Source organism: Callospermophilus lateralis, chromosome 5, assembly GCF_048772815.1.
Source record: "Callospermophilus lateralis isolate mCalLat2 chromosome 5, mCalLat2.hap1, whole genome shotgun sequence".
NCBI classification, from domain to species: Eukaryota; Metazoa; Chordata; class Mammalia; order Rodentia; family Sciuridae; genus Callospermophilus; species Callospermophilus lateralis.
In genome coordinates, this window is record NC_135309.1 from 14468544 (window position 1) to 14540632 (window position 72089).

Consider the following 72089-nt stretch of genomic DNA (forward strand, 5'->3'; position numbering starts at 1 on the left):
TAATAAAACGGAGAGGAAAAGAAAGAGAATTTCAAGAATGCTTAACAGTGGTCATTGTCCATCTTCTACCTATCGGGCATTCTAATGACTACATTTTTTTTTCTTGCATAGAAGAAAAAACATAAGAAAAGTATCAGTTGGGATGTGTCATTTCGTTTTTTTTAAATTTCCTTGTATTTTTTCATATTTTCTACTGTATGAATTGTGATTAACTTTTTAAAAACGTATGCAATCTCTATCAAAGGGATGCTTCTAAAATACGGAACTGGGACGTGCTTTTAGTCCTTCAGTTCCCTTTCTTGTATAATTGGATTAAATTTGGCTGGAATAGTTTCGATGGGGATAATGTCAGAGCAAACCTTCAACAAGTGGTAGCTCCTGCATTTGATCATTAAAAGTCCCCGCTTCTAGCTGGCCTCAAGGCCCTCAGCCACCCACTCGCCCCACCCTTTCCTGGACTCCGCAGGCTCCTTTGACTCTGGCCTTGGAAGGCTTGCCAGGCTAGCCGGGAGCTTCCTGTGCTCCACTGCTGAGCCACATCCCCTGCTCCATCTACTTTTCACGTCCCCTCAGCCACCACAGATTCTGAGGACCTGAGGGCCTACAAGTATTCATCTCTCTTAATCCTCACAGCCACCCTTGAAGGCTGAGGTGGTTGGTACTGCACATGTGTACAAGGCCCTGGGCCCTGGGTTCCATCCTTAGCACCACCAAAAAAAAAAAAAAGAAAGAAAGAAATTTCCCCATAGGTAGAATGGTACAAGCAGGGCTATGTGCTGGCCCATCTGCGTTCCTAGGGTACTCCGCGAACCTTCTTTAAGTGTTTGCTTCACCACATCTGATACAGAAGCAGGAGGCTGTTGTGTGGAATGAGACAATTCACAGAAATGAGACACAGATAACGTGGCAGTGCTAAGAGCTCAATGCCTGTTGGTTGTTGTTGCCCTATTACTAACCAGTACTATGGGATCACATCAATGTTACAGTCACTTTATCTTAAGGGCTTCACTGTCATCATCTCTTAATTCTCAGAACTCTACAAGGTTAAAAGACAGGACAGAGAGGAAGAGTGACTTGCCCAGGGCAAGGATATGTCCCTTCTAAAAATTCTGACCCATCCTGTCAAAATGACTCTTCATGGGGGGTTATGTTGATTTACACTCCCACCAGAAAAGTGGTACAAATGCTGGTCCCCCATAGCCTTTCCACAAACATGGATTTTTTTCACGCATCAGATTAGGCCAAAATAATAATAATAATAATAATAAAAAGGGCCTTTATTTATTTTGCATTTCTCTTATCATAAATGATATTGAAAACTTCCTTTCTGTATTTGCTTTGCTCAATTTTTTTTTTAATTAGCTCTCTGGTTACTTTTTTTGTTTTGTTTATTTTTTAGAGAGAGAAAGAGAGAGAGAATTTTAATATTTATTTTTTAGTTTTCAGCAGACACAACATCCTTGTTTGTATGTGTTGCTGAGGATTGAACCCGGGCCGCACGCATGCCAGGCGAGCGCGCCACCGCTTGAGCCACATCCCCAGCCCCACTTTGCTCAGTTTTGTATCGGGTCATTTGTCTTTCATATTAGTTTCTAGCAGCTCTTTATATAGCAATCATTAGAGATGTGTTGAGAATCTTTTATTTTTTTTGGGGGGGTCTCTAGAATTTCAAATTGTTTTTATTGTTGTTGTTCTTAAAGAAGATTTTGTTTTACACAGAATTTGGTCTTCATTTAAGGCTCCTGGATTTGGGGTCCAAGTTGAAAAGGCCTTCCCCACACCCAGGGCTTTAAAGGATTGCCTTCTAGAGATTTTATGGTTTTATTTCTATTTTACATTTAGATCTTTATCCATTTTGAAATATATTTGGCTTATGGAGTGAGGTATGGAGTCACTGCACATTTTCTGGGCTGCCCAGTGGTCCCAACACCACTGACTGCAGCCGTCCTCTCTCTGTGGTCCTGCCACACTCACCAACTGAATGCTGGTATGTGGTGGAGTCGATTTCCAGACTTTCCATCTGCTTTACTGGCCTGGCCACTCATGGGCTTTTTAATATCTGACTAGGATAACACACCCCATTGATCCCTTTCCTCCAACATCTTCCAGCTTGTATTTCCCTCGGTGAACGTCGTGTCTTTTAACCCTCTGTGACTAGTGTTTTACTAGGAGCAGGACTTTTTAATGTAATTTAGAGCTGGTAGCTCTGATTGCTCCTGTTCAAGAACTTGGAATATCTTCCTGTTTGTTCAAGTTTTCTTCTGTATCCTCAGTAGTGTTTTTCTTTATCTAGTCTTTATACATTTTTTGTTTATTTCTGATAATATTTTAAGACTAAAATTTTCTATTTCATGAAAATAGAAGGAAGACCAGTAGAGCAGAGAAAGAGGGCTGAGAGGGAGGGGACGGACCCACTGGGTCGCTGTGTGTCACGTACAAACATAACAGCACACCCCACAGTCACAGGTGATCATAATGCCTTAATAAAAATTTTTTAACTGAAAATAAAAGATAGGGGCTGGGGCTGTAGCTCAGTGGTAGAGCACTTGCCTAGCATGTGTGAGGCATGGGGTTCGATTCTCAGCACCACATATAAATAAATGAACAAAATAAAGGCCCATCGATAACTGAAAGTACATATAAAAATTAAAAAAATAAAAAAAGGCAGCTTCCTCTGGAGGAGGTTGGAGAAACCCAGAGCCAGCACTAGTGCCCCTGTCCGCAGCCCCTCCCACCACGCTCCTGGCGAGACATCTCTGTGCCATCAATCAGTGGCCTCAGCTGTACCTCCACACAGCAGCTAGAGAAAACAGCCCCCCTTCCTCCACTCCCAACACACTTCCTTCTCACCAAGGGACCCACTCCTGTGCCCTTGAGTTGGAGGTCATCACTGAGGGACAGGTGCGCAATCTTGTGACCTGCAAACCCTGTCACCGGTTGTTCCCCACTCTCTTTGCTCTATCTCTTACCTTTATGCACTGATCCCGAGACTAGCTTTTGGTTACTACATCTGCTAGGTTTGGGCTTTAATTCCTTTTGATTTTCAGAGTCTAAGTTTATTACTTCCTTCCTACACAGACATCTTTCCAAATATTGCCTGTGACTTGGTCTGGTCCAACAGAAAGCAGTGTGAATTGTCCCTGAGTGACAAGGATTGGGCTGTCACGCAGCTGGGCTGAGTCGTGTCTGCTCTTCTGTAAATGGACATGACCCCCACCCAGCCTCACTGGCCTTGAGAGCAGCAGCAGAGCTCCCTAGCAGGGTTTGGAGGATTTCCACCCTGCCCCTCAGGACATGGAGGACCTTCCTGTTTTCTACTTTCTAGCTGGGATGCAAGTGTACTTCCTGTTCTTTCAAATCATTCACTGCACTGTAGCTAAAAACTCACCTCCTTCCAAATTCACCTTCAGTGGGGAGGAACTACCAAAGGACTTACCTAACTGGATGTGACCCACAGTAAATTGTTTTCTAAGGCCTGTACTGACCTGCTCACCCAATTCATGTTCCAGGACCACCAGGAGGCTCCTGTGCACAGTGGTCTTGAGAGAAAAGTCCTGGGGAAGAACCAGTTCACGGAAGGCCCTGTCTACTTTGCTTCCTGATGACCCCGGTATCAATTAAAGTAAAAGGGTCTAGCCTGTCAATCACAGCAGGATGTCAAGTCTTAACATGTTCACTGGTGTGAAGCCTAGTGCCCTTGCCAGTCGCTGGTAAAATTCTGAGGTCCTTGCATGCGGCCTGCGCCTGGGCTGACTGAGCTCTGGGAGGCCCCTTCAGTCGCTCTACAGCCTGGTATCTTGCACAAGTCCTGGCAAAGTTAAATGCTACCTAGGGTCTGTCAGCTGCAGGAGCACATGCTGCCATGGAGGCGACACTCTGGCTAGTGGCTTTAGGCTTTCTGTACATGCCTGGCCTAGCCTAAAGATCAGAATAATTAAACACTCCAACACCAATGTTTAAACCAGGAGAGACCCTGGATATTTTGGAGAAATCATTTGCCCCCCAAATCAAAAAGAATTAAGTATAAACTATGCCCTAAAACTATAAGAACACAAATGTTTATATCAATAAATCTATGTCATATCTGAGTATCACTGAAATATTGAAAACTCCGTTTAAAGTGTAAAAAAAAAATCACTTCGCTCCTTGTACACTACCAAGAGAGGTAGCAGGTGGCTCCCTGCTCTCTGCACTTGGGAACTGCTTTGGGATAGGCTATGGAGGAGTGGATGGTCCTCTTGGGAGGCAATGGAAAGGCAGGAGAGAAGGGAAGGACAAAAATATGAGGCAAACAATCCAAAACCTTTTCATCTTTTTTTTTATTTTAAATTACAAAGGATGTTGCATACACTGATGAATCTGTATCTGACTGGAAGTGCCAGGGGTGGGAAGGGACAGAAAGCAAGGGCAGCCTTGGCACAGCCTTCTCGTCTGAAATGGAAAACTGCACAACTATTAACCAACATTGAATAGAATAGTTTTTAAACAGCTCATGCGTAAGACAAAATTCTTTCCAGACAAGAGACAAGACTGAATCCAATAAAAGGTGTCATAGCTCCAGGTGGTGGGGGGGGGCAGGAAAAATAAACAAAAACTACAGAATATTCATGATAGCATTACAAACTGGATCCTAAGCAACTATGCAAAAGAGGTTGCCACAGTGTAGAAACGAATGTTTTGACTTCTCGCCTTTCCACTCTTCTCTTGTGACTTCTGTGCTGGTAGCCCTAGTATTACGGTTGACCACAAATGCTAAGCTATAAGACAAATCCTGGGGAGAGAAGGTCAAAAAGCAGGCAGTGGATTACAGTGTCGTAGCAGTGGGTGGAGAGGCAGATACAGTACACACATACACACGTTTCTGTTATTTGGTTCTGAAAAAAAAACAAAGGGTGAAGGGCAAGACTCAGTACCCGGTCTCGCTCCTGTCACCCAGGACAGCTCACGACACCACTGTTTGCATCACTAGGAAAGAGGCAGCCTGGTCCACCCAAACTTGGCACACAGAATACCCACTCCGGGCTCATGAGTAACCAAGTCTTCAAAATACTATCTGGAGGTCATCGTGAGGCTCTGTTCCCTCGCGACCACTCCAAATCTCTCTTTTCTAAACAAAAATGGCAATTTGGCATAGTTCAGTCCCTAGGTGTGTTTCCTATAATTTCCATCAGCGTACAGGTCAGCACGGGGACCATGCTTCAACACACAGTCTCCCCTGCCGTGGAAGTGCTCCTCTCAGTAGTACATTTTCACCATCTTTCCCCGACACGCTGATTCCTTAAAACGAAACAACCACTCCTACGGTTGACATTCATTGTTATATCCCAATGTGTTTGAAATATTAAAAAACATGGAGTCATCTTCTCATAATGCCCTTATTAAGATTACAAAGATTACAAAAGAATCCACAAGTATTACGGCACTGTGTGAGACTTATTTGTCATGATCCAAGGGAAGAACAAGACTGCAGTTCTGTGCAAAGTTGTGGAAATGGCCTCAGTTCCATGGGAAATGTTTTCCACAATAGACTTCACCAGAAGGATAATTGAAACCTTTTACTTTAACACTGAAAGCAAAATTCAATGCATTCTCAAAATTCAAGTTTCAAGATTTGGAGAGATGCTGACATTCTGTTACACAATTAACTAGAAAATACTGAACAGAATTTTAGGAAGACTATATAAAATATAGACAGGGAACGTAAGTTTTTGTTAATTCCTGCTGAAGGCAACTTGAATTCATTTCTTACAAAGTTAACTAAATCTTAGCAGCTAAAATATTTTAAATGTATGGAATAAAGAAAAGCACATCCATTCTTGACAATTTGGTGAATAAACTAACAGCTTTATTAATGAAGGCAAACATCATATAACTGTATGAATATTATATATATAAAAAAGAAATCCAAACTAACAGCATTGTATTTCAAAAGTACTGTTCTTCTGTTTCTTTTAAAGAGACTTGTCATCTGTTGTATAAAACAAACAAAATGGGAACTCTTCTCCTAAAAAGTTCTGGAAAATGAAAGCAGATGAACTGAATACACCTTTCTCTAAATGCAGACTATTGCTGAGACGCAAATAAAGTCAAGCATCAGAAAGAAGATGTATGAGAAATCCATGAAAGTCAGAGGAAGGGGATGTAGTGAAGTTACTGCTACCCTTTCCCTCTCTTATTCAAAGACCATTTAAAACTGGTCTTTCATACAAATATAAAATAACTATAAAGAGAGGGAATATGAAACCATACCCATCTGAAAATCCTTCATGATGCTTTTGTAACAGCTCAGATTCTCTTACCAAAAAGGTCAAAAGTCTAGGAAGTGGAAGGGAATGGAGACATGGAGTTGTAAATGTACAAGTAAGGCACAATATAAAGCCACATCATAATCTGTCATGGAGGGCAGAGGAAAGGACAAGAATCCTACATGGTGCAGCAGAACAAGCAATCGTACTGACTGAGGAGGTGTGGCACCCAACTCAACACGCAGACAGTATCTTAACAAGAGCAACTGGACAGCATGCTTTCATGGAGACAAATTCAGTAAAGAATCCAGTGTATCTGAAACTAGGAAGAAAGTTGTTTTTGTTTTTGTTTTTTTTTCTGAAAATCATAATAGTACTAGAGTCAACGTTTATCATTGCTTTTGGAACAATGGATTTATTTGAGGTGAATTCACAATGCCTTCACTTAAAGTAAGATTCTGGACTTCATTATGAGCAATCTGTATACCATGTATGGAGCACAGAAAACCTTTAGAGAGATCTTCTCTAATGATCTTCACCCAAAAATACACGCCACAATTTTCAAAAACAGAACATGTACAACTGTTGGGGTTTTTACATTACCTTATAAGATTGGTTTGTGTGATACACTAAACATACATATTTTAATGACAATAGAGGAAGCAGATTATTACTGGCATTAAAGTACAACCATTTCTAGACGGTTTAAATGCCACAGAGTCCCCTGGTTAAAATGTAAAGCTGCACAGCTTGCCTATGTCATCTTTATGATAAAGTTAAAACAGCAAGAGGATTTAACTTTCACTCTACATTTTACTGCCAGGTTTTTATTTAGATCAAGTATCGCTGCAGCATTCTGACCAGCCCAGATTTAGCAGCAAATGGCAGGAATCATATAAAATGCAATTTTTTTTAACAAAGTGCTTTTCTAAGATATACATACAAATATAAATAGGTACAAAATAAAGTGTCAACATTAAAAAGCTCAACTATTTAAAAGCTTTTAACTATTTAACTTAAGTAGTACATATAAAACACTGAAATGCAAGGATATGGAATCTACTAAACAGATTCAAAGTCTTTTTTTTTATTCTTTTTTTTTTTTGAAATGCAAGACCAAAAAATCAAATTCTGGTTTGCAGACAGGAAAAAAGTATCAAAAACCAGAATTCCTAAGAGAGCAGCTAGAAAGGGGCAATTTTATAAACCTTGCCAGATAAATCGCTATCATGAAGCAATTTTCACTGACTGCAAAACTGCCATATTTTGGAACAAAATATGTCTGGTCAATTTATCAGACACACTCTGTCAAGACTTCATATACCTCCAAGTTGCAAATCTGTGCTTTGCCTTCTCCCACCTAAAAGGAAAACCCTCACACGATGAACTCACATTCTATGAGATTTGAGTTCATCATCTGCTTCGCGTGAACGCACTAGCCAGGTGCATTTTCACCAAATGCAGGAAAATCTTGTGCACCACAGTCCAGCTAAAGTGTCAGACAGTCCTTCCCAGCTTCATATGTTTCATGGTGTCAAAGAAGCGAGCAAGCAACAGAGCAGGCTGTCACTGTATGTTGCAGAATGGAACCCTCGTGTGCCAGAGCTTACAAATGGAGAAGGTGAGGGAGTGGAAGAAAAGGAAATGTACCAGAGAGACAAAGTATAATGAAGGAATATAGTCTATTACAGGTAATAAAGAAAATGATTCTTTTTCAGTAGGTAGGTCTGAAATTTTCAGGCTTTTTAAATTTTTGTTTTTTTATTTTTATTTATTTTTGTTTGTTTGTTTGTTTTTTTGCTAAATTTTGTTTTTTCTTTTAAATATAGTGTTTAAGCCACCAGTTTTCAGAGTTCCAAACGCAAAATTTTAGAACAGTCTGAGACAGAAGGGAAAGATCTGTGGGGAAGGGTATAATGCTGCCTTGATAGAAGAGATTTTTCAAGAGGTAAAGCTTGAACAGTTAAAACACTGACTAGTGAAGCCGTTTTATGTGAGCAAAAAAGAGCACCTAAAAACTAAATGTGTTAATGTTTCTCAATTCTAGAAACGATAGAAGAATAAGTCACATGTAAGTCTGAAGAAGCTAGTCTGAAAATACCTGTACAAAAATATAAAAATCTATAAATTTTTTGTTTGTTTTAAGCTTGTGTTGATCTTTGAAAATATTACATGCACAATAATACATCAATTGGAAAAGTGGCAACTAAAGAATTAGATATTTTTAGCTTTTTTCTTTCTTTACACATATATACATAATACAATAAAAATAATCTGTATTTTGGTTGTTTGGTGGAAGTATACTACAATAAGCTAAATAAACTTTAATTTTCAAAGTCAAAAACTATTTTATCAATAGCTTACTAAAATGAAATATATTAAAATTTCCTACAATAAGTGCAGAAATAAAAGACTTACAGATACCTAAATGGCCACCAACTTATCTACTATGGAAGCGAACTAGAGGAACAGCAAAATAACATTTGTATGTATGGATGCTCCTTCTGTAGATAATTGGACCCAAACAGAAATAAAATTCACAGTTCAATAAGATCCCTAACCCTGACCTTTTAATTTTTTCTTTTTTTTTTCTCCTTTTTTTCATACATTCATACAGTATCATGTAAGCTGTGCAAAACTTTACTTAGACTGGCAGTTTGCCATATCAGTTGCATTTGTCTTTGGTACAAAAAATAAAACAATCGCAATAATGTGCAAGTATTTGTCTTCTTCCGGTCAAGTACCGAAATATGAGTTTTTCTAGAGCCATCTTTTTTTTGTTATTTTTTTGTTTTGTTTTTTATACAATACACAGACTCTGTGGCATATATCTACATTTCAACATAGTCCTATATACATTCAAAAAATCTGAAAAAGAGTTGGAACAAAAAAACATTTAAACCCCATAATTTTTCCATCTATATATCTTATTTTTCCTCATTAGGGTTTTCATCATACAAAATATTACCAGTTTTATAGTTTCCCCAAAATACAAGGCACAAAGAATATGCTTTTTTTCTTACTTGCACAGACACATATATATTTACGTATATATATATATATCTATATATATTATATATATCATGTTGGGCTCTGAAAATGAACATCTAACATGGCACACTGGTGTGAGTGCTGGGTGTGCCATGTACAAGTGAGATTTATGGTTGTGGAAAATTAGAACAAAAAGCAGAATTCTAAAAACAATCTAACGGACTGCTTAAAAAATGCTTCCTCAATATTTTATGTGGTGCAGAGCACAGCCTGGCACCACGCTGGGCATCAGATGAACACGCTCTTGCCTCCACAATGTTCTGCTCTGACGGGTGTTTGCATTCTGCACGTGTGTTTCAATTCTAATGCCAGTAGCCGATTAACCATGGTTTACGCTCTGAAAATGCAATAATCAAGTATTTTGGATCATGCTTCACTTATGCTACAAGTTCTTAAAACAATGTAACCTAATTATAAATGTTTACATAATGCTAACTGACATGCAAAACAGAATGAAATTTACAATGGATAATGTGACAAAAACAGACATTTCTGACCAGTGGTCCAACGAGGCTGATTACACTTTTGATGTTGGTATCCTTAGTCCTACAAGGCCTCCGGTGGGGTTGCCCTCTGCAGTCTTCTCTAACACTTGGTTAACAAATTCTGAGGTTTGCCCAGCGACTGGGAGACCTGAAGAAAATACAAAGTACATTTAGACCCAGAAATGGAGAGAACATCAAGGAAAGGAAAGGGAAGGGAAGTCGGGTGTGGTCCTCAGCTTGACACTGGTCCCAAGTAGGTGCTCTGCTGCTTCTACTCCAAGAAAAACACTCCACCCACCAAATTTGGGTCTATAATTTTAAGACTAGAAGAGTCAAAACCAAAAATTTCCAGGAACAGTGATTAATCAACATCTTAAGGTAGGGTAGATGACAAGCTATAACAGTACAAAGCCAGGCTCAAAGCCTGTCGGGGACAATACCTCTTACGCCCACTGCCCTTGCTTTCCCTCTTCTCCCAGCCTCTACCCACACCCATCCCAACTGCTCTATCCTCACCTGCTCCTCAGGTAGGTCTCACCCACACAACTGAAGCTATAGAATCAAAAGATATTCTTTTGTTCTTTTTTACAGAAAAGTAAATAAGAAAAAGTGGAAGAGATGAGGGAAAAAAGATAGGAACAGCATAAAGAGGTGACTTTATCTTCTAGATCTTTATGGCAAAACTATGATATATTTAAAGTCAATAAGAGTATTAAGAGTCAATAGGAGAAGCCAGTAAATTTACACCTGTAATCCCAGCGGGCTTGGGAGGCTGAGGCAGGAGGATGGAGAGTTCAAAGCCAGTCTCAGCAAAAGTGAGGTGCTAAGCAACACAGTGAGACCCTGTCTCTAAATAAAATACAAAATAGGGCTGGGGATGGGGCTCAGTGGTAGAGTGCCTTGAGTTCAATCCCTGGTACCCCCCCACCCCAAAAAAAGTAAATAAGAGTACTAAGAAAAACAAAAGGGTAGGAGGAAAATATATTTAGTCACAGCTCATAGAAAGAAGTCAAAAGATAAGGTAAAAACTATCAAGAATACCTTCTAACCCTGGATCATACTTAACTTGACCAGTAACAGGACTGATACCATGTGCTTCTAAATGAATAGAGATGAATGGATTATAGAGAGAAAATATGATGAATCCTTCCAAAAGGAAATTGCATCTTTCCATGAGGAAGCAAATAAACTCAAATGCTAGCAATGTTTTTTAAAAAACAACTACTTGAACTTTTCATTTAAAAAGATGAGAAGACTGAAGTAGGTTAAAGACTACAAAAGACATTATTTTTATTTTGGGGGTACTTAGGATCAAACCCTAGGATGCTTTTTAGCTATGCCCCCAGTCCTTTTTGAGAAAGGGTCTTGCCCAGGCTGGCCTCATATTTGCAATTCTCCTCCCTTAGCCTCCTGAGTTTATGGGATCACAGGCATGTACTACTTTGCCTGGATCAAAGGACATTATTGATACAACTGGGGAAATGCAAATATCAGCTCTTTATTAATGTTACATCAATGTTCAAGTACTTGGATATAATACTGATACTGTGGGTGAGTAGAAGAATGCTCTTATCTTCAAAAGATACATGCACAAATAGGAATAAATAATCATGATGCTTACAAGTTACCTTCAAATACCTTCTCCCCAAAATACATGTAGACAGGAGCAGAAAACAAATATTAAAAACTGATGGACTGAGTTGAATGAAATAAAGATCTACACAATAGTACAGTGAATGACTGAAATCTTAAATGGGAAGGAGAAAAAATTAAGTATATATTTTATATTCTAGTGAAAAAATGCAACCCACAAGACACAAAATAAAGTTCATAAATTATCACTGCACACAAACAAAAGTGAAACCATAATAATGGATTATAGAGTGAACAATTTAAAAAGGCAAAAAAGGTCCCATAAACAAATCTTATCAGATCTTTTGATGACAGAACTATGCAGAAGTATACTTTAAAATGATAAAAATTATAATCCATATGAAGATCTATCAGTAATGAAGCCTGTTCAAGCAACTTAGCATTCAAAAATCAAAAACACAGAAAACGTGAGATAAAACTGAAACCATCTGTGAGAGTCCCTGCAGAATGGACTCCCCATGAGAACAAAGGGGGAGGTATAGACTCATTGATAAAGCAGAGAATATGCCTTCTTTTTCAAAGACCCACAGAACATTTAAAACTTGATCATATAGATAAGAAAAGCTCCATAAATGAAAAATGAAAGTAATAAAACTAAAACAGTAGGGCTGGGCTGTGGCTCCGTGGCAGAGCGTTTGCCTAGCATGCATGAGGCACTGGATTCATCCTCAGCACCACACAAAAAATTTTTAAAAAATAAAACAAAGGCATTCTGTCCATCTACAACTACAAAAAAATAAAAACAATCTAAAAAAGTAATAATTCTGACCTTCTGGGAAATTTTAAATCTCCAAAAATTCTTGGTAAAAAAGTAGATCAAACCTAAAATTTCCAAATACTCAGAAAACAATGCAAATCAAATTTAGATGGAGAGGCTGGAGTTGGAGCTCAGTGGTAGAGCGCTTGTCTAGCACGTGTGTGGCACTGGGCTTGATTATCAGCACCGCATATAAATAAATAAAATAAAGGTCTATCAACAATTCAAAAAAATTAGTAAAAAAACTTTAGGAGGAAGAGCTAAAGCAAGTGTCAAAAGAAATTTTCAGAGGTTTTGTTTATATTAATGAACATACAGAATTTTAAAAAAATGACTTAAGAATTAATAACTCAAAAAATTATAAGAATTGGTAAATTCAAGAGTTGGTTCTTTGCAGGGAAAAGTAGAATAACTTAACTAATTCATTAAGAAATATAGAAAGACACAACAGACACAAAATAAGGAATAAAAATGAAGCACTAGCCATGAATATGGAGGAAATAAAAAGATGAAATCTACTTGGCTCAATTTTAATAAACTTGAGGGCCTGGAGGAAGTGAATAATTTTGTAGGAATATATAATTAGTAATCAAAACTTGACTCCAAAAGAGGCTATAATTTTTTATATATCATAAAAGATAGAGAAAAGTTTCCAAAGAGTTAATCACAAAAACCCTGCAGCCAGATAGTTTCAAAGAATATTCTTCCAAATCTTTAAGAAAAAATGAAAAATTGCAATGTATTTAAGTTACTGCAGAGAAAAATTCTGAGAAGGTAGCTGTATGGCAGCAGAGATTTTTAATCTCCATCTCCCCATAAACGAACAGAACAACCAATCTGACCATGGTGGTGTGTGCCTGTGTTCCCAGCTGGCAGGAGGATTACTTGAGCCCAAGTGAACAGAGCCAGCCTGGGCCACACAGTAAGACCCTGTTTCTTAACAAATCTACAAAAAACACTGACAAATTTCAAGGTATCCCCATATATCCCAACATTTAAGAGGATGGGAAAAAAACTACCAAAAGCTGTAAGACCTACATGGTGACATCATTATCTGTTTTATATGGGCTGACCCAAAAGAAGTCGTGTACTTAAGAGCAAAAGAAGTCTAATAGCCAATCTGTAATTCACTGGACAGCACAGGGGGCCAGCTTGAGAACTGCAGGTAGAGCTGTGAGATTCTGGCCAGCTCATCAGTGAACCCAAGGTGAATGCCTGGGACCTAAGGTAAGATGGGAAGGGCCCACATTCCAGGTTCTAGGACTCTTCCAGTACCGATAAGAAACCTCTGAAGCTGGAACCAAAATTAAGCAAGATAGGAGAAAAGATATAAAAGAGATGGTCCAAATAAAGTGGGGATGGCAGGTACAGAATAAGAAATGTCATAGGGGCTGGGGATATGGCTCAAGCGGTAGCGCGCTTGCCTGGCATGCATGCGGCCCGGGTTCGATCCTCAGCACCACATACAAAAAAAGATGTTGTGTCCGCCGAAAAACTAAAAAATAAATCTCTCTCTCTCTCTCTCTCTCTCAAAAAAAAAAAAAAAAAAAAAAAGAAATGTCAGAAAGCAAGCTGGCCTGGTTTTAAACATTTGACCAAAAAAAAAAAAAAAAAGTCTGTGTGGGGGCAGTCTTTAAAGCTAGAAAAAGTATTCTGACCCAGGCCTTCTTTTTAAAAGTTCGGGAAAGCTAGCCCTGTGAGGTGGCACACGCCTATAATCCCAGCAACTCAGGAGGCTGAGGCAGGAGGATCACAAGTTCAAAGCCAGCCTCAGCAAAGTTGAGACACTAAGCAACTCAGTGAGACCCTGTCTCTAATAAGGCTGGGGATGTGGCTCAGTGGTAGAGTGCCCCCGAGTTCAGTCCCCAGAATAAAAAAAAAAGTTCAGGAAAGCTAATTGTGCATATAAATGAGCAACAGAAAAATATCAAGTTTAGAATCCCATAAAAGTATTCTATGAAAAAAATATATTAGTATAAAAATATTTCTGCAGAGAACAGATGCCTCTAGATAAGACCTTGAATTGGATGAAAATCACATATAACATACTAGTATTTCAAAATGAATTAAAAGACAGTAAAGAAAATACCACAAGACATGAAAGAAAATGAACCAGAAATAGAAAAACTCAGAAATAAGATAACAGAATACAAAAAATAATTAGAATAAAAGGAAAAATTAACTCCTGGAATTAAAACCAAATTAAAAGGAACACAATGGGTTGGGAAATGGCTCAGTAGCAAATCACATGTTGAGTCCTGGGGTTCCATTCTCAGCAGGACACAAGAAGAACAAAAAATAATGCTTTAACAAAGAAACAGGAGGGTTGGAGAAATAGCTCAGTTTTGCCTCGCATGCACAAGACCCTGGGTTCAATCCCCAGCACCACAAACAAAAAAAAAAAAAAAAAAAAAAAAGAAAAGAAAAATAAGAAAAAGAAACAGAATCCCAGAGGGAGGGAGCAAAGCACAGCCTGTAGTCCCAGCTGTTCAGAAGGATGAGGCAGGAGGATTGTAGCACAGGGCCAGCCTGGGCAGCTTAGTGAGACTTTACCTCAAAATAAAAAAAATCAAAAGGACCAAGGATGTAGCTCAGTAGAAGAGTGTCACTAGGCTCAATCCCCAGTGCTGGGGTGGGGGGAGGGGTGGAGAAAGAAAGAGAAAAGAGGAGATGTATATAAGTCTTTTGTTGCATGAATTTAATTTTTAGATTTTCATGGACTGAATGTGAAGCCCTTGGGATGCTACAATCCATAGGGTGATTTGCTCCTGTACATTCTTTCTGTCGACACTGGCTTGCTCTTTCCTCCCTACCAGCTACCAATCAGCGTGGCTTCTGGGTGCCTGCCTCTCTGCTCTTCCCCACACTGTGCACCTGTTCAGGGTGGAAGCCAGAGAGCCAAGGTAGCTAGAAGCCCGTGACATGCAAGCGATGAAGGATGCCCCACTGCAGTGCCAGCTGCAGGCCTGCAGCTCAGGGTCTTCTCCCCACAGAGGTTCAAGTTGTTACAAGTTCTTTCTTAGGCACTAACACAGTTCAGTGTTTAAACCTAAACTACAAATTGTGGCAGAGAGTAGTCATTTATGAATACTAAATATCAAAAGACAAAATCACTCTTTTTGTAACTATGAGATGTGGTGTAGCTCAGTGTTCGAGCACTTGACTTGCATGCAAGAGGCTCAAGTTCAAACCACAGCATAGGAAAATAAAAGAGAGAGATAAAGAGTAACCATTACGAGAACACTTGAGTTTTTCCTTAAAGAACTTTTAATATCTCCTTCAATCATATTATCTACATGTTATTACTGGCTGTGAATTTATCTAATATTATTCTTACCAAGAGTATCTTTAATGAGGATTTCAAGCTTCTGCCCCATGTTGGGTCCTCTCTCCTCTCTTGGATTCTGTACCCGGTTCACAATCTCTTGCTTGATGGAGTTGATGACAAACAATAAATTATCTGTAAGACAGAACAAAATACTTTATGTCACTTACATGGAAGAAATTGCTTTTAATGATGTAATAACAGATACAGGGGCATAGCTTAGTGGTAGAACACTTGCCCCTAACCCTGGGTTTGATCCCTAGCACTGCAAAAAAAAAAAAAAAAAGAAGAAGAAGAAGAGGAGGAGGAGGAGGAGGAGGAGGAGGAGTAGTAGTAGTAGTAGTAGTAGTCATAGTAGTCTGGGGAGTAACAAAAATATAGATTCCCAGCCAGGCAGAGTGGGGCCACCTGTGATTCCAACTGCTCAGGAGGATGAGGCAGGAGGATCACCAATTCAAAGTTCAGCCTCAGCAACTTAGGAAGGCCCTAAGACCCTGCTCAAAAATGGAAAAAAAAAATAAGGTTGGAGATATTGCTCAGTGGTAAAGCATCTCTGGGTTCAATTCCGGGTACAAAAATATACAGAGAGATAGATAGATAGAGATGTATAGATATAGATTCCTTGGTTCTATTTCAATGGAGAAGCTCTGGGGAGAAGCCTAGAAATCTGTATTTTAACAAGTACACAGACATTCTAATGAGCAATCAAATTGGAAACATGGATCTAAACTATCCACACAGAGGTTGAAATACCATTAATCAATTCAAGAAAAGTGCTAACACCAGACAACAAAACTGGCTAATCCAGCATCATTATATTATAGAAGAAAGGACTGTGGTCCAAGTGGACCAGCTACTAGCCCAGACATGAGATCTGGCTCAGAGCCACAGATGCAGACGTTCCCGCCAGGAGAAGAACAAGAATGAATGAAGCATGCATGTGGCTTACTAAATGGATGAACACAAAGGCAGCTAGCCAAATACTGGGCAGCATATGGGGAAAGACAACAACAAAACTAAAGGGAAACGGTGGTCAGCCAAGTTCACAGAGGGTTAATCAAATTCTTCAATACTCAGGTTTACCATATTCAGTGTTGAGGCCCCATAATTTCACTTTATTAGCTTCATACTGGGCTTTTTTCTTTAACCGACAAGCTCTGCAAAAGGAAGGAGCTATTAGTTCACTTTTTATGAGAATATTTGGAATATACTTTTTTGCTGTTGTCAGACATTTTCTAATGGTAGCCAAAGATCACTGCCTACTAGTGTGTAACAAGGAACTGAATTATAAAACACACTCATTATAATCATCTAACTGAATTTTTAAAATTTAGCACTCATTCAGAAATAAAGCTGTAACCAATACACAACTATTAAGTGTGGGCAAAACAAAACCTGACAATACCGAGTACTATACAGGGTGTGAAGCAAGTAGTGCCCCATCTGTTCTGGTGGGAATGTAAAACAAAACATAGAAGTTCCTCTGAGAAACAGTTTGGTAGTTTCCTACAAAGTTGAACATATACACCTGGTCCTCTATCCAAAAGAAATGAAAACTTATGTTCACTTAAACTACCAGTAAGTCAATGTTTATGGTGGTTTTATTCATACTTGCCCAAAACTAGAAGCAACCCAAAAACCCTTCAAATGGTAAACAGAGGAAACTGTAGTATATCCCTGCAAAGGACTATTACTCAGTAATAAAAAAGAACAATTACTCCATGAGACCATATGGATGAACCTCAAATGCATCATGTTATATGAAGGAAGCCAAACTCTAAGCTACATAATCTTCCATCTATAAGGCATTCAAGAAAAGCAAAATTGTAAGGACAGAAAACAGAGCAGAGCTGGTGAGAACCTAAGATGAGAGAATTTTATAATTTTTAAGGCAATGAAAATGTTCAATATCTTAATTGTGGTGGTAATGTTATGACTAGATATGTTTGTCAAAACTTGTACTATAATACATTAAAATGGGCGAATTTTACTTTTACATTATACCTCAATAAACCTGATTTACTAAAAAAAAAAAAAAAAGCAAACAGAAAACACAGTTATAAAAATCTCCTATTGTTGCCAGGTACTGTGACCCACACCTGTCATCCCAGCAGCTCGGGAGACTGAGATAGGAGAATCTCGAGTTCGAAGCCAGTCTCAGCACCGGTGAGGTGCTAAGCAACTCAGTGTGACTCTGCTCTAAATAAAATACAAAGTAGGGTTGTGGATGTGGCTCAATGGTTGAGTATCCCTTAGTTCAATCCCCGATACAAAAATTTAAAAAAAAAATTATTATATTATAATGCACTTGAAATCCATTCACCTCTTCCACCTTAGAACCTTTTCCAGAAAGCATAAATGCCATCTTTTACTTTAACAGGAAAAAACACAATATTCTCATTGTAGTATTTACAAAAGAAAAATATTTCTGAATGGAGCTGAAGGTCACCTCTCCTACTAAAGCCTAGGGTCTAATCTCACTCCTAGACTTGATTCACATGAGTGAACATTATCAGCATGTACCTGGAAGCCAGCTTATTCTTCTCCTTTCTTGACCTTGGCCGGGCTGTTAAGGGCAGCTCACTGACTGGAGTCAGGTCACTAATCACCTTGTTCAGTTTCCTCAGCTCATTGCCTATCTGAAGTAGTTTTTTAGGATTTGGAGTCAAGTCTTCCACATCAGTTCTCCGTGACTTCTTTACTGCATATTTCCCTATAGACAGTTTAAAAGAAATTTAAGTTAGATTATTTTAGTGAACACTTTCCGCAGCTACTACACCATCACCTTTTCATGTTGGAAGTCCTGGCATGTTTAACAACCTAAGCAAGAGAGGTGAGCCTTCTCTCCTTCCCCTGGCTATACGGGTGGGCTGCAGGTATGGCTCAGTGCCAGAGCACTGAACTGGCATAAATAAGGTCCTGGGTTCCATCTCCAGAAACACACGCACGCACGCACGCACGCACGCACGCACGCACGCATACAGAAATGGAAGCGATATGGCACAATTCCAAGCTTTTCCAAGTCCTTCTCTACCCCTAAGTTTTAGCCTCAGGATAACAGGTTCTTAACTCTTTGAAAGATAGTAGTAAATATCTCAAATCTCAGGAATGAAGTTCAAGTTCAACTACAGACAAGAATCAAGGATAGGATATAACATATGGTCAGAAGAGAGTTTGTACATTTTACCCAAACCCAGGCATTTTGAGGCTAGTACTGAAATTTTTGTCAGACATATACATTTGTGTGTCAGACGAAAAATCCTACAGGAAATAAAGAATATGTTTGAAAGCTCTTCTTCAGCTGCTTTGATACATAACATTACAGGAGAATCCAGGGGTCTTGCCTTATCACTGCAGGCAAAAAGGATGGCTCTGTCCTCTAAACTCCTAAAATATTAACAACAACTTTTCTAGAGCTCATCACAAGCACCTAGTAGACTTACCTTTTCATTTCTGGTAGCAAATCAATCTGGATATAAAAATTTCACAATTATTCACTGAGAGAAGAGTCTCCAGGTGCTGATGGTAGGGAAAATGAGGCACAAATACTCTTAAGATAAAATCCCTATCCTCAAAAATGCTTGTGACTTAAATCCGCAGCCTGAATGAACACTAAAGTCTTTGTTGAACACCAAGCTTCCTAGTACTTCCCCTCTCTGCCTTTTTTGGGTAAAAACTTTGAATTACTGTAAAAATACTTTTGCAGAATAAACTCTTACTTAATTACAGCTTTCTTAGTTCACAATTCAAAATCTGACCTTAGATTGTAAATGTCTTCGATTTCTACCATTTAACTCTTCCTTCCACCCTTTTCCACAACCACCCTTTCTCTTCTTTCCTTCTCTTTTCCCCACCCCTTGATATTCCAGTCTCCCAGATTACATTCAAATCTGGAGACCAGAAAAGTACAGAATAGAGAGATTCTAAAGCCATTTGTTTCTCACCGATGCTTCTGGTTATAGTGACTGTGACAGGTCAGGGCCCACAAGCCTCCTAGATAGTGGTAAGTAGAATAAGAAGGGACTAGAAACAACTGTTCACACCATCATGCCGTCTCTCTAGGTAATGTTCCTCTTCCTCTTCTTTCAGTGCTGGGAATCCATTGAACCTGAAGCCTCCCATGCTAGGCATGTGCTCTGACACTAAGGCACCCTCAGCCTGGGGACAGCTCTAGACACTACTCTCTAGTGGGGCTCAGGAGTGCTGGACTCTAAAGCACACCGGCATCATGGTTCAGTATCCTCATTTTTAGCAACACTAAATGTTTTACTGCAATCCCCGCCTCTTACCATGATGTAAGCCATTTTTCTGATACATATTACTTGGCAAGGTATCTCGGTTCCATTCAGATGGCCTCAGAATCCTCTCTTGCTGTGATGGTGTCAGCTGTTCACTATACTCCCAGAAGTACCTCCTTTTGCCTCTCTTCCGAGAGGATATTGAAGTCATTTCCTTCAAGTCTTCTACAGAATCATTTTCATAGCCTTTAAAAAAAAAAAAAGGCCCCACCAATTTGTTAAGCTCCTTAAATTTCAATAAACTAATCAGTACAAATAAAAAGACCCTTCTATTTGTAAGCTGAGATACTTCCTTTCATCTGAAAACATAACTGGCATATCAAAGATTATAAATCAGGTCTATAAAGTAACTCAAAAGGTAAATCTATAATTCATAAAATATCAGAGATTAAGACACATAGCTCACTATACTGTTTATCTTTGTTAGGTTTCTCTTTGGTTTTTCTAAGTTGATGTATGACCCTTCTTTTAGTATCTTCACATGGGATTGAAAGAACAAACACAGCTACAGGAATGTCAAAAGCTCCAATCGATAATGTACTTAGACACTATAGTGTGTGTGTGTGTGTGTTTTAAATTTTTTTAGTTGTAAACGGACAAAATGCCTTTACTTGTTTATTTTTATATAGTGCTGAGGATGGAACCCAGTGTCTTCATATGCTAGGCAAGCGCTCTACCACTGAGCTACCACCCCAACTAATAACTTAGTTATTACCATAACTAAGCTAATAACTAGTAACTAAGCTATAGTATGATTTTTTTAAATGTCTTCCTTTTAGCTTTTATATATATAATACATCTCCAACCGAAAGCTGTGTATTCTTCTGATTTTTGAGGCAGCAATGGTTTTCTACCCACCCACCCAGCCCCACTTTGGAAACGTACAAAAGACAATTCTCACCCAGACCTATCAAATAAAAACTTATATGCCTATTCTAGCTAATATTTCAGTAGAAGCAATATATATTTCCTTCACTTTTTTTTTTTTTTTTTTTTTAGATAGAGATCTAGCCATTGCCCACACTCGTCTTTTCCTGGGCTCAAGTGCTGCTGCTGTTTGGACCTCACAAGGAGTTGGGACTATTGGTGTGCGCCACCATCACCCAGATACTTCACTTTTAAAGGAGCTATTTTGTTTACTAATAAGAAGCTTCAGAAAATACTTAATTGTAAGCTACTACATCTGTTGATTAGACCCAATACAGGATGCCCTACATACCTAAAGTTCCCCAGAGAAGGAGGGGTACTCTCCAGTGCTCAGTACGTGGGACAGAGGGCGGACCACGCACAGTATGTACACCATCCAAACCTGAAGCAGCAGGGAAACCAGCAGCACTAGCCAAGCAAAACAACCATTTCCTGCTAAAAACCAAGACTCCTCTGGACCATCACTAAGAAATTGATGGCATCTGTTTGTTTTGGGAGAAAAGTCTGAATTTCAGAATTTTACCAAGTTTTCTTCAAAGTAGGAATCAATCAGGAGTATAATTCCATTTATATGACATCCTGGAAAAGGCAAAGCCAGAGTCACAGTGGTTGCCAGGAGGGGTGTGGAGGAAGGGGATGGCCGTAAAGGAGCATAAGGGAATCTGGGGGCTGACCAAACAATCCTGTTGTATGACTGGGGAGGTGGCTACATGATGACATGCGTTTGTCAAGACCTACACCCAGGACTGCAGAAAACCAAAACTCACAGGAGCACACTCTGCAAGAAGAGTGAATCTGACTGAAAATTATACTCCATAACCATGGCTTTAAAAAAGGGATGAATTTGGAAAGCAGAATGATTTTCTGAGCAATGGGTCAAGGCAAGATCTTTGTGGCAATTCTGGCATGAATGATACAATTATGTGTCACTTAATAACAGTAAGAAATATCTGAGAAATACGTCATTAGGTGGTTTGTTGGTGTTTGAACACCACAGAGTGTACTTCACAAACCTGTGAAGTATATACTGGTGCACATGTGGTACTTTAAAGAAATATAGCAATCAGTTTGACAGTGAACCTTAGGTTCTTCTTTTAAAATGATGCACTATTTGAGTGACATAACCATTTTCAGAAGTCTGAATATTCCCCTCAGTACTAGGGATCAAAAACCCAGAGCTTCATGCATGCAAGGTAGGCCCTGCACCTGAGCTATGCCCCTAGCCCCCAAAAGTCTGATTTTTAAAAAATTGACAGACAATAAAGCTTTGAACTATTTACTTGTGCTTATGTTTCATTTCAAATTAAAGGATTTATTGTTGTTCCAGATATCAACCCAGCTTAGGAAAAGGCACAAGGGGCGCACTGTATTACCATAACTAAGCTAATAACTAAGCTAGGAATGCCTCAACAGAGGTATTAAAAAAAAAAAAAAAAAGAGTTCTACCTACCTACTGATGGCCACAACTTCTGGTCCACAAGTCTAGCACAGCCCAAGGCATAGAGATATTTTTCATATAGCTCCCAGGCAATCCATCCCCTGGATTTTTTTTTTTTATTTTTTATTTTTTTTGGCACTGGGGATTGAACCCAGGGACTCTCTACCCCTGAGCTACATTCCCAGAGCTTTTTTATTTATTTTTGTTGAATATTAATACAATATCTTTATTTTTATTTATTTATTTTTATGTGGTGCTGAAGATCAAACCCAGTGCCTCATGCTTGCTAGGTAAGCGCTCTACCACTGAGCTACAACCCCAGCCCTTTAATTTAATGTTGAACTGGCAATCCTCTGGCCTCAGCCCCCTGAGTCACTTGTTCCTGGATACTCTATATGTTCCCTTAGCTAGCATCTTTTTTTGCCTATCCTCAGATGGCAAAATATTGTCTCCCTCACTTAATGTACTCATATGTTTCATCTGAAGCTTCTAAGAACCTGGTAAGGAAGAGGTTGTTGACCCCATTTGTACAAACACACACACTCATGGAGGGGTAACAAGATCCAGCAGAGGTAAGTCCGAGTCAGGTCACATGACTGACAGAGTCTACCTCCAAGTGGACTTCCTGCTTTCCCTGTGCCTAACTCATTACATGGTCTGAATGGATTTTATTCACATTCTATGTTGAGTTCACAGTCAGGAAGATTTTCATTTCTTCTTGCCTTACCCAAATTAGTTATTAATTATTAGTATTATTTAGTCACACACATCCAGCCTTTTCCCAAAAAGTAGTTAAGGGTCATAGGTTTTCTCCAACTCAGTACATTAATATATTCTAATAGCAAATACCAAAAATTCACCATCCTTCTCTCTCTCCTATTCTCTCTATCCCTATTTCCCTGCCCCCCCCCACTAAATTTGTTGCCTCAAACCATCCATTTTTCAATATAAAAACTATGGAGAAAAATTACCTTTCCCCATATCAACTCTAAGTTTCATGAAGACAAGGATTATGTTTGTTTTGTTTATCTCTGTATAGCCAATACCTAATACACACAGTACCTGACCCAAAGTAGATACTTGAAAAAAAATTTTTCCAGTACTAGGGATTGAACCTAGGACCTCCCCCATGCTAGCACAGAGCCACATCCTCAGTCCCTTTTTAAACTTAATTTTAAGACAGGTCTTGTTAAACTGCCCAGGCTGGCCTCAAACTTGTGATCCTCCTGTCTCAACCTCTCCAGAACCAGGAGATTATAGGTGTGGCCACCACACCCAGCTCACAAAAACCTTTATTTAATAAATAATTTTTTAATGCAACATTTCTCATGAAGCCCTTTTCTATTTCCATTTGCTATAACACTATAAAGATATCATTCCTTCTTGATATGACTATCAAAAGGAAGTCAAGAAGACCATTTAAAAACTAATCAAACATCTGTGGTTAGCAGACTACTGCCATTAAGCTGGTAAAGTCAACTGTGAAAATGATTAATGGGGATTACAAAACAAACTCACTCTAGGGGCCCCACTTTTAGTCTTAGAACCATGTAATTTCATGACTCCTAACAGTTGTAGCCTGTCCACAGAATAGGCTCTATTAAAACTTGGCAGTCAGTCCAGAATAGGCACTGAAACTCCATTTTGCACCTTTCCTGGAACTGTGCAGGATCATGAACTGATGCAACCATTTGCCAAGAAGCAGCATCCAGAGAGCGAGTCACCACAAAAGGGCCTTTGTAAACCATCTGCTGCACACTCAACCCTCAGCCCACCCTAAAACTAGCAATGGGAAGGAAGTTTATCCTTACTTTTTGGATTCAAAGAATTTCTTTTTCTCACCAATAATTCACTTTCATATCCCTGAAGTTGCTTGCTTAGCTCTTTATTTCAAGAAAAGGGGAGATTTTCATTAGCAAATGTGAATAAAACCCGAATAATATCACAAAAATGTGTTAATTTTATGATTAAAGCATGTTGTTCATTAACATTTGAGAGAGTTGATCAAGTAATACTACCCAAAAGGGTTTTACTTCAAGTCAACTGGAAATGATGATTTAAACACCTTCCACACGTTCAGTAGCATTATTAAATAGGTCCAAGAAAAGAACTTGACCCTGCTAAGTGCCAGATAATGCACAGTCACTGCCTGGTTGCTTAAGAACAATAAGCTCATAATCAAGGGTTCTGCTATGAGGAACAGGAAAGGGAATATGGCATGACAGGACACCAACTACAAAAATATATTCCCTCTTTCTATGCTAGTCAAAAAGGCTGACAAAATGGAAATAGGGATCAATTTACAATGTAATAATTTACAATTGTCACTTTACGTGTCTTTACACGTAAAGAGGTCAATGTGACCTCTTTACATGGACTTCAACTCTCAACCCATTTATCAAGATGGAACCAAGTGAAAAGACCGACAGTGAATTTAAAGTGGAGATAAAAGTCAATCAAGGGCTCAGTGGCAGAGCGCTTGCCTAGCACATGTGAGGCAATGAGTTCAATTCTTAGCATCACATAAAAATAAAATAAATGAAATGAAAATATTGTGTCCATCTACAACTAAAAACTTTTTTTTAAAAAAAGTCAATTAAAGGAGAGCCAGTCATGATGGCACACACCTGTAATCCCAGCGATTTGGGAGGCTGAGGGGAGGATCACAAGTGCAAGACCAGCCTGGGAAATCAGTGAGATCCTGTTTCAAAAATAAAATAAACACAAGTAAAAATGAAAAACCAAAGAAAGGACATAGGCATGGTGGCACATGCCTGTCATCCTAGCCACTCAGGAGATTGAGGCAGAAGGACTGCAAGTTAGAGGCCAGCCAGGGCAACTTAGCAAGATCTTGTCTCAAAATAAAAAGTAAAAAGGGCTGGGGATGTGGTTGAGTGGTAGAGCACTTGCCTAGCATAAGTGAAGCCCTAAGTTCTATCCCTAGTATCAGGGGTGTAAAAAGGTTGAAGGCTACAGACGCAGAGCAGCCCCACATCCCTGGCTCCAAGTGCTGGGATGGCCTCTATAGACACCCAGGGCCCATGCCCATCCCTGTTCCAGGTCAGCCAGGTTTCAGGGCTGATCCCCACGGACTCAGCCATCATGCCCATCTGCCCACTGACCCAAGTAGCAGGCTAGCCACCATGAGCAAGCCACATATGGACCTGTCCAGCTAGCCTCCATTTCTAGATAGGCTGACCAGTGGAGCGCTTTCATGGCAAAGCCAGTCTGTAAAGCTTGAAGAGGTATTTACATCTTCAACTGCATGGACACCAACACAAGGCCACAAGATTATAAATAATCAGAAAAATAGAATACCACCAAAGGAAACAAAAAGAAGACATCAGTAACTACCCAAAATAAATGGGAAATCTAAGAACTGCCCAGTAAGGAACTCAAAATAATTATCTTAAATAAATTCAGAAAACTGTAGAAGAACATGGACAGACATCTAAACGAGTCAGGAAAATAACAAATGGGAAAAATGAAAAATTCGGCAAAGAGAAACTATGAAAAAACAGCAGAAATTCTGGAACTAAAGAATTAAATTGAAAAAAAAATTCCACACTAAGCTTCAACAGCAGACTTGATCAAGCAGACTTGATCATTGATTTCTTTCTTAAGAAAGAAATTCAAATTAGGTGAATTCAAAGATAGGTGATTTGAAATTACCCAGTTGGAGGAACAAGAAGAAATAAGAATGAAAAACAGTATAAGAAAGCATAATAGGACTTACATGATACCATCAAGGGAAACAATATGTATATTACAGAAATACCAGAGGAAACAGAAAAAACGGGGAGGGCAGCAGGCTCATTTAAAGGAATAACCACTGACTTAGCCAGACACAGTGGTGCATACCTGTAATCCCAGCAATTGAGGAGACTGAGGCAGGGGGGGTCTTAAGTTTGACGCCAACTTAGGGCTTAAGCAACTTAGCAAGATCCTGACTCAAAATAAAAAATAAAAAGGGCTGGGATGTGGCTCAGTGATTAAGTGCCCTAAGTTCAACCCCCAGTACCAAAAAGAAAAAAAAAAAAAAAAAAAAGAAGACAGACACAGACAGATTACAAAAGGAAATGAACATCTAGATCAGTAAAGCTCAAAGAATCTTAATAGATTAAAAATAAAAGATTCCCATCAAGATACACTGCAATCAAAGAAACACATACAAAAAATAAATAAAAAGATATATTTCAATTAAATTCTAAAAATTTAAAGTGAAGAATTTTGAGACAGGAAAAGTAACTGTGTTACATACAAGGGAACCATTATAAACTACCAATGGTTTTCTCAGCAGAAATCTTGCAGGCCAGAAGACAGGAGGATAGTATATTCAAAGTGCTAAAAGAAAAAAACCCTGTCAACCAAGAATACTAGGAAAAGTTGTCCTTCAGGAATAAAGACTAGACTTCCCCAGACAAAAACTGAGGGAATTCATCACTACTAAATGGGTCTTATGAAAAACATGAACATGAGTTCTTTGCATTGAAATGATGCTAGCTAACAACAAAAACATATGAAAATATAAAACTCACTGTGTAAAAGTAGGAATATAGCCAAATTTGGAATGCTCTGATACTAAAATAGTGGTATGTAAATCACACTTTTATCTGTAACCCAAAAGTCAAAAGGCAAAGTTATTAAAAACTATATGTCAATGAATTCAAAATATAAAGGATGTAAATTGTGACATCAAAAACAAAGTATCAAAGTTAAAATGGAGTTATTGTATACAGTTGAAGTTAAACTATTATCAGTTTAAAACAAACTAAGGACTAAGACAAACTAAGCTTCATAATACCCACAAAGAAAAAAACCTGTAGTAGATTAGATGATAAAGGAATCAAAATACACTAGGAAAAAAAAATCAACAAATCACAAAGGAAGAGAGAAGAATGTAAAAAAAGAACAAAAAAGTCAGAAGATCGATTAGCAAAATGGCAATAGCAAATCTTTATCTTACCTATCAATATCAATCAAAAGATCTAGAGTAGCTAAATGAATAAAAACAAGCATAAACTATATGCTGCCTGTAATAGACTAACTTTAATTTTGTTGTTGTTGGTTGTTGGATGTTTGTTTGATTGGCTGGTAGTACTTGGATTGTTCTTAGGGGCATGTGTACCACTAAGTCACATACCCATCCTTATTTTTTTTTTTTTAATTTTGAGACAGGGTCTCTCTAAATTATCTCAAACTTGTAATCTTCCTGCCCCAGACTCCCCAGACACTGGGATTACAGGTGTGTGCCACCACACCCCACAATTTTAAAAACACATGCAAGGACTGGAGATGTAGCTCTACTCAGTGGTAGAGCATTTGCCTAGCATGTACAGGGCTCTGGATTCAATCCTCAATAAATACCACAAAAAATAAATAAATGAAGGCAAACTGAAAGACATGGAAAAAGATAGTTCATACAAACTGTAACCAAAAAGACCTGGGGTGGGGGAATAATACTTGGACAAAACAGGCTTTCAGTTAAAAACTAAAGGGTATAACAATTATAAATATATAGTACCCGTGTCAGAGCACCTAAAATAAAGCAAACATTAATATAACTGAAAGGAGAAACAGATGTAATACAACAGTAGGGGACTTAAACACCCACTTGCAAAAATGGACAGATGGTCCAGACAGAATATCAATCAGGAAACCACTAAAAAACAAATGGGCCAGGCGCGGTGGCACACACCTGTAATCCAGTGGCTCGGAAGACTGAGGCAGGAGGATCCTGAGTTCACAGCCAGCCTCAGCAACGGCAAGGCACTAAGCAACTCAGTGAGACCCTATCTCTAAATAAAATACAAAACAGGGCTGGGATATGGCTCAGTGGTCAAGTGTTCCCTAGTTCCTCAGGACCAAAAAAAAAAAAACAAAAAAAAAACAAAAAACAACAACAACAACAAATGGTCCTAAAAAACACACATAGAAAATCCAACCTACACCAGCAGAACACACATTTTTGTCAAGCATAAAAAGAATATTGTCCAGAACAGATTATAAATTAGCTACAAAACTAGTCTTAATAAATTTAAAAGGCTGAAATTCACACCAATTATTTAAAAAATTTATTTCTGACCACAATGGCGTGAAACTAGAAAGCAATAAAGAGAAGAAAATTGGAAAAAATTAAATATGTACAAATTAAACTCCTGAACAACCAATGAGTCAAAAACAAAAGAAACAAAAAACCCTGAGAGAAATTAAAATGGAAACAACTTATCCATTTTACTTATGAGTTGTAGCAAAAAGAGTTTTAAAAAGGAATTTTACAATAATAAATGTCTACATTAAGAAAAAAGAAAGATTTCAAGTGAACAAGTAAACTTTACAATTCAAGAACTAGAAAAAAGAAACCAACCGAAAGTTAGCTGAAGGAGGGAAATAACAATGATCATGTCAGTAAGTGAAATAAAGATTAGAAAATATCAATGAAGGTTTTTTAAAAAAAGAAATAAAATTAATAAGGCATTAGCTAGACTAAGGAAAAGAAGACTCTAAGGTTGTAAATGAAAGGAAAAACAAAATAACACAGAAATACAAAGGATCAAGAGAGACCCTGTGAGTAATTTTATACACCAACAAATTGGATAATCTAGAATAAATAAATTCTTGAACAGACATCCTACCAAGACTGAGTCACAAAGAAACAGAAGCCCTGCCAGGTGCAAGGCTGCATGCCTGCAGTCCCAGCTACTTGAGAGGCTGCAGCAGGAAGAGTCAGAGTTCAAGGCCAGCTTGGACAAAACAGTAAGACTGCCTCTCAGAAAGAAGGAAGGAAAGAAGAAACAAAAACTCTGAACAGACAAATAACAAGTAAGGAGAATGAATCAGTAATCAAAAATTCTCAAAAAATAAAAGCCCAGGGCATGATGGCTTCGGTGGTGAATTCTACTAAATATTTAAGGACAAATTAACACAGATCCTCAAATTCCTCCAAAACAGTAAAGAGGAGGGAACATCTCCAACCTCATTCTACAAGGGTAACATTACCATGATATCAAAGCCAGACTAGAGGACAAAAGAAAAGAAAAATTACAGGCCCATTCACCTGATAAATACAGACACAAAAGTGAACAAAATGCTGGGTAAGCATCCTAACCCCAAATCTTGAATGTTTCAAAATCCAAAGTTTTTTGAGTACTAGATGACCAAAAAGTCCTATATTTTGGAGCATTCTGGTGTAAAGATACTAAACCAATGAAGTCTATGCAAACATTTCAAAATCTGAAAAAAAATCCCACACCTAAAACACTGCAGACTGGGCTGGGGATGTGGCTCAAGCGGTAGCGCGCTCGCCTGACATGCCTGCGGCCCGGGTTCAATCCTCAGCACCACATACAAACAAAGATGTTGTGTCCGCTGAGAACTAAAAAATAAATATTAAAAAATTCTCTCTCAGAGCAGGAGGATAAGAATAACATTAAACAGAGACATGAGGTGGGAGGGAAAGGGAGAGAAAAGGGAAATTGCATGGAAATGGAAGGAGACCCTCATTGTTATACAAAATTACATATAAGAGGTTGTGAGGGGAATGGGAAAATAAACAAGGAGAGAAATGAATTACAGTAGATGGGGTAGAGAGAGAAGATGGGAGGGGAGGGGAGGGGGGATAGTTGAGGATAGGAAAGGTAGCAGAATACAACAGTCACTAATATGGCATTATGTAAAAATGTGGATGTGTAACCGATGTGATTCTGCAATCTGTATTTGGGGTAAAAATGGGAGTTCATAACCCACTTGAATCTAATGTATGAAATATGATATGTCAAGAGCTCTGTAATGTTTTGAACAACCAATAAAAAAAAGAGCTAAAAAAAATTCTCTGTCTCTCTCTCTCTCTCTCTCTCTTTAAAAAAATAAAAATAAAAAAAATAAAATAAAACACTGCAGACACTGCATGGCTAGAATCCCAGGGACACAGGAGGCTGAAGCAGAAGGATCTCAGCCTTAGCAACTCAGTGAGGTGCTGAGTGACTCAACAAGACCCTATCTTAAACAATAAAATGAGACAGGGATGTGGCTCAGTGGTAGAGCACTTGCCAACCATGTGTGAGGCCCTGGGTTGGATCCCCAGCACCACAAAAATAAATAGATAAGATAGATAGATAGATAGATTGATTGATTGTTGGGGATCAAACACTGTGGTAAAGCACCCCTGGGTTCGATCTCCAGTACCAAAAAAGAAAAAATTAAAACAGACCTACCATATGCTTCAACAATCCTACTTCCAGCAACACAGCCAAAGGAAACAAAATCAGTCTCTAGAACGTATCTGCATTCCTACATCTACTGCAACACTATTCACAATATCCAAGATACAGAATTGCCTTTAAGGACATCAGTGGACATATAGAGAGAGAAAACATGTGTACACACACTCAGAGAAGAATATTACTCAAGTTTTTAAAAAGGCTGATCCTGAAGCACGGTACGTTTAGTGAACACACCAGGCATGGAAAGAGGACTACAGACTCATATGTGGAATCTAGAATGTGGAGTGTAGAATGGTGGTTTCCAGGGGCTGGCAGGTGGGAGAAATGGGGAGTTGATCAAAGACAACAGCATCAGTTCTGCGGGATGAATGAGTTCTGTATATAGCTTGCTGACTATGATAAATAACACTGCATTGTGTACTCAAGATTTGCGATGGGCAGATCTTAAATGTTCAATACTATTTTTTAAGCAAATAATCTTTTATAACAATTTTTTCTAATTGGTTACATATGACAGAAGAATACATTTTGGCATATTGTACACAAATGGAGCACAGCTTCTCCTTCCTCTGGCTGAACATGGTAAGCAAATAACTTTTGTTTGAATTTGAAGATCTTAATTTTTCTTTCTTTTTTTTTTTTTTTTTTTTTTGGACTAGGGATTTAACCCAGGCATACTCTACCACTTAGCTACATTCTTAGTCCTTTAATTTTAATTTTGAGACAAGGTCTCACTAAGTTGCTGAGGGTCTCATTAATTTGCTAAGGTAGCCTAAAACTTGGTGATCCTCCTGCCTCAATTTCCCAAGTCACTGAGATTATAAGTGTGTGCCAAAGGGCCTGGCTCAAAGACCTTCACTTCCTTGTGCATTTTTAACTGTGTGTCACTTGGCAATAAACAGACTACACCAGCCTACAAAGATAATGGCCCAAACCTGGAAATGCTGAAGTCATCCAGTTCCCTGCAAGTTTCAACTTCTTTCTCCCATTTATTTACATGCACTGTACAAAATGAATAGGAGTCTCCCCAATGCTCAAATTATAACATTATTTTTCTTAAATGAGAAAATACTGTGGAAATAAAAATATGACAGAAAAAAAAGCCCACCATTACATCATTAAACAGGATTTATTGGTTATAGGCCTGAGTAACATGAACTATCATTACTTGGTTCAATATCTAGATACTTCTAATATACTATGACTGTCGTAGAGGGTCATATTTAGACAGTAATATATTTTAGACCAAAAGATTCTTGGCATCTTTGCACAACTGCTCAAGGACAGTGACAAATCAGGTCACAACATAAGATATTTAAGAAAGGAACCCAGTATATGAATTACTGTATGAGGAGAAGCAATCATTTTAGAGCTGTTTGAATAGAAAAAAGAAATTACAAGCTGGACATTATAATGCACACCTGTGATCCCAGCCACTTGGAAGGCTGAGACAGAAGGATCACAGGTTCAAGACCAGCCTTGGCAACTTAGACTCTTGTTTCAAAATGAAAAATGAAAAGGGTTAATGATTTAGTTCAGTGGTGGAGCATCCCTGAGTTCAATCCCTCAATCCTCAGTACCAAAAAAAGAAAAAAGAAAAAAAGATTTTTAAGAAAGCAATTATATATCCAGGTCAATATAGTCATTTAATCCTCAAACTAAAATAAACCACCCAAACAAAATCTTTCCACTTCAAAACAGAGACAGAAAGGTCAGTTTGTAAGCCTCCAAACATTTAGTACCTGGTTCAGAGAAAGTGTCACTAATATCATCATCTTTGTCATCTTCGTAATCCTCTTCCTCCTCCTCTTCCTCCTCATTTTCAGAAAGTTCATGCTCGCTGCCAAACCCTTCGTCATGGTCCTCATCGTCAACATCCTCCTCGTCATCCTCCTCTTCTTCAGGACTGCATTTGGTAGGCTGTTCTCCCAAGTTATCAGAGACAAAAAGAGAGTAATTGTGCTCTTCTTTTTTCTGGGATGAATCTGAGACCGACGTGCTGGCAGAAAGGCTACTACTCTCTCCTGTGGAAACCGACCCTGGACCTTCCTGGGGCAGGGGACTAAGTAATAGTTCCTGGGTTTCTTTGAAGGGCAAGGTGGGGGTGGCATGACCCTGGTGAGGTTCCAACCCCTTTTTCTCTGGCCTCTTTGCCACGGCACCACAGTAGCACATGTTCTCCTTCGCAGCATCTGCATGCGCCTGGCTCAGCAAGGACCGGCTCTGTTGCACAGGGCTGATCTTTACCTTTGCCTTTTTTACATAGTCTTTACATTCAACATGAAAGTTCACCTTTTCGTTATGATACATGTTGGTCTTCACCATGATTTGTGTGCTTGAAGTGGGTTTACTTGCTTTTTGGACACAGTCTGACAAAGGAACCTCAGCCTGAAGAGTCTTTGAAGAACACACAGGGGCAGCTGCTCTGCTTGTGATCTTTTTACCAGGGAATGAAGAGGGTAAGGGATTTTGTTTGACACTGAAAAGTGAATCAGGATAATAAAGGGAATCAGAAACAGACTGAGAGTCCTCACTATTAAGCTGGGCCAAAGTTGGAGTTTTACTTATGACCTCTTCATCTTGGTAAGGGCTAGAGAAGTCATCAAGACCCAAGTAATCCACTTCTTTTGTTCCCCAGATGTCACAGCTGGTTAGTTTGGTGTACTTGGTTAAGTCTTCACAGTATGTATCCCACTGCTCCCAGTTTGAGGCTAAAGCACCCTCATTATCCAGAACATCTGTGAAGGACTCCAGATTTTCAATGTCCTTGCAGTCCTCCAAAGAAAGTAAGTTGTCTCTAGGATTCTGTTGATAGTTCATCTCTCTATCCTAAGAAAGGTTTAAAAAAACAAGTCACACACCATATTTTCAGAATAATTACTTCTATCCCCACTTGCACATATCAAACTGATAGATGACTACTCTACCTCTGGTCTGCTTTAAGAACGCTACTGACATGACACTGAACCACTATACCTACATCATCATTTCACTGGGCAAGAAAAAAAAAAAGGAGAGAAAATATGTTCCTCAAGAGGCTTAGGCATGATCCAAACACCAAGGGCTCTGGAGCTTTACTATGAATGCTTCCTAAAATGAGTTTACATTTCCTGGTCTTGGGAGGATTTGGCAGGGTATCTTTAGCTTCAATTAAGAAGCAAATAATGAAGACCTCACCTTCATTACAGAAGAATATGTGTTCCTAAGTAGATTAAACATAGAGGCAAAGAACACCCCAAAGAAAGCTGGAACTCAGCCACAGAATATAAGATCTTTTGCAAGACACTGTAACAATTTCTGGACAGGGAAGTAAAATATTCCTCATGCAATTTAGAGATGTGATTTTAAAAGTCCGTAACACTTTGTAGCCATTAAAAAGAATGAAGGTTAGTCCTAAAAAAGACAATTCATATATTTCTATGTTTAAAAAGCAAGTGAAAGAATACTGCATCTAAAAGTATGTCATCTAATTAAGAAACATACCCATATGTTTATAAATGCACAGGAAAAATTTGGTTTAGTAGTAGTTACCTTTTGAGAAAAGGTCTGGAAGGTGGAGGCTCAGTAAAGAAATGAGGAAGGGTCTAGGGATATAGCTCAATTGGTAGAGTGCTTGCCTCTCATGCATAAGGCCCTGGGTTCAATCCCCAGCACCATAAGAAAAAAAGAAAAGAAAGAAAACAAACCAGGAAGTTTTCCATTTCTACTCTAAGTTTTTAGTTTATTTGTTCATCTAGGTTGTTTTAGCTTGTCTAACTGTGTTTTAACAGCTTCACTGCAGTAATGTATGATTTTATTAAGTGTATGATTCAATGATTTTTAAATAAATTTACATTTTGTGCACTCAGTTTTCCAGTTTTATATACTTCCATATTACTTATGTCATATGTATCAAAATTATTTTTTAGAAGATGTTAAGAATTTTATCTCATAAAAAGTATATTCAAGTATTACTTTGAATTTCTACTTTTGCCTCACATACTCTGTATCCTACCATCTTGCTCAATGCATCATTCCTTAATTTTCTAGCTAAAAAACCAGAATCAGGCAAAAACAAAAAGAAACCACAGCTTCTGGGCTGGGGATGTACATCAGTGGTAGAGCACTTGCCTAGCAGTCGAGAAGCCCTGGATTCAGTCCCCAGCACCTCAAAACAAACAAATGAACAAGCCAGATTCTTATTCTCCTCATGAAAAACTTGAAGATACTTATAACCTCTTCTCTATTTTCAATGGGTTTATATATCCTTCTAAAATTACTAGACATATAGTCACAAAAATCAAATATCACAATATTTTTTTTCTTTTCAGGCATTTATAGATTAAGAAAATCTACCACAACTTTTACCCCAAACCAACCAAAGATGAAATAAAAAAAAAAAAAAATATATATATATATATATATATATATATGCTTACCAGTTCATACATGAAATCTGGATCTGAACTGTTTGCTAAGAGATCTGTGCTCATCAGAGTCTGCTCTGAAAAGGCGTGGCTTCGAAAGGCATCCCCAAAAGGTGGGTCCATTCCGCTGACGCTAGGCTATAATACAGTGATTTCATTTTAGAAAGCTAAACAGTACTTAAGACCAATTTATTAACATGAACCCCATTCAAAGCAATTTATTTTCAGAAAATAATTCTGCATTTTTTTCTACTGTATAGAAACATTTAAGAGCTTTTACTAGCATTTAACTGTGAAATTACATGAGGAAAATACCTAAAGTGCATTAAAAAATAGAAAAAAATAGTAGCAATTGTTAATAATATCTAACTTATAAAAATTAAAGTTTATTTAGCACCAGAGTCAGTGCGCAGCACTTAATGAACACTTTTATAACATTTCTTCAAATCCTTCCTAAAGTAGAGAATCCTGGCATTTCCTGGGACCTGCAAAGGTTCACATCAGCTCTACTCTATACTGCTGAGTGCGATTAGCATCTCATTTCCCAGAACAAACTGGAGGACAATTATGACATCTTTACTCCAACAAATAGGATCAACAAAATAGCCCCCAAATCTCCTGGCTGTGACCAGAAACATGGGAATGACCTCTGTAGCTTTCATCTTGATTCCTGGGAAGTACACTTCATTCTATAATAAACAAGAAAGGAAAAAAAGACTCTGCATTCAAAGTTAATACTCCTCTGTTTTCTTTCTATTGCCTTTTTACATTTCAACATCTATCCAAAATCACTTCAAAATCAAAGCTCACACTTGTAAAGCAGCTCAAATAACACAAAGGCCTCATTCTGAAATCTAACTCTGATGAGAAAGAATAAATGTTTCTCTTTACCTTTTTTTGTTTTTCTTCTGCAAATTTCTGCACAAGTTTTTAAAATGCTTTTAGTCTATTGGCTTAAGATTTTACCCACACCCTCTGCTTACCATGACTGGCCTTTCACATACTCTCTTCCCATTTTTCTTTCTTGAGGCTCCCCATCCCATTCTTTCTTTCTCTCACTTTCCCTACCCCTTCCAGACCTGTGGGACCTTACTTCCTCAAAATATTTAAGCTGGGAAAAAGTTGTATAGTCCTAAATTAAAGTAGTCAATAACAACAAACTAAATCTTGTTTGGGCAAGAATTCTAAAACCCATGTGCAGTCCATGTGGCACAGGGCTGGGGGAGGTGGCCCTCTGGCATTTTTAGTATCAGCTAGCAAGTTCCCTTCTTCGCCTCTGCTGGAAGTCATTGACTCCCCGCGTTTAAGGAATACTTCTGTACAGACCTTACAGAAAGCTGCCTAAATCTCTGCCCACTCATTAGTTCTTGGTTTCTTCCCAGCACTGAAACAAACAGGGAGTTCAGGAGCTAACCATTAAAAGGCAAGGAGTTTGGGAAAGAACAGGGACTAAGAGGGCTCCACTTATTGTTTCAGTGATTGCCTCAAACCCGAACTGATCAATTCAAATAACTGCCTAATATAATCATCCTTAGACGTATTTTTCAAGAGGTATGTGTATGTGCATCCACACACATGTGAGACACAGATGGGATAGGAAGAGGTTGAGAGCCCTGTTTCCTTTTAACTACTTCTCAACCGTCATAAATGAAAGGAAGGAGTTGGAAATCAGGAAGAAACCAAAGGAGATGGAAAATGGATTGCTGTAGCAGATTCATTTTTAGGGAGCTGGTTTAGCCCCCATAAAGCTATCAGATCTACCCACTTCCTAACCTACCTATTCACCATGCTTCCTGTGACAAGTTCATTGGAGTTCAAAGCTGTGGCTGGGAGAAAACAGAAGGCAAAGGAAGGAGGACACGATTTCCAAACAAGTTGAGATCAGCAATAATAGCAACATGCCAAATTGTGTTAAGACTCAGAACTTATAAGCCCATGGCGCTAGCTTTCTACAGTAGGAAAACAGAACTTGGCACCTATTCCTTATGATTTACCTGAGGCATTTCCAAGCCCAGATCCTGTGAGTCCAATTTCAAACTTCTTTTTTTCGTCTGTAAATTCCTTTCCAGCTTTACTTTTTATTCCAAAATCAAAGATGATTTTCACAATAAATAGCAGGTTTCCTCAGAATGCCTTCAACTCAATTGCTTGGGTCACTGTTTAATAATTCTGTGCGATTCTGTCAAACAACACAAAGTAACTTCACTGAGCTCCATTGAAAACAAGTTGACCTTTCAAAAACAACATTAACAAAGAATACTTTAAATGAGGAAGTCTTCTGATTATTATCAAAAATTCAGTCATGTCTTTGTACCTAGTATCCTGAAATTCACCTTATTTGTAAAAATAGGATTGATCAATAACCAACTGGTAACGCTCAAAAATAACCTATTGTGATAAAATGAATATATCCTCATCTTTCCCATGATCAGAACAAGTATTTTACTTAACAGTAAATCAAGCTCTCATTCACTTGAGAGGAAACATACCTCATTTAATATCATCAATTATAAATCATTACTGCTAAATTATGTTTATATCTCATAAATCTACAAGGAGAGTAATGAATCCACAATAGCAATGAAATTTAACATATGGGCCACATTTTAAAAAATCAGACCTGTAATGGTATACACCAATATTATTCTTTGACATGTAACTAAAAACTGTCCTTGGGGGAAAAAAAAAAAAGAATTACTCCAGCAGTTTTTAAAACAGGGTGTAAGTTGAGGCAGTATGGAATGGGGATTCCTTTGCCCAGTGGTTTCAAGGGTTAAGTTAAATAATGACTGCAAATCATCTGGCATGGGGTCTTGCAAGGTGCAGACTAATAGGTTAATTCCCTTTCCCTGCTTGTAAAGACCTCAATGAGGAGAAAGAAAAATAGCTATACCTAGAACTCCTTTTCTTGTCCTAAGTCAGTAGTTCTCAAAAGTGCAATCCCAGGACCACCACAATCAACCTAGGAATTGTTAGAAATGCAAAATCTTGGGCCCAAGCCCCATCACCAAACAGAAGCCCTAGAGTGGGGCTCAGGAGTAGTTTATAAACAAGTCTCCCAGGAGACTCTGACCCACCCTGATGTTGGAGGACTGCTGCTTATCCTTGCTATGGTTCAGTCTAAATGCAGTAACATTTCTTAAATTAATATAAAGAGCCAATTTAAACTGATCTGCCCTCTGTAATTCATACATTCTCTGAGCTAGACTGGTAAATTATTTCAATTCCAAAAGCCTCTTACTGAACAAATAAAGAGTTGAGAAAGCACTAAGTAACTGTTCTATTTAATTAGATTAATAAATTGACTACAATTTCCTGGATCTTTGTTGGGCTCTCCTCTCATGGATGTCATTCCAGCTCACTGGTCTCACCTAGGAAGCACCGTCAAATACCCAGCCAGGGCCTAGAAACAGAGTTAAGCTGTGCTTTCCAGTTCAGTGAAATCGTCCAAGTGGACTGAACCCTGCCCCTGCCAAAGATAAGTTCTTGCTCAAATGACTTCATACCTTGGTCCTATTACCAGTAAGCAGTCCTAGTCAAAACTCTTCCCCTGATTCCTGTAAAAGATAAGATCAGTCATCTATTCTAGACCTATCATTTAGGCTCCAAGAAGGCAATGAATTCAAGTCATACATCATCAAAATGAACTAGTATAATCCTGGTCTCAAACCTGGATCTGAAAGAAAAGCCTGACAACCTTTAAAACCTAAAAACTTACACTGACTAGTAACAGACTGAGGATGAAGACTCAGGCAGGGGTTGAGTCCTAGTCAACATATACTTGCTGGCTTCTTCTAAAGATCTAATTGCCATGAGTCTAATTTATCAGAAACACTGGATAGAAAACGGCTAAGTGTTTAGTCACAGTTCTCACTTGCAAGCTATACAACACCAGGTGAAAATCTTTCTAAGCCTTAATTTTCTCATTTCAAGACAAAAAACAAAAACACTATGACCTTCTCCTGGCTTCTAGGTTGTCTAAGCCATAAAACTTCCATACAAATACAAGAATTTCTTTGGAATTTTATTTTAAAACATCAAGACCAAATTTCACTTAATGTAGTTATCAAAAAAAGAGCACTTGTTTGATCAATAAGAAATGTGGTTCCACGGAACTGAGGCTGTGGCTCAGTGGTAGAGTGCTTGCCTAGCACACATGAGGCCCTGGGTTTAATCCTCAGCACCGCATAAAAAATAAAGGTATTTAAAAAATTCAGAATCCATAAAAAAAAAAAAAAAGAAAGAAATGTGGTTCCAGTCCCCCACTCCCCAGTACTGGAGATTGAACCCAAGGAAATTCCACCACTGAGCTGCATCCCCAACCCTTTCTATTTTTTTATTTTGAGACAAGGTCTCACTGAGTTGCTGAGGCTGGCCTTGAACTTATTTGCTCTTCCCGTCCCCACCTCCAAGTAGTTTTTCTCCTTTTTTTTTTTTTTCAATACTCGTGATTGAACCGAGGAATTTGTACTTGCTAAGCAACCACTCTTACTCCCCAGCCTTTTTTATCTTTATTTTTCCTAAATCAATGAGGCTAGTGTCAAATTTGCAATTCTCCTACCTCAGTCTCCCAAGTCATGAGAATTATAGGATTTACCATCACACATGACTCCTGATTCCAGTTGTAATCTCATGAGTAAATTCAAACAGCCATATGAATTAAAACATGTTACTTATTTATGCCTTAGCTCACAAACCTGAGATCTGTTATTCTCCTTTATATAATAGGGATGCTATGAGAATTAATGAGATTATCAGTTTAAAAAGTAGTAATAATACAAATTTAGAAGGGTGATTATGACTAATAGGTATACTTTGCCAATGCTTTCTTTGTCCCATGGAGCCCAGCTCAGAAACTCAATATTTGTGACAACTGTTGGTAGCAAAGCTGAGCGCTGTTGATAGCAAAGATGTGGTTTCCAAAGAGTAGCCACACACTAAGTGAAGGGTTAAGCTCCCAAGTGAAGGGCTGCTGAAGGTCCTCATAAGTTGCTTCTCCTTGTTTCTCAAACAGCACAAAACAGAGGCTGTGGCATACCTATAATTCCACAGCTCTAGAGGCTGAGGTAAGAGAATCGCAAGTTCAAAGCCAACGTCAACAACTTAGCAAGGCCTTAGGTGACTTAGAGAAACCCTGTCTCAAAATAAAAAAGGGCTGGGATGTGGCTCAGTGGTTAAGTGTCCCTGAGTTCAATCCCCTGTAACCCACCCCCCCCAAAAAATAAATAAATAAAAATCAAACAGGAGGAAACAGGATGAGAGAAGCACCAATTCTACTCCAAGCAGTGGGGCTCCTCTCAGTAATGAGCTCCCAGTCCTAGGTTGTTTCTCACTCAACATTTTGGACCCATTTCCCAGAAATTTAGAGTATTGTTCTAAACATGAGCTGGGAAACAACCATGAAGAACAAAATTCCCCATCTGAAAGTGGAAGCAAAAAATAAAGGATTCTACAGCAGTTACCATTACATTACCGTCTTCCAATAAACTGTGTCCTATACCAGGGAGCCACACAGGGAGACATTTATGCTTAGTGGCAGAATAACACTGAGGAGGAATGTGTGACAACCTGCTTTTCAGGATGGCTTCACACTTTTTTTACTCTCAAGGATATCCATGTTTTACTCAGAGCTTTGATACTGAAATGCATTGAAAGCAATGGTCTAATTTCCCAAAGTACGACTGAGGAATGTCTGTTCCAAGGAAGGTGAAATGACTGGCTACCTCTCCTGCAGGACTTCTTGGATAGGCCAAGGAGCTGCTATGCACGCAAATCACAATAGGGGCAAGAGCAGCGCCATTTCCCAGACTTGACTATAATGGCCCTCCCTCCCTGAAGATGAGTGCTTTTTCCAGAAATACAAACTAGCAAACACCAGAGGAGCTAAATTCTCCCAGGCATCACTTCTTTTTATTGACAGCGCTGGCTCACCAGTTCTCAGTAGTTTTGTGGGCTTCTCAAGGAAGAAAGAACTATGGTTCATCATAAATAATATTTACCAATATATTTTCTGTACCTGGGCTCATTCAAAAATATTCAACAACACCTCCTAGGCACAGGAAAACAATCCTGAAACACAGAACTAGCTCTTTGAAGCAATGAGGAGGACTAAAAACTAAATTTTGAGCAGCAATGGGACCACTTAAGACAACCAACATCTCAATTTCTTCCACATCCCTTTCTACTAGGTTCTGTGCTGGAGTTTTGGTTACTGAGCATTGTTGAGGCATCTGTCAGGCAAGGCAACAGGTAGAGTAAGATAATAGGTACAGTCAAAGGACTTCTTACCAAAGCTTAGGACTGCCCAAACCATTACTCGCAACTCTAAAAGCCAAATATAAAAGCTGATATGTATCCTGCAACTCCTAAACTGTGTCTCATCTCAATCTGAGGGTCTCAGCTGATCCCTGAACCCACATATTTTTAAAAAGGTCACATCAAGAAAATATAAACCTCTTTATCAATGAAATATCTTATGAATACACTGAAACTGTATAAATGGCCAGAATCCCACACCTTCCCTTTCATATGGCCACTGACACCTTTTAGTAACCTGAAGGAAATGGCTCCTCATGATGGTAAGTTGCCCTTCTGAGTCATCCAACAAAGATCAGAATAAATGTTAAAAATTTGACACACCCATAGGATGGCTATTAACCATGGAAAGTAACACATGTTGGTGAGGATCTAGAGAAACAAGAATGGCTGGTGGGAATGAAAGTGGTGCAGCTGGTGTGGGAAATAATTTAGCAGTTCCTCAAAAAGTTAAACATAGAATGACCAAATGTTCCAGCAATTCCATTCCTAGGTATGTGCCCAGAAGAACTGAAAGCAAGCACTCAGGCAGGTATGTAACTTGTGTTCACAGCAGCACTCTTCATAAACCAAAAGACATGAACAAACTCAAGTGCCCACCAATAGACAATGTTTATGATAAACAAACCACAGCACAAAAACAATGAATAACTCAGTCATAAAAAGGAATAAAATTCTTCCTTTTTAAGATGAATTTATTAGGGCTGGGTTAGTTTGTCCTCCCTAGAAATACTGAAATTATATAAAATTTTATTTATCTGTGGCGCTGGGGATCAAACCCAGGACTTTATGCACACTGAGTGAGCACTCTACAGCTGAGCTATAGCCCCAGCCCCAGGAATGAAATTCTGATGCATCCTACAACCAGTATGAACCTTGAAAACATTATGTTAAGTGAAATGAACCAGACACAAAAGGACAAATAATGTATGATTCAATTTATAGAAAGTGTCCAGAAAAGGCAAATTCATAAAGATTGAAAGTAGATTACCAAGGGCTGGAAGAGTTATTTAATGGGTTCAGAGCTTCCGTTTGGGATGATGACAATGTGCTGGAAACAAATATGGTGAAGATGACATACCATGTCAATGTACTTATCATAAGTGAAATGGTTAAAATTATAAATATATATTTTATCACAATGAAATGTTTTTCTAATTTTTTTAGGTTAAGAATACCATTACTTAATGATGTTACATAATTCATATAACATGGTTCATTCTGACCTTTCCTAAGCTTTGCTGGAAATGCTCAACATTTTTTTCATGTGGTCAGAGATCCTGGTCTTTGCTCCACTGCTTTTAAATTGTGCCAGATCCACAGTTCTAAGAGCTGGGGAACTGTCTCAAGACCTAATTTAAACAAACCATTTATCCTGAGGCTTAAAGAAGGAAAGGAAGAGATTGGAAGAATGAAGGGAAGGGAGATCAAAAGTGGAGGAGGGGAAGAGGACAGATAGAGAAAACCAAACCACTCACCGACTTGCTAATTTGAAAGGTATCCCCATTATGGACTTCTTTATGTGACAAGAAAGACAGCTCTTCACTTTGTCCAAGCACCTCAGCCAATCAGGATCCATCTGCCACATCATCAAGCCACCCTGCTGTACTTAACAGGTCCCATTCAACAATTCTTTTCCTTTTGAGAACTTTTCTAGTGGGGACATTGTGGTGTGCCTGTAATCCCGGCAACTTGAGAGGTTGAAGTGAGAGGGCCTCAAGTTCAAAGACAGCTTCAGCAACTTAGACCCTGTCTCAAAAAAAAAAAAAAAAAAAAGGCTGGGGTTGTAGCTCAGTGATCATCCCAAAAAAAAACTTCTCTGCAAGACTTGAGCAGAATAGTCTTGACAGTGCTTCAGATGCTTACTAAATCAAGCCACTACTTTCTGGTGCAGCAGAAATCAGATCCCCAAATCTCCAAACCACAGAGGAAGCTAAGACTGCCTAATGGGAGGAATATACTGCTGTTCAAGATCCTTCCCCTCCTTTTTTTGGTTCTGGGGATTTAACCCAGGATTTTGCCACTGGGCCATACTCCCAGCCCATTTTTTTTTTGGTTGTTGTTGTCATTATGTTTTTTGTTTTTTTTTTCCCAGCCCATTTTTTTTATTTTGAGACAGAGTCTCACTAAGTGTCTGAGAGCCTTGCTAAGTAGCTGGGGCTGGCCTCAAACTTGTGATTCTCCTGCCTCAGTCATCCAAGTCACCAGGATTACAAGCCTGTGCCACCACACCTGACTCAAGATCCCCCTTTATCATGTAATATGAACCTATAAATCCAATAGTAGGCAGATTGCTATCCCCTTCAATAGCAGTTCTCTAGACTTCAAAATTTAGACACATGCAAATAAATTTCAAACTAAATAGTTATAGATTATGTCAGGAATAATTAGCAAAAGACCCTCATTATTTTCCAAGTCCTGCTGTTGCTAGTCTTTAAGGATCTAAGACAAAGTAAAGGCCAGAATAAGGAGGGAAAAGACATATCCTTCCCCTCAGGTTGAGTAAAAAGGATCCTTTTCCTAGCCAAAACAGAACAGTTGTGATCTTTCTATTCATATCACCTTGAAACTCCTTTATCCAGGTCAATCCAAAGGACTCTTTTTAATCCTCATACTCAGAATTTGAAAAATACAAGGGTTGAATTAGTTTGCCATAAAATTTAATTAAACAAAATAATTAAAGCCACATTTTACTGAGAATCCTAAGGGACTAAGAAAGATACCAAATCTGAAAAGTGCTGTCTCCTTGGAACATAGTCTTGAGAGAAGACACAAGATCTCTCAGAATTTTGTTCAATTCCTTTCCAAAGGTTTCTGCTAGACAACATATGGCAGCTCAGTGAAAGATCTTTAGGAACCAATAAATCAACACTCTGGATCAATCCAAGTTTTATGGAAAGGGCTACTTTTTATTTTAAGAATAATCAACTAGAAGATACTGGAGACTTTCTGCCACCTAGGCCCCTGGTAATTAAGCTGTTCAGGGAACAAGAGCAAGAACAATTCCAGTCAGAAGCAGAGAATGCATTCTAACCTCAGGGACTGCTGGTTACCCCAGGGACAACACATTCAGAGTTCATATTTGGGTGGCCGTTTACAGATTACAAATCACACTGATAAAACCTGGTGAAGTAACAAGAACCAGTACTTTGATAAAGTATCTCAGTGAAGTAGTCAGGGTAAGTACTGTCACCTCTCCCCTGTCCAACCCTTTTTTGGACTAATAAAAAAAAAAAGTTCAGCAAGGAAGAAAAATTTATGAACAGACGCCTCTAAGCAAACCTATAGGCATAGAAACCATCTCTATTCTCACCCCTCAAAGATGATGTCTACTGGCCTCCCAGTCATCCATGTTTAGCCCCAACACAAGAGTTCACGAGCCAACCTTCTGGGATCAGGACACCTCTGGGTTTGCTCACACACAACATCCCACTATCTCACCCAAGCCTGCTGTTCTGACAGTCTGGCACAGAGGGCTGATCTCAGGGTTGACTCTCTTATCCTCCTCCCCAGTCGCTTTATTAAATCATGCAGATTCTCTTTAAGGTACACTAGCTGTTTACCTTGCGCTGAGCACAAATGTATCCATCTGACTCTGCCCTTCACACTCACTCAGCCTTTATGTGGCTCCCATCAACTTAAATTTACCACATACGGTCTTCCTGCCTTTAGCCTTTCCTTCTCTCCAGTTCTCTGGCCCCAATTCAAAATCCACTGCCTTCAGCAACTCCCAAACATCTCTTGGATATCTAAGATATTCAGATACCAGGTTCTGTGCTGGGTTCTCAACTCCATCATCCACTACTCTTCTATAAATAAACAATAATACTAGATTGATCTTCCCATCACTCCAAATCCTTGAGGTACTTATAATCCCACTTTACTAAAGATCCCAAAACAGTAAGACTCTGGCTTTCATTATCTTGCTCACATTTTTCTTCCTCTGCCTCACCAGCCCCTTGCTTCTTACTACCAGACTGCAAAATCTTTGAGGCTGACCATTATCTTTTGTCTATTTCACTAAGGTCCACAGTAGAGCCTTTCCCAGAACAAGACTCAAACAAGCTGGCTGGGAATGAATGTAAAAGACCACAGGTCTTTATAGAAAAGGAACCAGGTATGACACTCTGCATACAAAATGAGGACATTACAAAAAGTTGTCATTCAAAATCTATTTATTGAGCATCTCTAACATACTCCAAAGTATCTGAGTAGCTTATTAATGAATCTTGAACCACTGTGGTAACATATAGTAAAATATTAAAAACTGAACTCCTGAATTTTCAATATCCCCAGTTAAGTGTTCTGTTTGCAGTTGATTTTAAAGATTTGAGATAATTCTTGTCTAATGAGGAAAAAAACAGAGAAAGGAGTAGGATTAAAAATTATTTAAATACACTGAATCCAGGCACTGAACTGATAACGTGTTACATTATTCTCATATTCCTCCTCTCTCTCTCTCTCTCGACACACACACACACCATTTTATGTTAAAGATTTGAATCTCTTGTTTCTTTGTATTAGGGACTGAACTCAGGGATGCTTAACCACTAAGCTACATCCCCAGTCCCTTTTTTGAGATAGGGCCTTGCTAAGTTACTGGGACTGGCCTCAAACTTGGGATCCTCCTGCTTCAGCCTCCTGAGTTGCTAGAATCACAGGCATGTGCCACCATGCCCAGCAAAGATTTGAATCTTTAACAGTGGTGCAAGCCTGTAATCCCAGCAACTCAGGAAGCTGAAGCAGGAGGACCCCAAATCTGAGGGTAGCCTGGGCAATTCTGGCAGACCCTGTCTCAAAATAAAAAAGGGCTGGGGATGTAGCTCAGTGGTAGAATACTTGCCTAGTATGCATGAGGCCTTGGGTTTAATGCCCAGAATTGAAATTTTTTTTTAGTTTTAAGGAATCACTTGGTTTTCTAAGTTGTTTTGCAGAAATCTACCCAATGCAAAAAAGAGAAGAGTACAATGAAAGGTAGCAGCACAAACACAGAGTGTTGAGAACACATTAGAGCACACAGGAAACAGCCCTCACAGGATTTGGCAGATATACCCTTACATCCCAGGCTCCTACTGCAGGGATCCATGCCCACCATCAGGTTGACTGGGTTCCCTCCCTTCTTTCTCAGATCCAACTTTTTTGAAAGAGGCATGTACATACACTGGAGGCAATTTTCAAATTCCTTCCTACTGTGTGATACAGGGTACACCACCAGCACAAGACTGTACAACAGCTATCTGGAACCTGGGGACACCGGACGACAAGGTGTCCTACATGGAGTTCCACAGCCAGTGTTCCAATACACAGGAGGGCTGAGTGCCTCTTTAGTTCTAATACCCCTGAAAGCCTTCTTCTTAGGGAAGCAAACTCTTAAGGCTCTTCTTTACAAGCCAATATTTGGAATTTCATTCCAGATGCCTACCTGACTTCTTTTAAGAATTCCAGGTCTTACTTTGTAGGGATACTGTGACACAGGCTGGAGCACAAAACAGACACTCGATAAATGGTGGTGATTTTTACTCAGATTCCTTCTTGATAATGAAATTCCTGAGATGATGCAGTTATGGTATAAACCTAAATTCAACTCAGAATCTTTCTAAATTCCCCACTTAATTACTGCGAAAACCCAGCTGCCTGGAATTAGGGTGAAAGGGATACCCAAGCAACTCAGATCATTTAACACCCTGTCCCCAGCTTTATGAGGGTGATTTGTCAATTATGCTGGTTTAATCAGCAAAATAATCTTTGTATTTGCAAAGCAATTCATAAACTTGCAAACTAGTCATCTTTATATAAAGAATTACTTGATAAATTACAAGAGCAATGAGCCTCCAGAGAGATTACTGCTCCTACTATGCAATTACATGATTTATCACTTTTTTTAAATATTGTGGCTTCTCCATAGATTCTGGGCAACTTGAAGAACATATGTAAAAGTCAGTGTATACTCATAACACTTTAGTTTCTTATAGTGTTTGATATGTACCATACTTGTCTCGAAATGGTTCAAAATCAAACAAGGGAGGCAGAGTATCCTAATTTCTGAGAAAACAGCACTGAATAAAATCAGCTGCTCTCAGAGAAGTATGAAGAGTGACCAGAACCTGTCCCAGCCCTCCATCATGCTCTTAGCATTTTGTGTGTGTGTGGGGGGGTGGGCACTGGGATTGAACCCAGAGGCTCTCAACCACTGAGCCACATCCCCAGCCCTATTTTGTATTTTATTTAGAAACAGAGTCTCACTGAGTTGCTTAGCACCGTGCTTTTGCTGAGGCTGACTTTAAACTCGAGATTCTCCTGCCTCAGCCCCCTGAGCCGCTGGGATTACAGTGCACCACCGCACCCCATTCATTTGCTTTTAATTTGGGAGGAGGGACAACCAGCAAGCTATTAAGCTAAGCTATAAAACAAAATAACAGAAACCTAATAAATGCACTCTACTAGTAGTAGTACATTTAGAAACAGAAAACAAAGTTAACTAAAGATTTAAAGCAGAGGTCTCAAACTGGACTGCAGCCAGAAATCAATGCCCACAGATTGGTTTTGTTCAGCCCACACACAGGTTTTTAAACTTTTTAATTTTAACTGCCAATGCTTAACTGGAAAATTTCGAGGAAAATTTCTGACTCCTGATATCAAATATCACTCTTTTGTGAGAGTGAAAAATGAGATCTGACAACACTGGGTACATAGTCCTGGTAAGATGATGACTTGAACAAAAATGTGCTCTTCAGCTTGCTTCAGGCTCCACCTCGCCCCATTTTACAGATGGGGAATCTAAGCTGAGAAATGCTCAGAACCACAGGGCAGGACAAGGTCTGTGAAGACAGCTAACTCCAGGACATTCACTCTAGACAGCACTGCAACTTGACTTCCAAATAAAAGGTAGTTAATGTTAGGACGGGTATTTAAGTGATCATTACATGAATGTTTATAGCAGCTTTATTCTCAACAGCCTTAAATCTGGAAGCAACCCAAATACTCAACTGGCAAATGACAGGGTAATCAAACTATGGTATATCCGATACATAAAAACAAGGGTGCAACTGAAAAACAAAACATGAGTACCTGAAAAGCACTGTTAAGTGAGAGAAGTCAGACTCAAAAGACAACACACCCTATGATTGCATTTATATGAAATTCCAAAAAGACAAAACCACAGTGATATATAGTGAATCTGTGATTGGAGCCAGGGGTGGGGGAGAACTGACTGCTAAGGGATCAAGATGGACCTTTCTGCAGTGAGGGAGATGTTTCAGACACAGCTAGTGGTGGTTAGATGACAGCATGTATTTGTAGAAACTCTTTTTTGGGGGGGGAGTGCTGGGTATCAAAAGAAATTTCTATGTAAATTATACTTTAATAAGGCTAATTTTGGGGGGGGCTGGGCATGTGGCTCAAGCGGTAGCGCGCTTGTCTGGCATGCCTGCGGCCTGGGTTTGATCCTCAGCACCACATGCAAAACAAAGATGTTGTGTCCGCTGAGAACTAAAAAATAAATATTAAAATTCTCTCTCTCTCCTCTCTTTAAAAAAAAAAATAAGGCTAATTTTTAAAAAGAGTTACTTAGAAAACATTAGAAAATTGCTGGGTATAGTGGTGCACACCTGTAATCCCAGCCACTTGGAGGCTGAGGCAGGAGGATGGCAAGTTCAAGATTAGCCTGGGAAACTTAGTGAGACCCTGCTTAAAAATAAAAAGACTGGGGAGATAGCTCAGTTGTAGAGCACTTCTATCATGCAAAAGGCTCTGCATTTAAATCCCCAGTAGTACCAAAAAAAAGAAAACCAGACTAGAATACTACCAATTCTACCTGAGACAATCTGGGAAAGCCTATGGGGGAGGGAATATTTGAATTGGATTTCATTTTAAAAATTTTATTTTATTGTTTTGATATGGGGATTGAATCCAGGGTACTTTACAAATAAGTCACATCAACAGTCTTTGTATTTTGGTTGTTTTGTTTTTAAGAAAGGGTCTAAACTGCTAAGCCTGGCCTCAAAATTGTGATTCTCCTATTTGCAGAGTTGCTGGGATTAACTGCACTGCACCCAACTAGATCTCAATATATATATTAACTACTGAAATCTGGAAGAAACCCAAATATTCAAAAGAATTTTACACAAAGCAATTTTAAGGTGAATAGAAAGGAGAAAGTTGGCCCACAAGTAGTCACATTCTGCACTGTTGCCTATGAGAAATGGCATCTTTGAATATAAAGAAAAATGTTTTATAAAAGGAAACAGAGATTAGTATTTAGATGGGTGTCAAGGACAGTTGATATGCTGAGCACATACCTATAATACCAGTTACTGGATTGACTGAGGCAGGAAGATCTCAAATTAGAGGCCAACCTCTGCAACTTAGCCAGATCCTATCTTAAAAAAAAAAAAAAAAAAAAAAACGGGGGAGGCTGGGGATGTGGCTCAGTGGTAGAACACCTCTGGGTTCAAAACCCCAGAATACCAAAAAAAAAAAAAGACTAGTTCATTTTATAAGATTTCCCAAGAGGTAATCAGAGAAAAAAAAGACTGTGAAAACATCTATTTATCTGTTTTGCTTTTAAATAAAGCAAAAGGAAGGAAAGGCACAGGTCAAAATGAAAATCTAACAAAGGATGAGAATGAGGCCACAGTCAAATGAAGGTAAGGGACACACAGGATCAAAATGAAAGGTACTGTACCTGCAGATTAGAAGAGAGGAAGGAATTGGGTCAGACTTCGACTAGAGATTTAAAAAATCTAAAAAATAGGGGAAAGACCAACTAACCAAAGTCAGGGCTACAGAAGAGAAAAACAAAGAGTCCGAGCAACTTGACAGTCTAGAGCAGGCCCAAGAGAATTAGAGGGCAAGGTAAAAGTAAACCAGTTCTTTCCTCCTACATCCTACCGTCAATTTTCCTCTTCCATCCTTCCCACCTCTGCCTTAGCTCAAGCCCCCTTAGAACCAGCCCTACCTATACATGTTGTACCCTTGTATCTCAACTGGGCCAGAAGGCTTCCTTCACTATTCTTCAAAACTCAGTTTGAATGCCACTTTTTCAGTGAGGCTTCTCCAACGTTTCAAGACAGAGTTAGAAGTCCCCATCCTTCATGTTCAGAACATTTTTTTTTCCCAAAATACTATAACACTGGACCACAAAGGATGTCTTCCTTCCTGGTCTTTCAGCAATTCCAGTAAAGGATTCAACAGTAAGGTTGGAAATGTTACCCAAAAGCAGTTTAAAAAAAAAAAAAACTGTGCAACTCCCTTAATCTTTATTTGTGGCACTGGGAATTGAACCCAGGGGTGCCCTACCACTGAGCTATACAACCCCAGTCTTTTGTCATTTCCTTGAACTTGCAATCCTCCTGCCTCAGTCTACCCAGTAGCTGGGATTACACTCCACCTCATTTTACATGACACAAGTAGGGTGCTAGGTGTCTTGCTATTATTTTATGGCATTCTAAAATTAATCTTTTGAACACAAGTACATCTATCCTACCCAGAACTCCTCCCCACAATTATCAAGGATCTTTTTTAAGTTCTATTTTTGTTAATATTTTAAATTTCTTGGTAAATAACAATACTTTAATAGAAAAGGTGGCAATTTCAGCAGGTGTGCGGCAGCCAAAGTGGGAACTTTAAACCCTCAAAGACAAAACATTATACTGAAGAAAGCGTACAAGAAGAACCTGAAGAAAACTGAACAAGAAATCGGCAAACTCATGAGGCTTTCATTTTCACAGGAAATAGTAACACCCAAAGATATACAAGTGAAAAGTGGTTGTGGTGTTGAGATGGAATGATGAGAAGACAAGAATTGCTTGGAATGAGCAGGGAGGTCAGCAACAGTTTAGAAAACTGCTTAACAAGAATGGTTTTACAGGGCTGGGGATGTGGCTCGTGGTAGAGTGCTAAGTCTAGCATGCATGAGGCCCTGGGTTCCATCCTCAGCACCACACACACAGCAGAATAACTTAATAGTGCTCCCTCTCCCAGAAGGGAAGAAGTTCCATTCATACCCCTCAAAGACTCAGAACCAAGGTAGCTAACAAAGCACAATATCATATACACACACACCTGGAAAGTAAGTTTAACTAATGGAGTATATCTGAAAACAAACTTTTAACAAAAAAATTAAAGGGATTTTTTTAGTATCAAATAGCTTTCTTAATTTCTTTTAGGGTTCAATTTTACAATAAAGGCTTCTGTTTAAACAGATAGTAGTTAAATCTTCCCTTTCAACAAATAAAAGCCCAATATGACTACTAATCAACTTTATCATCTCCCAGTAAGCAGTACTTAGCAATGCATACATTTATTTAAACAGTTCAAGAGCACTAAAAGGTGTTAGGTACAATGTGAGGCAGTGACTATACAGAAATAAATGGCAGACTCTGACCTCAAGGAGCTCACAGTTTAATCAGAAGATAAACACTGTACTAATAAGCAAGTGTTAATAAAGGTAAGTGAAAGGTCAATGAAGCTCAAGTCCAGATTTGGGAGGTGGTTCTAAGCAGCCTAAAATACTAGTATGTTTAAAGCACAAGAGCCTGAGAACACAATAACTAAAAATTTCTCAAAACCCATTCCTGAGATGGAAACAACTTTAATTCCCACCATTACCAATTAACTGAGATTACCCATAGCATCTAGATAAATTTTAGGCTAACTAAAATATCTTTACTTCAAAAAGGCCAATATATTCTCCTTTCAAAACTTTTATGCTCTCACCAAAAAATTCAGTTTAAGTCAACAAAAAGGAAGAATTACGTTAAAACAAAGCAAAAGCAACAGATGAAAAAAAATAAGTATTTGCCTGAATAATACTTTTAAATTGTGATGTCTCTGCTTCACCGGACACTTAGTACCACTTGACATTCTTCGAAGGAGGAGAGAGAAGACAACCTGCATCTTTTGAGGCTTTAAAAATAATAATTCTATAAGTATCTCAGGCAACAGCATGTTCAGTGTGGCTTCTAAATTAACATATATCTGAATATAAGAACTCTGGAGGTTACCTCGTCACTTAATATTTCTTGAAATAGCTGCACACAGTTTCGTTAGGAATGATATACCAATTGAACTTAAAAAAAAAAAAAAAACTGGGGATTGAACAGACGCACCTTACCACTGAGCTATATCCCCAGCCCTTTTTATTTTTTATTTTGAGGCAGGGTCTAAGTTACTGAGGCTGACCCTGAACTTGTGAACCTCCAGAGTTTCTTGGATTACAGGCATGCACCACACCACCACATGTAGTGCTAACTGTACTTTTAAACCTCATTAGGACTATATCCTGAATATATGATTCTTAGATATCCTACCTTAAAGAGTCAAAATTTTCTCAATCAGAATACATCTCTAAAATATACAGGATTTATACCAATATATACTTTAAACAGCTTTTCAGGAAAACATCTATATGGAAATGAAATAAAAATATAATGTTGCCATATGCTCTTGTACAAAAAATTTCAAGGCAGGATATATACCATACACACACACACAGTCAGCTAATACTCAAATATTACCTGAAGTGTGTATTTTCACACTTTGCAGCACCTTAACTTCTGAGTACTTAAAACTCAGTGAATGTCTTCCAAAAACAAACGGGGTTGACAAACAATGGTTATGGGTCACATGGAGGTACAGCCTGTTCTTAAAATAAAATTTTATTGCAATACAGCCCCAACATATTTTTCTATGGCTCTTTTAAATCAGTTATCATGCTACAGATTGCAGAGTCCAGTTGTTATGAAATGAGATTATATGGTCCACAAAGCCTACATAGTAACTATTTGGTTGTGTACAGAAAAAGTCTTGTCAATCCCCGTCTTAAAACAATCACAACAATTTGACAAATGTATCTAGCCTGGAATGAAATGCTGAATATAATGCAAGATTCAATGAATTCTTTCCCCAAATATCCAAGTACAAGACCAAACAGAAGCAAGCCTCTGCTAATTCATTTCAAAATCACATAACTGCCAATCTTGAATAAAAATTAAACTTCAAAAGCAAATAGTGAACTTAGCCCTCTTAATTTCTTAAAAACTGTTACTACACTGAGTCAACATGCAAATTCCCTGTGCTTCCACTGTCACCAATTTATTTACCCATCACCGGCAACCATATTAGTTACTCCTTTACTCCTTACTCTGGTACTCTAGAACCCACACACATCCAGCCAATAAACTAAGCAGGTCAGTGTCTTTGTAAAAATTTATTTGCACCTTTCACGACAGAATGATAGTAAGTAAAGCATTCAAAATCTATTCCTGATGTATTTATTTAGCCTTTTCTGAGATTACTAGACAAGCACAGAAAAATCTCAGAGCTCAGATGGGTGGAATAGACCTACAGACCCAGAGCTGAAGGACTGCTTGAACCTAATCACTGAAAACGTAGCCTGGGCAACATAGAAAAATCCTCTCTAAATGAATAAATACCTAAAAATAAAAAATTAAAAGCTGTTATCTGGGTCATATAAAATAATCCCATCCAAGAAAGATGTCAGATGTATTTGCTGTTCTTAGAATATCAAATAAGCAACACTAATTGATTTTATCAACCAATTCAACAATAAAACCTGCCTTAAGTATTCTAGGTATCAATCAGTTTTTGTTTGGTTATAATTTTAGCTATATACTCTTATAACTGACATTGTAAAGGGCTAGGGTTTAGAAAACACATTACTAATAAGAACTAATACGTATTAACATTTTTTAATGGTTGTATCTGCCCTTTTATTTTATTTTGAAACAGTGTCTAGCCTATTTGCCTAGGCTGGCCTACAACTGGGAATTCTCCTTCCTCAGCCTCTGAGTAGCTGGTAATACAAGTATGTGCCACATGCCCAGCTTTAACATTCCATAATACCCTAATATTTTTATTAACTGTACATTATGCTTAAGTAAAAAGTTTACCAAATTATCTGGGATAATATTTTTACTGTGTGTGGGTGTGTGGGTGTGTGTATGTGTGTTGTGGAGGATGAAACCCAAGGCCTTGTGCATGTTACTCAAGCACTCTACCAGAGCTATATCACCAGTTCTTTACATATCATTATCATAACTGATTCAATCATACAAAACTAATACCAAAAAAAACTTTAAATCACTTATTTACCAATTACTTTTCTCCAGTTGATAAAGGAGAGAATGCAAATTTCTAAATAAATACAATCAAAAAGACCCTGCATGATATATCTAAGGCATGTTTCTACCCCTAAGTGTTTAACGAAAGATGCATCAATAGCCTGGTACCCTTGACAATACCGATGTAGTCACAGGTTGAAAATTATTATGTTAACGTTAAGTTTATATTAAGCACTTAGCAAGGCCAACAGGATGCTGAAGTAATCACGGTGCAATTAAATGAGTGATTTTTTCTAGTTGCATACCACTTCCCTGTCCTTGTGAATCTCTTAGCTGTTCTGAATTAAAAGAAACCGGGAAAAAATATATTTTAGAGTACAATCAAGTGACAATCAGTTTACCAAAGATCACAAAATTTACATATCAGTCGTTTCCTGCTTTTTTTTTTTTAAAAAAAAAAAAGAACAATCAGACTTTGATCCTCTTTTTCACTTGCAGAGTATTAGCAAAAGAAAGTCCTAAGGAACTACTGAACCTAAATCATACTCTAAAGGCTCAGTTTTCTCATGAAGTTCATTTACGTGAACTACCAATTTATGTGAGCAAGAGGGGCAAATTAGTACCAGGCCTAGGACAACCACTGGACCTGATCTTTAGAAGGCATCTTGGAGAAAAAAACAGAAACCCCACCCAGTCCTCAACTTCCTTGGCTTTTCCAGTCCCGGTTTTCTCTCGGTAAAACCCAGAAAAGCAGAACTTCCCCCTCGCTGCCTGCCTCCATCTGAGGCCTGGTGCAGAAATTCAGACCGCTAGCTATCCAAGTACCTCCTTAAGGTAGTCTTAAGGTTCAAGCCCGCTCACAGACAGTAGAGGGTCTGCTTTCTTGGGTTAAAGGAGGGCGACTACAGGGTTTGGCGGCCGGGTTTGTCAGGAAGCGCAGGGCCGAGCGGGACTGAGAATCCAGAGGCTGAGCTCCATCGAGTCCCAGGAACCACCCCCAGGGGAGGCTTGGCTGCCTTCGGTACTTCCCTGCCTCCTCCGCTTGTGGGAGGAGAGCGGTAGGTTGGGGCCAGGTCCCCCTGAGCTACTTCCTGGACCCAGCGGACTCGCCTCCGGACACTCGAGATGCCCCCGGCCCGGCTCGCTCGCCCTTTGCCCTGTCTCCTCCCCTTCAGTGACCCACCACCACAGGTCCCCTCCCATCTAACATGGCCGCCCCACCCAGCCCACCCCCTGCACAGCCTAACCAATTGGGGGGCCCGTGGCACCGCCTCCCCTGTGACTATTGGTACGGAGTCCCCCTCCAGCCTTCCCCATTGGGCAACACAGGATGCCATTCAGCTCTGAGAGCTCCGCCTCCGAGCCGCTACAAGCTGCTTTGAGAAGACATATAAACAAATCCCGAGAGGGAGGCCCCGCTCGCCTGTCGCCTCTGGGGCGGGGACGGAAGGGGGTGCGGCCACCCCCGAAACACCCCTGCCAGGACCCCCCACCCCAGCCCGCGCCTCCCCGTCTCCTGCCAGCCGGGCTCCAACCTCCGCGGCCCGGCCCTTCCCCACACGCCCCTCTCCTCCTCCCCCGCCAGCGTCGCCTCCCTCCCCTCCCAGCCCCTCCCACCCGCTCGCTGCTCTGACAGGCCGGTTGCCGGCAGCCGTGGCCCGGGGCTCCGAGACAGCGGAGAAAGGCCCGGCGGACCCCCGGCGTTGCCCACCCCCGGCCTAGCCTGCCGCCCGCCCGCGGGTCCCATCCACCGCTGCCCCGGGCTTTTATGTAACCGTCCCGGGCCAGAGTGGGGGAGGGGAGCGGAGCCCCCGTGACCAGCAGGCGGCCGCCCGCGCTCCGCGCGCCCTCAGCCCGAGCCCCGGTCCCCGCCCCGCGCCGACCCGGCCCAGAGCCCGGGCGCTACTGCCTCCTAGGCCAGCGGCCCTCCTCCGCCCCGCGGCCGGTCCCCCAGCCCAGAGCCCTACGAGCCCCGGACGGCGGGTAGCGGCACTTACTTGTAAGTGAGGGGGCCGCTCAGGGGCTGGGTCCGGTTCCACTGCAGGGGCCGCGGCCCCTCTCCATGCTGCCTCGGGTTTGTTTTGTTTATGTCCTTCCTGACGGGTTCCCGGAAATCGCGTGACTCGCCCCCCTCACGTGGGCCGCGGCGAGGAGGAGGAGGGAGGCGGAGGCCCGCCGGCCTCCGGCCAATCGCAAGGCGTTCTGAAGCTCGGCCAATCGGGGACGCGGCCCTGCCGGGCACCCCTGTCACATGATGCCGGAGGGGCGGGTTGCCGGGGAAAACCAGGAAGAGCGGGTGTAGCGGGGGCTGGTACTTGTAGCTGCAGCGTGGGCGTGGGCCGTCGTTGGTGTGAGTCACGCTCTCACGTTCTTAGAGGATGTGCCTTTTTCATAAGCTTTCCTACCCAGCGTTTTATCCGATTGCAAAACTGCGAAGCGGGGCCTGAAGTGTCTGTTCGCGCATTTTACAGTTTTAGTTGCCTGAAACTTGAAGGGTTAAGGGAACATTGACGTTTTATGAGTGGCCTCCCCATTCTCCCAAAGACTGACCTTGCCTTCAGTTCGTTCATTGATTCACGGATTTAACTCACACTTACTGAGCAAGTATCCCCAGACCCAGGGACAGCTTGACTGAGTGCACTTTAATAAGAGAGAACCATACACAACTGTACAAACAATACTATTAGCTGCACCGGGAAAAACGGGCATTCGTAATACCTGTTCCTGAGCGGTTTTTGTGCTTCTAATTAGACTCCTCGATGAGCACATGCAATAGTAGTAACTTATTTCTTAAGGAAGTAAGACTAAGAGGGATTATTCACCCAAGGCCAGATAGCTGGTAAATCCCCTGGCTAGTACCAGAACCTAGGTCTGTTGGCACTGCTCATGCTTCCAGAGTGCACTCTATGCGCCCCCGCCCCTTTACTGGGGGTTGAACCCAGGGCCTCAACCATGCTAGAAACAGTCTACTACTAAGTTAGATCCCAGACCTTTTTTATTTTTTTTTTTTATTTTTTTGAGACGAGGTCTTGCTAAACTTGCCCCCAGGCTGGCCTCAAATGTAGGATCCTCATTCCTCAGCCTACCCAGTAGCTGAATCACATAGGTGTGCCTCACTGGGCCAGCCTTCTTTAATACTTCTTGTGGGCACAAAAATTTTTTAATCTCTATGAGCCCCAGTTTCCAACCTATGTAAGTAACTTATGGTGTTGATGTGAGAAGTAACTGAAATATCCCTATAGAGCACTTATCATAGTGCTGGCATATCGTTAGGTGAGGGATGGCAGGGTCATTATATTGCTTCCAGGACACCATTTGGAACACTAAACAGCAAGAAAGGCAACTCTAAACGTTAGCAGTTTGACAGCCACTAAAATAATACTTCTGAACACAAAATTAATAGATAGGAGTATGTAGACAGACACCTATGAGGAGGGCAGAAGAGTGCATCTCTCCTCTGAGTTCCCCACGAGGCCCAGCACACAGTAAAGCCTCAGGACCCTGTGAAGCAAATGAGTATTTACTGCACAGAAAGTGGCAGGATTGTAATTCGTCTCTTTGGTAAGTCTAACACAGACCACATTCCAGTTTTCCATAGCAACTGGAGTTTAAAATCAAAACCTGAATTGAAGAACTAGTTTGGGAAGTTTGAGCCAGGTTCTCTGACTTGTTCACATCATTCTTGCATTAACCCTCCATGGAGGGCTGGAGATTTAGCTCAGTCATAAAGCACTTGCTTAGCAAGTGTGAAGCCCTGGGTTCAATTCCCAGTTCTGAAAAAAAATCTCTCTTTATGGACTACATCACTGACTGACCTCTCTCCTATTACTACGGCTGGAAAAGCTTCAGCAGATGGCTGACTTTTCCCTTGCAACACTCCCCTGTAGACAGTGCCTTTGCACCTTGGTTGCTGTGGAAAGGACAGAGCTCAAGGAGACCTTTCCATCAAGGTTTGTTAATGACTGTTGCTTGCTCTGAAGTGAATGAAATCACGGCTTCTAATTGATTTGTGTTTCTCTGGGTTTTATCCAATCAGATTCTACCATAGTTAAAGTTGGCAGGAACTTGGGACTCTGGGATAGCATTGGCTTGAGGTTCAGGAGGCTCCTCTTGTTCTAGCCACAAAGGTGTATCCAACTGGCGTTGCCACTTCCACCTTGCTCCTGGGGAATCATTTACACACTGGTGTCACCTGAGTCAGAAAGCCATGCCTTACACCATTATGAGATAATGGGGAAAACAGAGCAGTGGAGACTTAGGGTGTCATCGAGTTCTTTAAAAATATATTTATTTTTTGATTGGGTAACACATTTATGGTACAAAATTCTAAAACATATTAAGTGGATATTAAGTCCCCTCCTCCCAATGTTTCTTGCCACTCATTTTCCCTTCCCAGTTACCACCCTCTGGGAATCTTTCCAGATATTCTCTGGATATGGAAAATTTCATCCACTTTGAACCTTGATGTGTGGGAGACTAAGACAGGTGGATTGCTTGAGCCTGGGGATTCAAGGCCAGCCTAGGCAACATAACAAGACCGGCTCTCAAAAATAAAATAAAGCTTGATGAGTTTGGAAGATTGCTCTTGGAGCCATGACCTAATTTGAGCTCTGTCACTGTAAGATGCGAATCTGGACTAGAACTAGATGTTCTTGAAGATCCTTCTAGCTTTATCAGTGACCCTACATCTTTAAAGAATTGAAACAGTTGCTGGGCATGCAGTACAGCTGGGAGCTTCAGAGCCGCAGGGGAAGCAGTTAAGGGAAGTCTAAAACTCAGGCCTTGCAAAAAAAATTAAATCTTAAAAAAAAAAAAAAAAAGTTGCCACAGGTCCTCACTTTCCTATGGCTGAGTCCGCAGTGTCTAAGTCCTAATTAAAGCCGCCTGGGCCTGCCTGTTGGTTCTAGACCAAGTGAGTGTCACCTCTCTGGGCCTGTTTTCTTTCCAGACCCCTCTGGACCTGTGTGATATGTTCAGATTTCACAGCTTCAGAAGTGAGATTAATTAACTCGAAGCTGGAAGATCTCCAGGAAAAGCTGTGTCCCTCTGATACTAAACACGGAGCTTCTTCCTGAGAAGAAGGGACTATTGCTGAGGGTGAATATAAAAGAGACTCATTGACTGTTGCCCATTGGCACCCATCCCTCATTCATCTCACCCAAAAAATGTTCTTTGGAGGAAGAAGAAAAAATTCTTCTTCTGATCACTCAGTAGAACAGTGTTCTTTATGTGACAGGTCTGAGCCTTGGATTCTGGGGTTTTTTTTGTTTGTTTGTTTGTTTGTTTTTTGATACTGGGGCACTTTATCACTGAGCTACATCCTGGCCCTTTTTAAATTTTTTTAATATTTATTTTTTAGTTTTAGGTGGAAACAATATCTTTACTTTACATTTATGTGGTGCTGGGGATCAAACCCAGTGCCTCCTGCATGCCAGCACTCTACCACTGAGCCACACCCCGACCCCCTGGCCTTTTTATTTTTTGAGATAGTGTCTTGCTATGTTGTGATCCTCCTGCCTGAAGCTCCCGAGGTGCTGGGATAGCATACATGTGCCACCATGCCTGACAAGCCTTGGTTTCTTTTCCCAGAAAGCACCAGATTCAGTCCCAAGGACCCTTCCCTAGTGTATCACTTACTAAGAATTTCTCAACACCCCACCTCATCCCCCAGCACCAAGTCTGCCATGGGATAGAAGCAGGCTGTGGTGTAAAGATAAAGATCCAAATCCTGTTCCCTTGGTGGCTCAAGATCCCTCTCTTTCATAGAATCTGGTTCCACCATGTCTGCTGCTTGCTTGTTTGGCAGGGGAGGAAGGGGTATTGGGGTTCTTTTTTTTAAAAAAAAATTTAAATTTTCAGATAGGGTCTTACTAAATGCCCAGGCTGGCCTCAGATTTGCAATCCTCCTGCCTCAGTCTCCTGCATTGCTGGGATTAGAGGTGTGTGGTCCCTAATGTGTACATAGGTCCCTAATGAAGACATAGTCCTTGCACTAAAGGAACTGAGAACCCAGTGAGGAAGACTGACACAGAACCTGACCACATGACAGAGTTCATAAGAAGGGCACTTGGTGCCTTAGAAGTGGGACACGTGTATTTCAGTGCCACTTCCCTGCTAGCTTGAGTAAGTTGCAAGTCTGCCTGATCCTTAATTCTGATCTAGCTTGCGTCACAGGTTGATTTTGAAGATTAAATCACTGCTTGGGGCATAAGAGATGCCCCCTCCTCCACTTTCCAGGGAGGAATGTGATTGGGAGCTTCTCAAAGAGAAGCAGCCAAGGGACAGCATGGCCAGAAGTCAGAAGGCCACTTAACATCCTGTCATCTTACAAGGCAGTCCTTCCAAAACCGTTTAGGCTCTTTCACTGACCAAAAAACTTGTCCGATGCCAAATCGTGTCTGGTTTGGGGTTTTTGAGCTTTGCTCTGTTTTCGTGAGCTGGGCTGACGCTCACAGTCAGTATCAGCAGCTACAACTGATAGCAAACCAGGAAGCCAGGCAGGGGAACAATCCAGTGTTTGTTATAGGAAAGACTCCCAGAGGACAGGTACAATAAGACATTCTGTGGTGAGGCCAGAAGTAGGGTGATAAAAAGAGAAAGTGGAGGGATGGTGATAAGCAGCAGGAACCGAGACCTGCAGCCTGATAACAGCTTATTGAACTGCAATGGGCAGCACAGGACAGAGCCCAAGGCTATGCGGCTGGACTCCCAAGGGCAGGAGGCAAGCCCAGAGAGGTTGCTAAAGGAAAGAAGTAGGAAAAGGGGGTCAATTTGACCAGTCGTTTTTTTTTTTTTTTTTTTAACCTGCAAATTCACAAAATCATAAGTGTCCCTCAGATACAGGAAGACCCAGGACTATTACCACCTGTTTTTAAATTTTAGTTTTCATCTCGTTTTCCCAAAGCCCAGGCTTTGAGATGAGTCGTGGGAAATGAATGTTTTAGAACATTCCAGAGTTACAACAGTGAGCCATAAAGCGATCAGCAGACGTGAGTGCCAGCAGCAGGTTCTGTCCTGTGCTGAGAGGCAGCACCTGCAGTCTCACTGTGTCACTTCCCAAAGGACCCCAAGACTCCTGTGGGGCAGCCCGCCTTGCCATACGGACCCCAAGAGAGCACATTCTGTCATGCAGACCAAAGCCAGGCTCTGGCTGCAGGAGCTTGGTGCCTGGGCTACAACCAACAGTCAGTCCCATGTGAGGGGACACTTGTCCACTCACCTAATAACCTCTTCCCAAAAGAGGCAAGAGGGGAAGCCTCCTCTGGGAAAACTGGGAGATAATGAAGGAAACTACAGGGGATTAGGGGGATTAGAACAAAGTAGGGACAGCTGTCCCCTCCTCCTAACAGAGGGAGTGATGAGAGGGTCAGGCTCCTATAAAGGCCATGGGCAGGGGCACCCAGTGGGTGGTTTTCTCCTCTTCCTGGTAGAGGACAGGGGAGTTGGGACTAGCAGAAAGCAGAGGTGCACAGTGGCCTTCCTTGTCCCACCCCAACCCCACTGAGGTCTGGCAATGCTAATGGCATCACATGCCAGGGGCTGGGTACCAGGTAAGCACCAGATAGTTAGCTACTGTTGTTATTAAGAGGCCCTGGGGCTGGGATTGTGGCTCAGAGGAAAGAGCGCTCGCCTAAGCATGCCATGCGTGAAGCACTAGTTCGATCCTCAGTACCACATAAAAATAAAACAAAAAGGTATTATATCCACCTATAACAAAAAAGATTTTTTTAAAAAAAGGCTCTGAACTTTTCTATGGGCCTGAGGAAAGCCAAAGACTTGCTCCCCAGAAAAAAAACACAAGTATGCATGTGTTATATCAGGATCTGAAAACATCCCCAAAGGCTCATAAAGGCTTGGTCCCCAGTGCAGCAAGTTTCAGAGGTGGGGCTTTGGGGAAGTGATAGGATCATGAGGACATTGATCTCACCTGTGGATTAATCCATTGATAAACAGATGGAAGTGGGTGCTATGGCACAAGCCTGTAATACCAGTCACTCAGGAGGCTGAGGCAGGAGGATCTGAACTATGAGATTGACCTCAGCAATTTAGTGAGACCCTGTCTCAAAACAATAAGAAGGGCTGAGGATGCAATTCAGTGGTAGAGTACCCCTGGGTTCAACACCCAGTACCACAAAAACAGTACAAAATGGGGGAGATTATTCTCTGGTGTTTAGCATCAGATGCAGGTCCTACCTCTTGTATCTCCACAATTGTGAGCCAAAATGATTATCTTTTCTTTATAAAGTAGACTGCCTCAGGTATCTTGCTGCAGTCATGAAAAGGGAACTAAAATACCAGGTGAAAGGGCAGCAAAACCTTTGGAACAAGAGGGAACTTGATGTATTGTTGACCCGCTTTTCTAACTATAAAAAAGGAGTGTGTCCTACTTACTTCATAGGATAATGTAAATAGGCACTTGGTAGTGGGAGGTGAGGGCAGTGCCCACAGCTACCCAAGCCATGGTCCTTAGGGTGACTGTCCCTCAAACTCCTCCTCTTCCTCTGCCCACCTCTTAGGAGTGAGTGTTCCCCACTCCTCTTCTTATCCACACACAGCTTCAGCTGTCTTGGTGTCCCCCACTCCCCTCTCCAGCCAGGTCCTTCTTAACCTCCAGGCCCTCAGAACAGCTGCCCACTGGTATCTTCTGGTGTGGGTATTGTCACACCTGGACTCCATGTCTACCCTTCAGGGAGCCTGGGTGTAATTTTTTCATGTCTCCCTGTCCCTTAGCCCCCCACTCCCCATCCAGAAGGTCATTGAAGTTTATCTGTATGTGCTAATAAATGTGGCCCCAAGATAGATACTTCTGTTCAGGACACAGCTGAGGACACTTGCCTCTCCTGGACTCTGCAACTTCCTCCCTGGTCGGTGTCCAGCACATCAGCCCCACCCTCGCCAGGCTTCCTGGTCCTGCAGGTTTACTCTTAAAGGTCATTCTGCGCAAATCCTCCCCTCCTGCCTAGCAACCTGTATTTCTGTAAGATGCCGCGCTGCAGGGGCCAGCCAGCTCCGCAGAAAGGCCGAAACACTATCCCTGCCATTGGTCAAACTCCCTGGGACCACACATCCCAGCCCTGCCCCGCGGCAATCTAGGGCTTTTGAGAAGCACCGGTGCGGTGTGGTTGGCTGGCACCAGCCCCACCTCCAGGTGACCGCGCCAGCTGCTCTGAACCACACCCAACCCGACGCCGGCCCTTGATTATTATTGTGTTCTCTTTTCCGCGAGGCCAGGGACCCAATCTCCGCTGCTCCCCCTAGTTTAAGCAGGTGACCCACACAACGGAGGCTGCAGACCCCTCCTGAGTGTTGTGGACAGCATTCGGGGCTTGGAGAACCAGCCGGGCTTAGCTTGCAAAGTCCTGCTTCCTCCCGGGCTGCCTAGCAGGACAGGCTGTCTGCGCATTCTGTGTCGGGCTGGCAGCTTGCGAGCGCCAACGAGAACCGCACGTGCAGCTCTGGACAGGCGCTCTGGACAGTCTCCCGGGGCCCTGGCTGGGCTGGGACCGACTGCAACAGAAGCAGCGACAACGCAGCCTGAATGAAGAACTGGCTCTTGCTCTTGGCGGGGAAGGACAGTGGGGCTTTCTCTAGCCTGTACGACCCCGGCCTCCCCTCTCCCACGCGGTTGGGTCCCAGTTAAAGCTCCCTTTCATCGCCCCAGGCTGTCTGTCGCTGCAAGCACCTATGTGGCAGGCAGCAGCGACCCAGCCACCCCCTCCCCGGTTCCATATTCAGAACCCCTCAGTGTCTGACTGCATGTCTCAGATCTCCAGAGCTCAGCTGCAGGAAAGCTGCGAACTAGATGTTCTCCCGACGGTCCCCTAAAAAACACTCCTCCTCCTCCTGTGAAAAAACACGTGCGCTTGTGGAAAACACACAAAATCAAAAGAAATAATTACATCCAACATTTTGGACTATTTCATACCAAGCTTTTTCTCTGCATACGTAAGTTTAAAGCCCCAGGTCTTTCCCCTTAATATAATATTCTCTTTTGTTATTACAGTAACTTTCATTGTTTCTTTTTATTTAACTGTAATATTTTCATTTGAGAATATGCTGAAAAGGAAAAGGGAAATTAAAATCATTTATAATTACTTCCCAGAGGCAAAATTAGTTTTGTTCTTTTTGGTTTCTTCTCTAGATGTATACTTCAGAACATTTGAGATTCCTTCAGTTGGGTGCAGAAGCATGACTGTAAACATGCTGCCTTAGCTGCTGCCACCAACGTCCTTCACACTGCTATTCTACCTTGTGTTTCCTTTGACAATTAGGAATTTTCTACAATCACAGCCACTCAACTAGAAAACTTGACAAAGGGGCAGGGGAAGGCAATGAATAAGCTTCTGCTCAGGGCCTCATCTCCACTTCAAATACATGAATTCTCCCAGCAGAAGACAGCTCTGGCACCGGGGGATGGGATGAGGAAAGGATTCTAAAATGCCTAGATACGTATCTTTAAATATAATTAAGATTTCACTAAATAAAGGAGAAGTTGACTCTTTTTAAATTTTTGGAAGATGAAATCCAAGGCTGAATGCTCCATTAGTCTGAGCAACAATTTAATATCTCATTTCTAATTTGCCTTGTATGGCCAAACACCTTCTATTGCTAAAAAACTGGATAAATGCCAGACGCAGTAGGAGGCTGAGGCAGGAGGATCACACATTCATAGCCAGCCTGGACAACTTAGCAGGACCTCGTCTCAACAAAATAAAAAAGGGGCTAGGGTAAAAGTCAGCAGTAGAGTGCTTGCCTAGCATATACGTGGCCCCAGGTTCCACCCCAGCTCTCCAAACAACACTCTAAGAAACCAATCAGTCCTCAGACTCCATCTTCCCACATGTGCCAGCAGCACCTTGTCCTGGTGTTAAGAGCTGGTAGCATCCAGAGGCAGGAAGGGTGTGGTCCACTGTGCTCTCTCTCACTCAGCCCAGGCCTGGGTCCTGGTACAGGTGCCTTTTTTCTTTTTCTCTAAGTACAAATGATTAATCAAAGAGAAGCCAAAATAGGAAGGAAAAAATCAGTTGGCTGTCCCTCTGGGTCCTCTTAAAAGAAAAGTAGCAAAGAACCTTGAGGGTTTGGGTCATTTCTTTGGAAAATACACTTTGAGTATTATAATTTACAAATCATCTTCACATACTTCATCTGGTAAACACTGAGGACCAGAAAGCAAACTATGTGCCCAAAGTGACATAAATAGCAAGCAATGGAGTTAAATTGCAAGCCTGGGACTCCTAGCCTTATGACAGTCCCCGAGGCCATGCACATTCGCCTAGGTTTGCGGGGAGAGGGGCATTTTCCATGTCTCTCAAAAGGCTGATGAAGCTCTTCCCCAGCTGGGTCTTGGCAAGCACTACAGCAAGGGATTCATAGCCATCAACTCAAACTCTGCACCGGGTCAGGTCCTGACAAGATAGTTCCAATATTGGGAGTGAGGTGAAAGAGGGCATAGCCTGAGTTTGCTGTCAATAGCATTTAATCTTATCAAGAATTTCATGGACTGGGGTGTAGTTCAATAATAGAACATGCACGAGGCCCCAACTCAAATCCCTGCATTGAAAAAAAAAATTTCATAAACGAGGAAACTGAGGCTTAAGGGTAAAGTGACTTCTTGGGCGAAGGGAATTTATCAAGTTTCCCCTCAAAAACCCAGTTGAAGCCATCGTGCCCTCATTTCAACAGCAGCAATGAGGCTGGGTGATGGCTAGTCCTGGCCTCGAGGAGCTTGCAGTCACTCTTTCTGAGAGGTCTGTGATCCAGTCTGGCTGGGAAGGGAACCCTTTTCTTCTTCCAGGCAGTGGTGGGCTCCTGCTTTCTGTGGCACCCACGGGGCCTCCACAGGGTCCGGAGAGCTTCTTGGGTCCACAGCAGAACCTCACTGATGGACCAGGCCTGTTGCCCACTGTTATCCGAGCAGGCAACACGCTCATCTTCCTCGGCTAGCCACCAAGAGAAAACAGACGAGCAACATCATCCAGTTCACTTCCCAACAGCCAATTAGAGCAGTGAGAAGAGTACAATAGATCAATAAAAAGTGACAGCAGACAGGGTTGTAAACTCTGCTCTCAGTTGTGCCACTGAACCGGAAATGTGCCAAACCATCGTCACCAGCGAGAGGGGCCCAGAGCTGCCCCCTCACTGCTGCAAGGCCTGTTATAGCTCAGGTCCTGGGCATTGGGCCCTGGTAGGCTCCACATCAGTGAGCGCCCCATGCTAAGCTCAAGACAGGCAAATGCCACACTCAAGGGAAGTGCCACTACACCGCAGCCATCGTGACACTCAGTTTGGAGAAAACCCTGCAAAGCTGACCATGGTGGTGCATGCTGAGGCAGGGCGATGGCTTGAGCCCTGCCAGGACAACATAACAAGACCCTGTACCCAAAACAGACAACTACTCACTGTGGTGTTGTGAAAAGCCTTCTGATGGGAGACAGCGTGTCTTCAGCATGGCAGGATTCTTCCCTCTCCACTAGAGACCCAGAGTTGGCTCCTGGGCAGGCAGGGTGGCAGTGAAAAGTGCTGCAGAGGGGAAATCAAAACCCAGATCCTGCTCCCCAGGCCGCCTGAACCAGCTACACTAACCAGGCAAGTCAATCCTCTGCCTGGGCTCAGAGTCCTTATCTACAAAACACCAGGGCACGCCTGGCCCTCAGCTTCAGATGCTCAGTGTTTCATGAATTCCATGGAGTTAGCTAAAGGGCTGAAATGCTAAGTGTGAACTGCCTGACTTCAAAAAACCTCTGAGTGCTGGGGGGGACCCAGGGCTTCGCTCATGCCAGGCAAGTGCGCTATCCCTGAGCCCCAGCCCAGCCCAGCTTTCAGGAGAACTTAGGGCTCAAAATGAAAGTAAAGGATGAAAAGAAAGAAATGAAAGCAGGGAGACACTTCAACTTGAAACCCTCTTGGTCTTAGAACAGCAAAGTAATGAGTTCAGATAGTTCGGGAGGAATAGAAAAGTACAAACTGCAAAACAGGAAACCCATTCTTGGCTGGCTGTCAAAAAGCCATGTACTGGTGAAAACTGAAATCTATTTTAATTTGTAGTTTCTTAAAACTAATAGAGCTGGGGCTGGGGTTGTGGCTCAGTGGTAGAACGCTCGCCTAGCACACGTGAGGCACTGGGTTCAAACCTCAGCACCACATAGAAATGAAATAAAGATATCGTGTCCATCTACAACTAAAAAATAAAAACTAATAGAGCTGCCAAATTAGTAAACTACTGAGACGCCTGCCACTGAACACAGCCTTGCTATTCTCTGACCAGGGTTGAGCCCCTCGATTTCTTCAGCCCTGTGTCTGAGGCTAAGGCAGGCACTGCCATGCCGGCTGATATTTGAGCCCCATGCATGCTGACCGTCTCTCTGCACAGAGCCATCAGCTTTTGAACTCACAGGGTCCCCAGTTTAAACATCTTCGGTTTCTCCAGTGCCTCGCCCACGGTGCTCCCAACGGTTACTGAATGATGAAGAAAAGTGCTTACCATCTCTTCAGGTGCCTCAAACTATGCGGCAGGGATTATACCTCCAACCTAAGTTTACACAACAAAAGCATTTTTTAAAAAGGCACTTTCTAGAGAAAAAAGAGCTTAGAAAAATGAGCTTTATAAGCACTGAAGCCAGATTCTATAGAAAGCAGAAAAATAATTTATTCCAAAAGATGGCAGAAGTAAGAAACTCATCCTGAAGGTACAGCTTGGTGTCAATCTGCTGGGACAGCTCTCCCCCCTGAGTACGCTCTCCTCCTCACTGCCCTGCGGGAGCCGCACATATCCTGCCGCAGTGCTGTGTGCAGGCAGGAGCTCTCCGCATCTGCAGATGCCAGGCGAGAGGAGCTTTCCCAGGAGAAGAGCACAGGCAACCAGCTCAGTTGGTAGGCACTTCGTTCATCAGAGTGTAAAAAGGTGAAGGAGAAAATACTGCACTGCAGGGCAGGGCTTCAGGGGTGTTGAGAAGGGGCACAGATGCCCAGAGAGGCGAGTCCAAGAAGGCGATCTGGGTGTGGAGGTGATCCGCAGCTAGGAGGCATTCTCCTCACCACCTGCAAAACACAATTGTTCCAGTAACTGGTCCCCAACCTTCCTCCGGAGAGCAAAACCAACGTCAAGAAAGTTAATCAGGCAAATGCTTTAAAACAGGCAGGTGCTCAAAAAGTCCTTCAACAGAGCAGGCGCAATCACCATGCAAGTGTGGGCAGGTTTTGCAGGGCTGGGGTAAAGCTCCTATTACCAAGGACACTGCTCAACTGTCACAGTGCACAGTAAGTCTGACCATGTTACACAGAAAGCAGGAAGCATGAAGCCAAGACCAACAGTACTGGGGTCCAATGGGTTCTCCAGGGTCGCAAGCGCCAGAGTGCCTGTGTTCTCCCCGCCCCTCTCATAGATCCAAAGCTCTCCTCCAGTGGCCACTCCCCAGAAACAGGCTCCATGTCCTGTCCTCAAGACTCCAGGTGGCTTTCCAGGTTGCTCCCTATTCTGATTACCACAAGCAAGCATAGGAGAAAAATGAGTCTCTTTTTCTAGTATGGTAACTGCAATACCACCCTTGCAAAGCTGGAAAATACATAAAGAACGCATCTTCACAGAGTCAACTGCCTACAGTGCTTACACAACGCCTCCATAGAAAGTCTCTGTTGGGCGGGGCTGTAGCTCAGTGCTGGAGCGCTTGCCAGCATGCGGGAAGCCCTTGGTTTGTCCCCAGCACTGCAAAGAAAAGTCTGTTCTGATGTCTATATAAATAAAGCCCCTTGCCAGGTGCAGTGGCACATATCTATAATCCCAGCAGCCGGGAGGCTGAGACAGGAAGATTGCGAGTTCCAAGCCAGCCTCAGCAAAAGCAAGGCACTAAGCAACTCAGTGAGACTCTGTCTCTAAATAAAATACAAAATAGGGCTGGGGATGCAGCTAGTGGGCAAGTGCCCATGAGTTTAATCCCCAGTACCACCCCCCAAAAAAATAAATAAAAAATAAAGCCACTATGCTACTTTTGAAATTAAAAAGGCAATAAAGAAACAAAAATTTAATCATTGCTGCTGCCTTTTTTTGGGTACTGAGGACTGAACCTAGTAACTTGGGAAGCCAAGGAAGGAGGATCACAAGTTTGAGACCACTTGGGCAACTTAGTGATGTGTCTCAAAAAAAAAAAAAAAAAGAGGTGGGAATGGAGATATGGCTCAGTAATAGAATAGAGCCTCACTGGGTTCAATCCCTAGTACTGCCAGAGACAGAAAGAGAACAGAAAGAAGAAATCAAGCTGGCTATGGCACACAATGTGCCTAAGTGTGAAAACTGTGGGGGCAGAGTGCTCATGGGTGTGAGTGGCAGAAATGCTTGTTGAATTCGTTCAACACACAGTCATCAGGAAGGTCTGACAAGGCTGACAGTCACAGACAAGCAGCAACACCTGATGGGCTTAGATCTTCCAACTAGTGAAACCCACAGAGAACCCACGGTGCAGCGTGGTGAACATAGAACCCAAGTTGCCCAGGACTATAGGACTATAAATTGCCCTTCTGGAGCAAGCTAGCTGGAGTCCCACTAAGGTAGGACACGTGGACAAAGCACATTCAACCCACTGTTAATAGAGGAGCTGGGGTGTGGCTCAGTGGTGGGGCGAAGAAAAAATAATGACTAGAAGCTTTTTTACAATGCACTAGGAAAAGGACACCAGGCCAAGGAGTGGCAATGACCAGGAAATGACCAGGGTGATGTGGCTTTTGTGGTCTGAAGGCCTCAGAAAACCTGTTGCTCTAATAATCTTTCTGTGTTCCCCTCTCTGGGCCAGCAGAACAGGCCCTGGGTGAGCCCTGGTGCAGGCAGAATGCAAGCTCCCCCGGGAAACCTCGAGTAGGGAACCCCGAATAGGGAACGCATCGCTGTGTGCGACTTCCCATGAAGAGCATACTGACAGACTTCCTCAGTGCTGAGGCCATTTGTGACAAAAGACAATCACAAGGGAAAACACAGGCCCTCACTTCTGGGAAACCTCACACAATGGGTTAAGTGCCACTCGATCTTACAATACCAGTTTGAAATCAATGCGAGCATTGTGCTCAAAAGCACTATCTTACGGTTTGATTTTTGGAGTTAGTGAAGGACACACAGAATCTCCTGTCCTATGACATAGCTGTTTGGGGTGTGGCTGGAGAACGCAAACAAAGGGTTCACATTCTCATCTCAAAAGCGAGGGACTAGCTATGTGAACATCAGATAAAACTGAAAGACAAGAGGACCATCATGACCAGATCTAAGAAACCTGTTCAGCCCATCCAATGGTCGACTGAGGCCAGAGGACTCCACCACTAAGCCACACCCTAGCCCTTTCACTTTATTTATTAACTTGGTATTGGGGACTGACCCCAAGGGTGCTTTACCACTGAGCTATATGCCAGCCCTTCTTATTTTTTGAGACAAGGTCTCACTAATTGTCCAGGCTGGCCTTGAACTTGTGATCCTCCTGCCTTAGTCTCCAGAGTTGCTGAGATTACAGGCATGTGCCACCACACTCGGTGTGAATGTATTTCTTAAAAGATACGTATGTTAGATTTAATTTTAATTTTTTCCTTTTAGATAAATTTGCAAAAGAAGTCCTTGTGTACGATGGTGTGTAAAGTGTGTCTTACAGGTGACAATAAGAGAAAAGAAAACCACAGTACACAGATTTACCAGTCCAAGGCCATGGGCTCAAAACTGAAGAGCTGAATACATTTAGGGATCAAAGCAAGCACTCTGAAACCAGGTGGCCCCGAAAGAAGTGTGAGGATTTGGGGTGCACACACTAAGAAAACACCAGAAGCACCGAGGCGGCGAGCGGAGGCGAGAGCTCGAGGGGTGCCCACAGGAGTGGTTCCTAATCTCTTTCTGAGGTTGGTGTAGGACTTGGAAGCAGGAAGGCTAAGTAAAACTAACTAGGTCAAAAACACAAAAATGGTCACATCGACCCTTGGTCACAGCCGGAAGCAGTGAGAAGAAAGGACATGAAGGTGGTTTCAGGGCAGACAGGAAGGCCTTGCCGGCCAAGCCAGAGCGCTGGACGAACTAACAGATTAGACATTCCTATCACTTGTGGCTCACAGGACCTTTGGTGACCCTGACAAAAACTGTTTACTGAGATTTTACACTGCATTTCTAAGGGCATGTGGCACTAAAATCAGGGACCCCACGTTAAAAAAGCAATAACAACCCCTGGCTGTTCAGGGAGAAGTGCAGCAAGTTTCTGGGGCAAGCAGTGACATGTCTCAGGCAGCGCTCCACTGGCAGGACCGGTGGGCTACTCTGAGGCAGTATTTCAGAGACAGGGAGACCAGGTGAGGGCCACTGTTGTGGTTCCCAGATGCACTGATCTGGGTCAGAATATAGGGTGGCTGGGGGAGTGGGTAGCAGATCAGAAGCATGACAAGAGCGGCTGTCCCTGTGCAAGAGGCGAAAGGAGTAACGGGACAGGTCCATCCCCGAGTGACAGAGGGAAACGAAGAATGGCAGATTATCTGCTAGAGAGGATTGAGTACCAGAAGACTGGAGCCATGAGACACCCTGCACCCTTCAGCACGCCCCAGGCGTGGCTCAAGTTCCACCTCCCAACACATCGCTTGCCCTTCGGCGCCCATGGCCTTCTCTGAAACCTTTGCTCAGTATCACACCTCAGTGCACCCAAACATTTTTGGAATGCACAGAAAAACAGCTCCCACAGGGTAGAGGCCTTGCTACCATCACCCTCTATTCCTCTCTCATTCTAGGCTTTAGGGTAAAGCCTCTGCCCTGTAGGATCATGGTACAGCATAAAACAGTGTGTGGTAGCCCAGCTAACTTCCAGGACACTGGATCTGAACCACAAGGCTGAAGGAGGTATACAGCGTGAGGCTGCAACTTGACAACAGTCACAATCGTG

The 72089-nt window shown here is 41.2% G+C and overlaps 2 protein-coding genes across 3 annotated transcripts in view; both read right to left on the bottom strand.

Annotated features, from left to right (window-relative positions):
• Nucleotides 1-4300: 4300 nt before the first annotated feature.
• Nucleotides 4301-56309, bottom strand: Crebrf (CREB3 regulatory factor). 2 transcript variants are annotated; one of them, XM_076856334.2, is made up of 9 exons: nucleotides 56202-56309; nucleotides 36802-36986; nucleotides 34820-34945; nucleotides 32144-33230; nucleotides 19806-20000; nucleotides 18040-18229; nucleotides 16600-16673; nucleotides 15529-15651; nucleotides 4301-9929 (listed from the first exon to the last, which is right to left on the bottom strand). In XM_076856334.2, exons 2-9 carry the CDS (start codon nucleotides 36808-36810, stop codon nucleotides 9814-9816), a joined length of 1920 nt encoding a protein of 639 aa, XP_076712449.1. In that variant the 5' UTR covers nucleotides 36811-36986; nucleotides 56202-56309; the 3' UTR covers nucleotides 4301-9813. The 2 variants fall into 2 exon arrangements, with proteins under 2 accessions (XP_076712449.1, XP_076712450.1); XM_076856335.2 differs by lacking the exon at nucleotides 56202-56309 and adding an exon at nucleotides 42601-42720.
• Nucleotides 56310-67824: 11515 nt separating this feature from the next.
• Nucleotides 67825-72089, bottom strand: part of Atp6v0e1 (ATPase H+ transporting V0 subunit e1) — a 23206-nt gene continuing 18941 nt past the window's right edge. The window contains exon 4 of the mRNA XM_076855669.2: nucleotides 67825-68241. The gene's annotated coding sequence lies outside the window, so the exon portion shown is untranslated. The remainder of the gene's footprint in view (nucleotides 68242-72089) is intronic.

Coding starts and splice junctions, on each gene's coding strand:
- Crebrf (XM_076856334.2), bottom strand. Junction 20,001..32,143: donor TGACACTTTCTCTGAACCAG/GTACTAAATGTT, acceptor TTTTTTTTAAAG/GCTATGAAAATGATTCTGTA. Junction 16,674..18,039: donor AAGAATAAGCTGGCTTCCAG/GTACATGCTGAT, acceptor TTCCTTTTGCAG/AGCTTGTCGGTTAAAGAAAA.